Genomic DNA, 71692 nt, shown 5'->3' with positions numbered 1-71692 from the left:
GATCAACTGGATTTAGTACTGATAACAAACAGCCCCTCGATCCCAGTGGCTTATTTCTCATACGTGGCCATTATGAATACAGGCTGTGTTCACGGGAGTTTAACAGCGACTCGGCCTGATCATGGCCAAGTGACATTGGCTTCTAGGCAGTCTGGCAAAAAAAATGACATGTGTTCACTTCCACTTACAATTTATTGGCCAAAGCTAATCACAAGTCATCCACCATGTGCCCAGAGGGAGAGAAGAATGGAGATAACAGATGACAGTCCCATTACCTTCATGGTGCCTAGTATGAGGGGAACAGCACTGAGAACTGTGTGGCTCAATGGGATGGGACTCCTGCCCTGAGTAGATGTCACAGAAAGACTGTGTCAGGCTGCACTCGGAGGCAGATACTAGCAGGCTCTGAATCTAGAATGAATAGAAGGAGCATGAGCAGGGTCTGGGAAAGGTCAGGACATGATGATTTAATGGGCACCACCTGTTTGGATGGACATGTAGGAAAACAGGATTAAGAAGAGAAGCTAGAGGGCAGATCCCATAGGGCCTTAAAGATGAGCTGCACCAGGGTCTTGGGGAGGTACGTGTCTTGTTCTCTTGGCCCTGGAGTTTCCAGGCCAGTTTGAGCGCTTATCGATCACTGTCGGGGCATCATTTAGAAGCTCTGTAGAAGGTTCCTGCCCTCCTCTCGGCAGACAGGATGAAGGTCAGAGAAGCAGACATGGCAGAAGAATTTGGGCAAATGCAGAGGTTTCCTGGGAGACCTAGCTAGGCGTAGCTTGAATTGGACGATTGCTGGAAGCCCTGCGAGGAAGGAGAACTGAAGATGAGCAGAATGAGTGGAGTTCGGATGCCCACACAAAAAGTGTGCCATCCACAGGAAGATGGAGTTAAAGAAAGGCTGGTCTGGAGAGATGAGGTGAGGGGGAGTCTCTGCTCCGGAAGCCAGAAGTTAGTCTCTTAGCTGTCTTCACTGGGCATGGGAATGTAGGGAGAGGAGATCCAGTTGCTAGAATGTTCAGTGGGGCTGGAGTAGGTGTACAGTTTCAAGCCAGCGCAATTCCCTAGGAAGGCTAGGAGGAAACATTCAGCCAATTGTTTTCCAAAACTGGACCTCGTATCCAGTGGCCGTGGTATCCCCAAAGGGTGTTGCCTGGGCTGCCCTGACAGGTGCATTTTCCAGGGCCATAGAACAAAAAGGGGATAGCTCTACTCATCTTTTAGTCTATGGGAGCTCCTTCCTGAATCCCCAGTACAAACCAGGATGAGATACGTGGAGGACACTCTAGCCAGTCCAGAGTCATGGGCAAAGGCACAGGCAACATTCAGCGCCAAACCAAGATGGGGACCAGAAATGTCAGCCATCCTTCTCTCTAAATTACTTGTGGGCATTCTACTCTCCATGAGGAGGCACCAAATGCTCCTCAGAGACAAAGAGGGGAGGTAAAAGAAGTCTGTGAATTCATCTGCCAAACCCCCCACCATGAATGGCTGACAGAGCATCTGTCCCCATTTGGCAAAATGAGAATCCCCCAAAAACCATGTGCTCAGAGCTCAGAGCTCACAGGACAGCTGTGCTGGTACCAAACCGTCCCACCAACAAGGACCCATGTCCCGGCTGGTCATTGTGTGCATTTTGATCATTCCTAAAGCTACTGCTATCGCTCTGGAATTAATCTAGAAAAGATGCTGACATGCCTCTTAGCCCCGCTGCGTATGATTCTCCCTCAAGGCTCGGAATATGATTATTTAAAGTAATAAATGAAAAACAAAACAGGAAATTCTTATCCGTTCTGGCCGGAAATTCTTCAGCTGCATGGAAGGTACTGCCCTGAGGGTTTGCACCCTCCAGGAACTGTTTAGAAGTGATTTATGGTCCAAGATGGCGCCAGTCCTTCCTCAGCCCACTGGCACAGGAGAGGGAGGGGCGGAGCAGACCCTGGGAAAGCTTGGCTCTGCATTATCTTGGAATGTACATTTCTGTTGATAACGTGGTCCACAAGTAACATAGGAGCCTGTTTTTGTCTTGCTCTGGGGTAGGAAGTACTAAATCCAGAAGCAAAGATGTTCCATTTGAGACTGCAAAGTTTCACTCTTTCATATTTAATTTTGTATATATTAAAGACCTAGGTAGTAGGTCTGTATATGAGGGGAGATAGATAGACATTTTTTCCAAGATAGGAATTCTATCTATCTATCTATCTATCTATCTATCTATCTATCTATCTATCTATCTATCTATCTATCTATCTATCTATCTATCTATGTGACCCTACATTTATATTGAGTTCTCTCGTTAGAGGTATTACTTTCTTCATCTCACAGATATGGAAACTGAGGCTCACTGAGGTTGAGTACACCGGTCAAAGTCACGTGAATAGCAAGGGGTGGAAAAGCATGATTTCAGTAGACTCTGAGGTCTGCGACATTGGCAGGTGGCCCTTGCCCGTTGCTAGACCCTCCAGACCTGACCAACCACTTGCACTGCAGGAGGGACTTGAGAAATGGTTCTTAATTAAAAAATTTAAATTGTGAGAGTGGAGGACAGGCTGCTATTCTGCTATACATCGAGACATCCCTAGATCAGGTCCATGAAGACTTTCAGTCTAGAAATGATTATGAAAATCTAGAAATGTATTAGGAAGCCAAAGATGACAGATCTAAGGAAAGCATGGAGGGATGGTTAGATGTCACCAGATTCTTCCTGGCTGGCTATTTCTCTCCCTCTCTCTTTATCTTTTGGGTATAATATCCTTATATTGTCTCTTAGGCTATTACCTCAAATTCCTATAGGATTCTCTGTTTCAGATCTTGCATTAGGACAAGGCTGTTCATGCCAAGTGAGGATTTGTGTTTATGTTTGTCTTGTTCACACCACTTTCTCTCTTTTCCACTGTCCTGATCATGTGCTTTAGAGTATGTGTGTCTGTTGGGGGTGGGACGTAACAGGACTCTCATTAACTGGCAGGGGCTTCTGATCACTTAGCCAGTTTCTCACATGTATCTTGTTTTACTGGCAGAAGTTCTTGTTCATAACTCATTTTAAAATGTCTTTATCTAAAAGGACACATGAGCTCCATTTGATCACAAGTCCAGCCCTTAGGAATGGCTTAAATTTGCCTGGTTGACTCATTTATGTTTGGATGTAAATCTTCAGACAGGACAGCTCCTCTAGTACCAACAGTCCTTGAATATGTGGTTTTAACACAGCGTATCATGTCCATTCACCTGGGCCAGCATCCTTATTGAAGAGGTTTCTAGCCAACAGGGTACTTTCCTTCATTGTGATCCATCTCCTGAGATCCTAACACCTTGCCTGCCTTCATGCCTTAAGACTTTTCAAATTTTTACATCCAGGAGCTCCCAAACTAGTATCTGGTGGGTCTGGTTTTCAGACCTGGAATAGTTAGTATTGATCAGTTTTCAGGTTGATCATAGGCCTGACCAACCTGAGCAACTTCTCCTTCTTTCGTTCGTTGATCCTAATTTTCACGCGTTCAACAAATATTTATTGTTCGTGTTCTGTTACGTCTTTTCAACTCACTGTGATCTTTGGTGTGCCTGAGAATTCATGAACTTTCTTTGTTTTCCCTTCTAACCCAACCTCTGGGCTAATGTTTGCAGTGGGCATTATATGGTTGTCTTAGTATGTTTGGGTTGCTATAACAAAACACCAAAGATTGTCTGGCTTGTATCCAATGCAAATTTATTTCTTACCATTCTGAAGGCCGGTGCCCGGCGAAGACCTGTTTCCGGTTCATAGTCCTTCCTTTGTAGAAGTGGGAAGGCAGATCTCTAAAGTCCCTTTTACAGGGGCACAAACTCCATTCATGTGGGCTCTGCCCTCATGACTTATTTTCCCCAAAGCCACACCTCGTAATATTATAGCTTTGGGGGTTAGGTTTCAACGTGTGGCTTTGGGGGGGGGGGGACACTAACTCTGTGATGACTGCATTGAGAAGAAACTTAGAGTACTTCAGTTCTCTGCCCAGAGTCACATGGTGACCGGCTAACACAGCCAGCTGCTATACCCTGCTCATCTGGTTCTGCTTTCTGACCTTCTGTTTGCTTCTGACTCTTGATAGAATTCTTTCGGTAGCTTTGTGGAATTCCTAAACGTGAAGAAAAGGAACTGTCTCCTTCAACTCCCATGAAACATCAGTGATAGTGGGCCCAGGATGAAAGAGGCTAGTAGAGGTGAAATATCAAAGAGGTTTGAGGGTGTGTCTCCAAGGGGATGTTGATGGTAGGGGGAGGTAAAGGATGAGGGGCATTTGAGAAGCTGGTGTGTAAGCCTCAGATCTGGGGGCTTCCTCCTGTGAGGCTTGTGGTCACCAGGGAAGACTCAAGGTTTTTAGAAAAGGGCTCCGTGAAGCCATGGATACTGTTACCTGCTTGGGAGGGCAAGAAATGCATTTAGAAGAGGAGGCTCCAGAAGACCTCCATGAAGAGGCAGAATCTGAAAATTGAGGGCCTAAGCTTCGGGGACCTGCAGTATTCAGGAGCCAGGCTTTGATATGAAGAATGGGATCAGTCAATGACTCTGGTTTTAGGAGCATTTATTTTTGTAAATTTGTGGGACAGCACAGGGAGAGCTTGACATTTGGTTGAAGGACAGAGAGCTGAAAGTCAGTGACCAGAAGGCTCTAGACAACTCGAATAAGCTGACCATGAACATGAAATATGCACTGGTAGAGACTGGTCCCTGAGCCAAGGTAATGGAGCAACTGAGATGGTTTCTATAATTTATCAACCCATCTGTCATTCTCAGTGTAATGAAAAATGGTGCATGAAAATCTTTCTTTCTAGGGTTAACCTTCCTACCTCCTTCCAGGACTCAGTCATTTATCTTGTTCTATTTCTGCCTTGTCCCCTTTGTGTTTGGTAGGATGTCCCACTCATTCCTGTTTGCCTGGGACTTTACTGGTTTTAGCACTGAAAGTCCTATGTCCCAAGACATTCCTAGGTCACGCATAAACAAGGACAGTAGGTCGTCCCAAAGGTCTTTTCCTTTCTTAGCCCTCAACCATGCCCTTGTGTGTGAATTGTTTATTAAACAATGCTGCTTCCCCTGAGCTCCTATCCATATGTTTAAACATATGGATCACTAAACTTCTGGTCATAGGCCACACTGTCAATGTGTCCCCTTGCCTTCCTGATGGCCCCTGACCCTCTCCCTATCACACACGCTCTCTTGGAAACTTCCCAATCACATTTAGCACCGCTTGTTTCTGATATCACATTCTTTACTCCCAGCTTAAGTCTGGAGACTGAGCTGTCCCTTCGCTTGTACTGACCATTTGGGACACGATTCAAGACTCAGATCTTCATCCCATGTTCTGGTGTCCACAAAAGCCTTCAAGAGTTGGGTAGAAAATACAGTCTGTTGGGCAGTGACTGTGCTTCACCTAACAAGCTTTTTATGTCCACAGGGCTTTCAAAAGAGTTGGCCCCACTTGGTTTGAATATACTTCTGAATTGTAATAGTTTGTAAACTTGAAGAAGGCCACATGATGCTTCTAGAGAATGATGTATTTCCATCCAAAGGTGTGGTGGTAAATTTGGATCTATTTTAAACAAGAAACCACTTCTCAGAGCTTTGGGGAACATCTCGTCTTTGACTTGGGAGAAGAGTTCTTGGGCTCACATTGGGTTAAGAAGGCTCTTTTCTTCCTCTGATTTTGTTTGCATCATTCCCCACTTTTTAGTAAATAACTAGCAAGTTTCTGTTATTTTTGATAACCTCAAAGATTCAGGTCATCTTTGAGCAGTCATAACCTTGATGGAAGCACGTGAGGATCAGCTGGTCAAGTCCTGGGAGCATTTTAATGTGGTAAAAAAGAAAATCCTTCTAGCCAATGAAGGTTACATCACTCAACACAGATTCATTCATCTTTCCATTGCAGTTAAAGGGCAGAGTATGGCCACCAGCGAGCCCAGGCTCACCAGCTAATGAATAGATAGATAACAGGTAGTTTAAGCCATGAACAAGGTCAACACCTTGAATCTCTTAGCTATTTTTAGTATTAACTATCACAAGTCTAGAAAGGAGTTATGAAAAGTAAATTATTCTTCTGGCTTTGCATATATAAATAACATCATATTCTCCATTCAATTTTTATTATTTCTCTAATGACTTGCCCTTGGGTAAAGAAGTCCTTATTTGTTCTTTGCCCCTTGTGTGATTATGTGTGTGTGTATGTATGTGTGTGTTTTCTCAAGCTTATGTTGCTAGGTATAAAGGCAGTAGCAGTGTGTGTCTTTGATAAGTCTTTGTTAGAGCTGGGAAGAGAAGATATACCTATGAACAATGGGAATGTCTTCCTGTTGTTAACCCCAAGTCTATGTTTAGTGGATGATAACCTCAGGCAAACAATTTATTTCTCATATCTCATCGAAGGCTGTCTCTTCAAGGTTTCATTTGCACCATGGGGACATAATGACAATACTTGCCTTAGAGGATTATTTAAAGGTTTGAATAAAAAGCACATCAGGAACTTAGCCAAGTGTATGGTATGCACTTAACAAATACTTTTGAGAGCTATTTTTTATTTGTGTGTGGGGGTGCACACTCACTCACATGCATGCATGCCTGTGTGTATGTGAGTGCTCACACTTGTGCAGGTACCTGTGGAGGCTGGAAGAGGGTTTCGGAGCCTCTGGAGCTAGGGATATAGACTGTTGTGAGCTGCTTGACATGAGTGTTGAGAACTGAACTCAGATACTTTGCAAGAGCAGTATGTGCTCTTAATGACTGCCACTTCTCTCATATGATTATTAATAACTTAATAGTAAACAATAAATTATTTATAATGAACTTATTTAAAATAAAATAAATAAAAATAATACTAAATAATAAACATAATCCTCAACCAAAGTCTCTGATGACATTACCATCATCTTCCAGACTGAGAAAATGGATGTTTAGTTACTCAAGACATGGCAAATAGGGGCTTTCAACTTGGGCCTGCAGATACCAAAGATAAAGCATTTTCTTCTTGATGATTTTGCCTTGTTCCATCATACACACACACACACACACACACACACACACACACACACACACACACACACACACTCACTCCACAGGGAAGCAGATTGCACTATAGTTTGGAAGCAAGGGATGGGTACAAAAGCCGAGGCTACATGAAGTCTCTATGGTCTCTTGGGCATAGGGGGGCCCTAGTAGGAAAAGAAGTTGAAGGTGAACGCCTCCCACCAGACACACTTTCGCCTTCTGCTTGCCTGCCTCACGTCGGAGGGCAGATGCTTGGGAGTAGGAAGGTGAGAGACACTGCTTCTGTTGTGAGACCCAGTTCACCAGCACTCAGCAATGGCTACACAGCCGCCACACGAGGCTGGGAGTGTCTCTACCTGCTGCCTTATGAGCTGTCACTCACGGAGTCTGTGCAAGTTTATCCAGCACCAAACACCTGTAGATCACTGCCGATTAGTCTAGACGGCCGGCAGGAAACATCGGCAACAGGAAACACCAGCCAGCCTTCCCTGGCTTACACCTGATTGGCAGACAAAATAAAGGCACTCGGAACCCTTAGCAAGCGAGTCAGTCATGTGCCAATTAGGTGTTAAATTTGTAGGTGCTACTGAGTTCAGAAAACGGGTTGCTCACTGTGGACTTTGGAGTGGGACTGAAAGAGTTAAAGGGTGATAACCATAGTAAGTTCATTCCCTACCTGCCTTCTGTGGGAGGCTGTTGGCAGGTGACATTAGGAGGAAATGAGGTAAAGATCCCAGGACCTTAAAGAGGGGAGGGAGGAGAGGACAAATGTTATTCATCTGCTGTGGGTCCGTCACAGGCATTGTCTCAGGGCATTCTCATCAGAACCTGGTGGCCTTCATTACCTGCATATTACAGACTTGGTTCAAAGAAGGGCCCGGCAATGTGCTCAGGTGACAGGCTGCAGATGTTCTAGTGATGGGCTTTGTGACCTTGAGAGAAACTTGCTCAATGACACTCGAACAGTACAAGATTCTGAATCTTCAAATGATTCATTGCCCTTTTTGATGTCCTCCTCCAAAGCTGGAGTATGTACTAGACACAGGGTGGGAAGTTTCTGGTGAGATTCTTTCCAAAGTTGTTCACAGGTACTGTCCAAAACTGGTACATGATTGAAGAAATCAACACACACACACACACACACACACACACACACACACACACACACACACACACACACACACACAGAAGTTCTGCAGACACTGCGGTGTTCTCAATATTATTTTTTAAGAAGTTGGAGGAAGGCCAGAAACTATCATAACAGAACAGCTCTGTGTGAAGCCACTGCACGCAGCAGGAAGGCAGAGGAAGGACACGGGAAGATTTATTTCACTTTTTAACTAATCCATGTTTAATTAATGTTCACAGAGAAGGGGGAAGGGGGAGACTGGAACCGACCATCTTTCCCGCATTGCAAAGCAGCCCTTTTCTTTTCTTCTAATTTTAGTCTGGAGAAAGCAATGAGCTGTGGCTTGGAATACGTGAACGATGTGTTGAATTTCAAGGAAAATTTTAGTTTTGCATTGGAGGAAAGCTGAAGAGTTTGCTTTTTAAAAACTTATCTAGAGAGTTGCATTTCCTGAACTGCAGGGGAAAAAAAATTCTCTTTCCCCTTCTCGTGACTTATCTCCTTTCCCTCCAACAATAAGTTAGCCTGGTTATTTTTTTTTTCCACACATGGGTCGAATGAGACCAACAGCAAAAGGAGATGTTGGGACATAAGGATCTCAGGGCTTGGTCACGGTAGAAGGAAGGCTCTCAATAGGAACTGAAGTGGGGTGCAGACGGGGGGGGGGGGGCTGTAGGAATCAAGTACTCTCCAGATGGGCTACAGTTGTACGGATGAATCCATTTACAGGTAATTAATGAACTGTTCAGGCCTCAAGCCCCAGCTCACAATAGAAACAACCCCTGACAGTGTTTAGTGGTGACTTGTTCCTTTTGTTTTCTGAGATGGAGAAGAGGCACCAATGGACCCAACACCACTGGCTTCTAAGCTCTCACACCGGCCACTATTTCCTCTACTTACACAGAGAAGGCTCCAGTGTTTGTTTTAGTTAGTGAAATTAGTTTTTTCAGAGTAGTTTTAGGTTCACAGAGAATTCCCACAGAACTCCTCTTTCTGCATGCCCTCAGCCTCTCCTATGGTCAACTTCCAACCTGGGAGGGGCTGTTTACTACAGTCAGGGAGCTCACGTAGACTGATGGTCATTGCTAAAGTCCATAGTTTGCACCAGGACGCATGGGTCTTGCAGTTCTCCAAAGACCCTGATTCCTATAGATGTGTATGTTTCAAGGGCAACATGTTCTAATTATTAGAGAGTCACTGGTCTTGGGTAGCCAGCAACAGCCTCAAAAGGATAGGAGTGATGATTTTCAAGGTGCCGTCCAACCTCAAGAACCCAGGACTCTATAGTCCAATGCTGTCAGTCATGAACAGACTTATGAGGCGTATTCCAGAAGGATGATTCCTGCTCACTCTGCCAAAAGGGTCCATGTGACCAAGAGCAGTTGGGATTCATTGTAGCCAGATAGCTATTTGTTTAAAAGGAGTGAAGAGAATTCTTTCAAGGCTTTGGCCAAAGATTGAGGCTATGGGATAAGCTCTGCATGAGTCACTAACCTATTAGCTGTGTGCTGTAGCTGCTTGTTTGTGGAATACACAACACTGAACCTGTCACATGGCTCTGGCATTAAACATGATTCCTCTTCACTGAGGAATTGGTGAAACTCTAGTATGAACATGCTAAGGTTGTGAACCAGGAAAGACGGGATTGACTGTGCGAGCTCCGGTGGATCTCAGAGTCACACCATAGCTGTCTCCTGTGCATTTGTTACCAACCCAGAGTCATCTGGATTTTGAAAGCAGCTGTAAATGTTCCAGTGCTCATCCATCCAGTCTTCTTTGTTTGCCCTGGTTAGGCAAAAAGATCCACTGATCTTATATTTTCCATAAGTCAGCATTTTAAAAAAAATTTCTGTCCTTCATCATCAGTCCTTTTCTGTTGAAGGTCAAGAAATCTGTCTCTGTGTGAAATGTTTCTAGGCATCTGCTTAAGAACAATATTGTTACAGTGTCAGTTTCACTCCCGGGAAAGCCTCCTGTGCTATAAGGCTTTTTTGTAAAGCTGAGACTGGAGTTGTACCTCAAAAATGCAGACTCTCTCACCTGCTGGCCTTTTCCTCTCTGTTCATGTTTCAGAAGCGGGGGGGTGGGGGGTTGGGGGGGGTGGGGGGGTGTCTTGCTTTCCCAGGAAAAGAAACTAGACATTGAGATAGCTGAAAAGAAAAGATTCCCATTTTGCGCAGAATATGAGTCCCGTGGCTCTTTGTATCAGTCACTGAGAGCCACCCGGAGTTGTCAGGGGCTGCCCCAAGCAAAACTCTCAGACTCTTCTCATTTTCTCTCCCATGTGCTCCACGACTCAAGACTCTCCTGCTAGTTCACAGCAACCTTCCAAGAAGAATCTGATGTCATGTAGCACTTAGGTTCTGGCAAAGTCCTTGTACCTATTTGCATAGTCAGCTAACTAATTCCCACGAGGTTGTCTTAGAGTGGCTTCGCTACCAAGCAGTTGGCTTTTCAATTATGCAAACATGTATTTATCGAGCATCTCCTATTTACTAGACACTTTAGACAGGCTGGGCTGCCTGGAAGTAGATTCTGAGCTGGAGTCTTGGGAATTTTCCTAGAAAGTGTGTCTGGGTCTTGGCCTTGGAAACAAAGAGGGAGAGGGGCAGTCACAATGCAGTCACAATGCCTCAGCTTGGCCCCATGGGAAGTTAAGAGGCTTGGTAGAGCCTTCCATGAGGAGGCAAGGGGGCTGGGTGCTTCTTCTGTGCTTCCAATGACTAGTCACGGACTATAACTGCCCCGGACAATGAGCCCAGGAGGTAGATCTCTGTCTCTGCAGGAAGTTTCTGGAGACAGTTTGAAGTCCAGAGCGAACAGCTGTCAATACAGGCACCATCTGGGGAATGAAGTTCTTGAGCCTCAAGTAAGACACAGCAAGATGTCTGCTGCTCTGAGCAGAGAGAATTCTGTGCTCACAGGCATTGGTGAAGGGCGCAGGGAGCATGGGTAGAATTAAACAAGCATGCACGTGATGAGATTTGGAGCGGTACTTGGCAGGTGGAGGGATCTCCTGATGCTTTAGGCATTTGCCAAGGACATCGGCGGTGAGGAAATCACAGTTGAGGTACATTTGCATTGGGCCTTAAAAGATGCTTAGCTTAAGAATCTTTGTCATTCTTAAGTGAAAGGATAAAAGTTTAAATCCACAGTGGGCAAAGCAGGGCTTCTTTCACACGCAACTCCAGGGTTAGGACATTGGACTGGAAGCAGAATGAATCCGTGTGGCTGAGGAATGACATCTGGCCAAGTGTTGAAGGTCAGAATCCGTTTGCTCGTTTTTTTCTTCATCCCCAGAAGTTCCAGGAAGCACTGTGGAGGAGGTCACGGCCGTCGGTCTCTCCGGCCGCAGTTCCGGTGGCTCTGGACATACTGGGGTATCGAGAGGACAAGCTGCAGCTGCTCCAGGGCTGGAAGGGTCACTGTGCTCAGGGCACGGAGTACCCGCTGGCTTCCCTGCAGCGGGTTGTGCCTTTTTGTTCCATTACATGTTACTGAAGATGTTTTTGGAATGAGAGGAATTGCTTTCTCCAGCCAAAAAAAAAGCTGAGGAGGCATTTAGCAAGTAGGTGAAGATCTAAAGGGAATTCTGCACGTAAACGTTGCTCAGGGAGGGGTGTTCCTAAAATGCCTGCTTGAACCTACATCTCTCAACTTCTCTGCCTGCGCGCTTGACAGGGGCCCTTTAGCCTGGCTCATAAAGTTCCGGAATTATGGCAGCAGTGACTCTCCTTATGGTGCCCCTGCAATCTCCTGGTTCCTCAAGTCAATCAGCATGCTTATAGCAGTACCTTTCAATTGCAGATGGAGCAGACATGGAGGACAGGAATGGATTAATAGATTACTGACCTGGTAAGGACAAAAGGTCTAGATAGTAGAGGATTGGTGCATCCTGGGACAGCATAAGCAGTCAATGGGGGTAAGGAAATGGAGTGTCCTTATGATCAAGGACACCTAGACCAAAGTTAGATTTCACTAGCATCCTCATGAGGCCAGTAAGTTTTTTTTAATTCATTCAATGTTGAGTCAAAGCCTAGTCCCCTCCTGTGATAGGATCAGGAGGCAAGGAAGGTCACCTCCTCCCTACAATGACCTATTTGTCCCTGTTAAAATTTGATAGGTCTCCATTAGGCAGCCCTGGCTGGCCTGGAACTCATTATGTAGACCAGTCTTGTCTCTGCCTCCCTAGTGCTGGGATTAGAGGCGTGTGATTTTATGCTCAGCTTGACTGTCTTTTTTTTTTTTTTTTTTTTTTTTTTTTTTTTTTTGTTTGTTTGTTTTTTTGTTTTTTTGTTTTTTTGTTTTTTCGAGACAGAGTTTCTCTGTGTAGCTTTGTGCCTTTCCTGGGACTCACTTGGTAGTCCAGGCTGGCCTCAAACTCACGGAGATCCGCCTGCCTCTGCCTCCCAAGTGCTAGGATTAAAGGCGTGCGCCACCACCGCCCGGCTCAGCTTGACTGTCTTAAACAAGGTTTTAGAAACAGACACAAAAGTAGAAACCCAGGTGCTTTCATGAGGGTGGATGTTTGCCACGGGAGTCCCGCTTTCAGCATCGGAGCCTCTGCCGTGGCCTCTGGAGTGCTCAGGTGGTCTGCATTGCAGCCACGATCCTACAAACCCATCTAGTGAGTGTGTCCACTGTTCATAGACTGCTCGGTTCCAGATCATAGTGGCTGTGTGTTTTCCTCACACACAGTGGACTCAAGAGTCTAAGGTCACAGGTACCACCCAGGTAGTGGACAGGCTCCTGAACACTTCAGGTATCAATACTCGGTACTGCTCTGTCCATCACCTCCTCAACTCTTGTCTCCCTCCATGCCTTTCCTGGGGTTGGTTGGTTTCATTTCTTGATATGGATAGAATTCTCCCATTCTCCAATGCCAGCTTCCTCCTAGTAAATACCAACAAAACTAACCCACGTAGAATGTTGATATTAGTGGTGAGTTTTTCCACCTTTGGTCTCTGCATCCTCAAAATGGTTCCAAAAGACTAAAATGAGCTCTCCTTAGGGGAACAATGGATGGAGGCACAGAGAGCCACATGGCTGGTCCCATACTGGAACTCGGGTCACCTGAGATCCCAGCACCTGCTCTTCCCAACCTCTGCCTCTGCAGCTACGTGTTTACATGCTAACCCACCCTCCAGTGGTGGCTGCTACCATGATGCTTCAGTGGTATTTCCTGGCTTAGGGAAAGGGACCTAGCTCATGAAATCCTAAGGCAAGCAAATTGAGCCACTGTTTCTAACATGTCTTATTTTACAGTATTGAGTATAAGTATACCCAGTCTCAATCAATTCTTAGAAGAGGACTGTTTATTATGTGTTCATGCTGTGCAAATGTATGTGAGGGTGCACATGCATGTATGTGCACATGTCCCGGGAGGTCAGAGGTCAGTGTCAGATATCTTCCTCAGTTGCTTTCTGCCTTATTTGGACAAGTTCTCTCACTGAACCTGGAGCTCACCAGTTAGCTAAACTGGCTAGTGAGCCCCGGGGAGCTATCTGTCTCTTTCCCTTAGCTCCCCAGTGCTAGGGGTCAGGGTGCACACCACTGTACCCTCATTTTTACATGGGTGCTGGGGATTCAAACTCGGGTCATCATGCCTGTGCAGCCAGCACTTCAGCCAATGAACCATCTCCCCAACTCTTTGAGGAAGATAATTGGAACATTCCCGTGCCATTCTCTCTGGAAAGCTTTGCCATGCCTGATCCTCTTCATCTGTCTAGTAAGCAGCACTTCAGAGTGCCCTCCCATGCTGATCCCAACACACAGACAGATAGGCACACACAGACATATACACAGATACACACATACACAGACAGACACAGACCCACATGTGGGGCGTTTACCCACCACCCCCACAGCTTCCCAGAGTTTTCTTGAGTGCGAGCAGCAGGAAATATTAGATAGAAGGATTTATAGTGGAGAATCTTGCGGAGATAAACAGATAGAAAATAAAGGATAGCCTCGAGAGGGCCTGGAACCTATTCCAACGGGCCCGGACTGTCTCTGGTCCAGGGTTTTTATAGAGACGCCAAGGGGTGGAGCAAAAGACCTCCTCCCCCAGCACAGCCAAGTGCAGACCATCTCAGACACCTGCACTCAGGCCCGTGGTCCTGATCATCCTCTATTTGGACCTGCTGGGTAAAGCCACGAGGAACCCCAGAACGGGCTCCCACACCCACAGACACAGAAACACACAGACCACACACAGATGACACACAGGGACAGACATACACAGATACACACACACACAAACACACACAGAGATACACAGACACACACACACAGACATGAACACAGAGACAGCTACATATATAGCTACACACAGAGACATATACACAGACACACACCTATCCATCCTATCCACACCGCCTCCAGGCTCCCCCAGGGTTAGGTGGGCAAACACAGGTGGCTGGTGAGCTTTCACAGCGCCATCTACTAGCATGTTGCCCACTGGGCTATTTAACCTTGCAAAAACCTCGGCTCACTTCTTCATGGAAAAAAAGCTAGCACGGTCCCCAGAGGCAAAATTCTAATCATGCTTTGCAGTCTTCCTAAGTCTGCTATGATTTGGTGGCCTGGAAACACTGTCTAGGTTTGTATAAAAATTCTGTCTATCATCCTTGGATTAGGAGGGAAGGAGAGGCTGGCCAAGACACTGGCCCCAGAACTCCTTCTGGGTTCTTGGTAAGCATTTCCAAAGAAGGACAGAGATCCTGGGTTCCACTGGAATACTGGGTGAGCAGGACCTAAAAATCATCTCCTGAAACCTGGCTGTAAGGAAACCTGGGAATCATGGGTTTTCTTTCCAAATGACACACCTGCCCCTGTGTGACTCCAGGGACTAACGCCTGGTCCCTAATACCTATACTACTTAGGTGTCTGCCCTCATCCCAGGCTTTCTGTGACTTCTTTTACTCTGTCTTGAAGGCATTTCTGACTCCTTTGAGTCCCCATGTTGTCCCTCTCTCTCTCCCCACACTACCTCTTTGTATTACCAGTGCTTTAATTACCCATTTCTCCACTAGGATGTGAGCTTTCAGACACTCTCGATGTTGGTTTGATTCATCTAAAATAGACCTGATGACACACGTGGACTTCATTAAGTATTTCTGAATGGTTCAAAGAATAAATGTCTATGGTTTTCCTAAGAGTCTTTCTGTGGGAAGTGCTGATGGTCTCTCAAGCAGAAGACGGTACACAGATGGATGGACAGAAGGGTTTGAATATGTACAAAGGCCAGTTGGCATGTCATAGGAAGAATGAACAAGCTATTTCTCCCCCAGAGAGTTCTTGATGAACCAAATGTACACATACTAGTTCTTGGAACAGAGGGACTCAAATGGGGCAGGGGGTAACTCAGAGAAAACACTCACCAGTCTGTGAAGAGAGGTCACACCCTACTGCAGTGGGCTGCTCACCTAGCTGCACAAGTATATAACTGTGTTTTGGTCGGGACTTAACTCTTTGGTACAGAGGCAAGCTTCACTGGGCCAGGATTGTGGGGTGTTTCTGCTTCACTGACTCTGGCCTTCATGGTCTAGACTGACTATATGGGAGAAAGGAGATGTAGAAGATTTTGTAAATGCCATGGCCACTATGTGTCTTTGTTTCTCATGTGAATTGTCCCCTTGAATGAGGCATGGGATCGCTGCAAATCTCCAGGTCCTGCAAGGGGTCAGCAGGCCACAACAGCTGGAGCTGGAAGGGTACTGCCCAAGAGAGAATAACACACACACACACAAACACACATGCACGCACGCATGCATGCACGCACACACGCACGCACGCACACACGCACGCACGCACGCACGCACGCACGCACTCACACCACATTGAGAGGAGACCTGAGCACTACCTCCTTCCAGATGGCAGAAAGAGAATGTGGAATTCTTGTACCCTCCAGATCCTCCTGGGTGGTCTTAAAGACAAGATGGAGAGACAGGGATATAGAGAAAGGCAGGTATGTGGTATGAGACTCTCACACATCTGCTATCATAAGAAGTAAAACAGACTTCATGTGCTAATTTCTTAAATTACCTGCAGCTCAACACAAGGAATAGGGGAATGGCTTTTCTGTTGGGTTCTTTGGGGCTGTCTTCTGAGTTGAGACTTTTCTGTCTTGGCCATCCTCTACTATCGACGCAAGAGAAACGTTAAGTTTGCTGAAGCAAACATCTCCACTCCAGAAGAGCAAGAAAGAGTGAGTCCCCATGTTGCCTCTCTCTCTCTCTCTCTCTCTCTCTCTCTCTCTCTCTCTCTCTCTCTCTCTCTCTCTCTCTCTCTCCACTCCCTCTTTGTATTACCAGTGTTTTAAATACCCATTTCTCCACTAGGATGTGAGCTTTCAGACACTCTCGATGTTGGTCATCATATAAGCTGGCCACTAGATAAGAACACGAGCCCAAGAGAAGGCATTGTTCATGACCTTTGAGTGGCTGAGCTACTTTCTTCCAAAGTTCCCACTAGGCACCCCGTGTCAGACTCTAGTGCTAGGCAATGATGCTCAGTCGCCAAAGGGGGTACCAAAGGATAAATGTTTTGTATTAACATGAATCCTAACGACAGACACAATGCAGTTATAAGCACATGGTAGATACACAGAACAGTCTCTATATAGTCTGAACATCGATACAAAATAAGTTACAGTCGCTTTGCTTTCCATCACAGTAGGAGTGTAGCAGACAGTCGCTGGACCAGTGGCTGGGGAGCAAGGCAAGGGAGAGGCCACAGAGGAGGATGCAGGGCACTGAGCACAGTTGGGGGATTGTTGCCAAGGACACCAGAGTCCCTGAAAGTCTACAGAGAACAAGGTCCCGGTCCTCTCAAGGTGGCCTTCTGAGAACTAGCACGAAGTCCTGCTTGGTGACATCCAGTGGCTGAATTTGAGCTGGGATGCTCTAGGTGAACAGACAGGAGGCTCAGTGGGAACAGGAACAAACAGCATCCAGCAGGCCAGCCCACTCTCCTGATGGCTTGGCTGGACTTCTGTGATGTTGGGAACACGAGGCACAGAGCCAGAAGGCACAGTTTGCTTCTAGGAGGTGACAGATGGCCAGATGGATGGCCCACCAAATGCTGGTGAGCCCTCTTGCCTTGCCTGGATGCTCTGGGAGGCTGTGTGAGGAGGGTTCTGTGCTTTATCACCAAGTGGCAGCGCTGGGACCTTTCATCCATCACAGAACAGGGACAGACGGAGGATTGGCATCCTCTCTCCTTGTGACCTCAGAAGTTCGGGAAGGTCCCCTAAACTACTCTGGGCCTCTGGCTCCTCACCTGAAAAACGCATGTCGGGGGTGATGTATACTTGGAAAGGGCATTAGTGAAGGCCTCAGGAACCAACATGTATAAAGTGCCTAACACTGTCCCTACCACACAGGAGGGGCTTGGTGTATGTAAAGAAACCGAGTATCCAGACAGCCTAGGCTTGATAAACCGGTGAACTACAAATGCCCTGTTGAAGAAGACCCCAGGGCAACTTCCTTGTGCTTTCTACCAAGTTTTTCCTTTTCTCTCCCCATCTGGGATTCTTTGACACAAAAATGGCAGGCAGAGTTCAAGTGTGGTGAGGAAGACAGGGTGTCTTCGGTTCAGAAAGATACAAAGAACACGGGCCAGTGTTTCTTCAAGTCTGGGATGCAGTGCCCCAAGGAGGTGTCTCCATTTGATTATCTTCCCCCAGCTTCTCCTCTTTCCCTCACAGCTCCCAGCCCCTGAGTAAATTTCTAATTAGGAAGCTAAAGAAGAGAAATAAAAGCACAGAACAGAAAGCGAACTGTCTATTCCATGAAAAGCCTTTCCCATCTGCTCAGAGCGTAGGTGCGGAGGCACTGGGGGATAGGGAAGGTTGGGCCATCTGTGGGCCAGGCAATTGCCTCATGTCTCTGGGGAATGGGAGACAGAGAGGAAATTTGGAGACACGGGCTTATATATCCCGGGACAGAAGAGGTACAGCTGCCCTTCTTCCAACCCTGGGAACTTGAAGAGGTGTTCAAACGAGGATGGACCTTTCTAGTCTACAGTGTGACTGTCAAGTCACACTGTATATGTGTGTGTGTGTGTGTGTGTGTGTGTGTGTGTGTGTGTGTGTGTGTGTGTGTGTGTGTATGGTCATCATGCCCATTCTCTCTTCTAACACTGCCTGTCTGAAGTTACCTGGCTCTGTCACTCAGGTACTTTCCTCTTAGATGGAGGAATGAGGTGGGCAGGCAGCTCATTGGGTAGTTCATGCCCCTCCAGCTTGACTTTGATGAGGTGATTGGCCAGGGCAAACTCCTCGTCATCCAGCATGCCATCCTTGTCAATGTCAGCTAGCTTCCAGATCTTGCCCAGCACGCTGTTGGGTAGCTTGGAGCGTACCATCTCCTTTTTGGCATTGGCGCCCGTGATCTTGCCGTCCACCGGGGACAGGGTGTAGAAGATCTCATCATACATAGGCTTGTCTCGGGCCACCACCCACTCGGCATCATCAATACCTTCCCCGGCTCCCTCTCCATAGCCATGCCCGAAGGGGCCTTGTAGGGTTCCCTCAAATGCCCCGCCTTTCACCATCTGGACAGGTCGCTGGGTCTCTTCCTGGCGCACCAGCACCATGAGCTGGGCAATGTCGTGTGCCAGCATGTCATCTACCACCTCCAGGAGCTTGCTCTTCAGTGGCTGGAATTTGCTGAAGTCCTGGGCCTGCAGCTGGTCCTGGGAAGAGAAAGAAAAAGGCGGAAGTAGAATACAAGGGAAGCTCTTCCGGATCAGGGAGGGTGCTTCCTGTTAACTATAGAATGCTTTCCCAATTATCTTTCTAGTGAGCAGTGAGGCCAAGGGACTGTGTGAGGGGAGCAACAAGGGCTTGAGGGGCTATGAATGGGTCAAGAGCAAGAGCTGGGGAACCAAGGCAACAAGTGCTGGTTTGTTTGTTTACATCTCTTTAAATATTATTATAAGAGGTAGCTCATACATTTCTTGCCAAGTTTTGGCTGTTAAATGCTGACTCTTGAAGGTGGTGGCCCTCTGAGATGTGGGTCTCCAGGAAAGCTTATGTTTGAAAAACACACAAGCAAAGTGCTTTCATTGTCTGCCCACTGGTTCACTCTTCTCGGTACCCTGGGAGGTAGAGAAGTCACATACCATGCATATGTAGTGAGGGGGTCAAGGTGACGGGGATTGAAAATTAGGGTAACTAAAACCCCCACAGAACCTTAGAGTTCGCAATCAGGATTACTCACTAGAATTGCCTGGCTGGAGGTCTCAAAAGTCTGGACCCCTGCCGAGAATTCTGACCTAGTAGGCATGGGCAGGCATGTTGACCTTACAATAGCTGTTTCCTTTGCCAGGGCTACCCGCCCACATCATAAAAGAAAGATGCTCTCCTTTGAAGACCTTTGCAGTCTTGAAAGGTCCTCAACCTAGAACATCCCATTTCAACTTGCTTCTAGTCCAGTGGTTCTCAACCTTCCTAACGCTGCAACCCTTTAATACCGTTCCTCCTGATGTGGTGACCCCCAACCATGATATTATTTTTGTTGCTACTTCATAACTATAATTTTGCTACTGTTACGAATAGTAATGTAAATCCCTGTGTTTTCTGATGGTTTTAGGAACACCCCAGTGGAAGGGGTCACTCTGTCCCAAAGGGTTCATGACCTACGTGTTGAGAACCACTGTTCTAGAAGGACACAGTTGCTCATGCTGCCTTAGTCTGACCACCGCAATCTCGTTATGTGGGTGGGGAAGAGGCCAGGAAACAAGGATGGGCACATCGAATCCACTGCAGAAAATGTAAAGGCTAGCCACAGCTACAGTTCAAGGGCCGGCAGGCTACTTCTCTCTAGGGCTGGGCCAGGAAGAAGGGCTGTGGAGAACAAGACAGGGCTCCATGCTAAGGGCCTTGCAGACAAGATACTTCACTGGGTTCTTAGCACTTGTGTGCAAAGCCCTTTGCAGCCCACTTACAGATGACATGAAGGCTCAGTGTGAATCTGGTCTCTGTGGCATAATGGCTTCTTGCTTGGCTCCTGGGGACAGTTCCTGGCTTTTCTACTTAAGGCTTATGTGACTGCTTTGCTGGGAAAATGCTAAGATCTCAGCTGATTCTTGTATAAAAGGCAGATGAAGATGCTCCTTCTGAGAACTACACACACACACACACACACACACACACACACACACACACACACACACACACACATCCTAAGTGGCGGCCCTAGGTTCAAAGGCTTGCAACATACCCCAAAGATGCTGTGTGTCACAAACTGTTCCCAGGAAGGAGTTCAGAGGTAAACCTAAGCACTTAAGGGTCTGTATTATTATTCTAGACATAGTTGAGATGTACCCGTCACTAGATGAGGTCTTCTATGTCATCAAACACACCCGTGTCTTTGGGGACACTGGACTATTTCTCCTCTGGCTCCGCTAGGGCACTTGCTGTGAGTGACGGTTCATCAGGAAGGACATGCCTAATGTCACCTCCTTGCATTCTGACTTTGGGTTTCTCCCAGGAGCTCTGTCAGCCCCCTTCATCCTCTGGCAGCCAGCTAGGGTGACGCTGTTTCTCACTGTAGGGTCCCTGACCCTCATTACCTGCATCCTCTTCAGGTTGGGGAAGTCCCCGGGGGAGATCTGGTGCTCTCGCTCAATCCGGCCATAAATTTCAGCCAGGTTGTTCACCAGCTCCTTCTTTTTGGTGTCCTTTCCAAACACCGAGGGCATCTCTTTCTTCAAGGAGCTGATGATGTAGGCGTGGACCTGACCAAGAGGGACAGAGGACAACCTCATTAGGAGCCTGAACTGGCAGCCCCTCTAGTCCTTCCTCCTGCCTCGGCTTCTGAAACCATTTCTCTCGCCATCCCTCACGGTGCTGGGCTAGCACAGTGAGAATATGGGGAAGGAAGGTCATAGAGGTGGAGGTGAGAATTCGTCATGGCCGCTGCTGTTGTAGACACTGTCAACCCACTGAGCACCAAGGTGTCTAGTACAGTGATGAAGGTTTTCACACTCAGTTTCTCTTCATCCTCCATCAGTCCATTCAGTTTATAAATACAGAAAAAGACACAGAGAAACTGTAAAAACATAGCCATCCTGGGGATCACTGAGGTGGTCATGGAGTCAACCTGGCCATCTAACCCAGAGCCAACAACCACCACCACCCACACTCTCCTATCCAAGGGACCTCATTTCTTGCAACTGACCCCTATCTATGAAACTGTCTATACTTCATCTGCTGGGGGTAGTCTTACCTTGGCCAGCCGGGCCCTCTTGATGAGGTCATTGAGCTTTCGAAGGGCAGCATTACGGGGTAGACTCTGGATGTCTCTGAACAAGTCCTGCTCTTCAGCTTCAAAGAGCTTCCGGTTGTCAGGAATGAGGAGAGGGTGGGACCAGAAGGAGCCAATGTAGACCCGGATCACCTCCGGTGTGTTCACGATCTTCCCCAGGGACCACATGAGGGCCCCGTACACCCGCATCAGCTGCTGGGTCTCAATCTGGTCCGCCTTGTTCAGCACGACTCGCATCTTGTCCTCATGGTTCTTGAGAGCCTTGATGACTTCCGAGAACTCGTCAGAGATGTCCAGCTTGTGGGCGTCAAAGAGCAGGATGATGCGGTCCACCCGCTCGGCAAACCATTCAAGGACAGCAGCAAAATCATACCCTGTGGCAGAGTCATAGTCAGTGGGAGGAGCTTTGGAGTATGGAAGTATAGTGAAGGGTCTGATGTAAGACAACACAGTCTTGGAAATAGTTTTTGAGTTTGGACCCTGGCTCCTCCCATGTGGTTGTTTGACCTTGAGCAAATCTCTCTCTCTTTCTATCTCTGTCTCTCTGTCTCTCTCTCTGTGATTCAAACTCAGGGTCTCATGCATGCTACACAAATGCTCTTTCACTGAGCTATATCCCCAGGCCTCCTTAGCATTCTCCATCTACAGAATGGTCCTTAGGGAGTATCTGGCTAGTAGGATGAGGGCAATGATGCTCAGTAAATGCTGGATTCTATCATAAGCATTGCTACTCTAATAAAGGGCAGCCTCTATCCAGTTATCTTCTTATTAAAGTTAGGGGCCAGGGCTCCTGGTGGGAAAAGAAGTCTAGCCATTGTTTTTGTGCTGATATTTTGGGGGTCTTACTGCCTTGCAGTAGACCACACTGGCCTTGAACTTCCTTTATAGGCCAGTAAAGCCTCAAACTTGAAAAGCCCCTGCCTCAGCCTCCAAAGTGCTGAGATTCCAGGTGTGCATCATCATGACCACCTTGGACATCTGTTTTGAACTGGAATAAAGACTCAGAAATTCTTCACAGGGTACAGTCAGCAAAACAGAAGATACAAGTGACTGATACAGGTTCGGACCACACCCATTCCTGGTTGGGACGAAGTCCGAGTTCTTGTTACAGACTGAAGTGACTGGTTCTCCTATAGCTCCCAGGCTCGCTTCCTTCCTCACTCATCTGCTGTGGCCCCAAACACTCAGATCCTATTCTGTACGGGAGTCCTTCCTGAGGATGTGACTGGGCCGCTGGTTACCCAGCACTGAGTTACTTCAAATCTGCTGGTTCCAGGAACTCTAGAGCTCTGGTTCTATTTAGTGCCAAGCAACTCTTGATCGGGGAGAAGAGAGAAGATGTCATGGTTTGTCTATGCAGTGGGCTCCAAAAGAGGGGACTGGTTGCCAATTGGTGGGCTTTTAGGAAGTGAATGGATCATGGGGGCTCTGAGATAACCAGTGGATTAACACCTCAAGTCTGATCCAGGAGTTTGGGTAGGCATTTCTTTCAATTTTTTTCTTGCACACCTGGTATGTGTGTGTGTGAAGGTATATGCACATCTATGTTCTTGAATGTGGATGCCAGAGGCCAACCTTGGGTAGGTTATTCTTCAGGAACCATCCCCCATGATTCTCAATACATATTATCTCATTGGCCTGGAACTAATCAAACAGTCCATGCTGGTGCCCAGAAAGCCCCAGGGATCCACCTCTCTTAGCTTCCCCAGTGCCAGGGTTATAAGTAGAAGGGGACACGATCGCTTCTACGCCTAGCTTTTTATTATGTGGGTAGCAGGTCCTCAAGTTTGCATGACAAGCACTTTTTACAAACTGAGCTATATCTCCCTAACAACATTGGGTACCCATGTCCCTCATATAATTAGGGGACTCTCCCTGTGGCCCCAACCTGAACAAAGGAGCCTTATCCTTCTTCATCTCCCCTGTGCTCAGGGTGCACACGGCAGGTACTCCATCGGCCTCTGTTGCACACAATTGACATAGAGTCCTTTTCTATGATGTTCTGCCTTTTACATCTGGGACACAGCGAACAAGCCATCTCTGGACCTTAGTTTTCCACTCTCTAAATCAGGACCCACCAATGCCTTGACCACAGGGTTGTGAAGATCAAATTTAAGAGTGGTGATATTCTTACTTATGACCTTGGCCAAATGCCCCGCCCCTTTATAAAGAACTCCTCGGTGTGTTCTTTACAAAGTCGCCACAGGATGGAGCTTGCTCTGCAGGTCTGTCTCTGTAGGATCACTGGCCTGGGTGGGTTCCTTGTAGTTTCTGCTCCGTTATTAACTTGATATGCTGGGCAATGGAATCCCCTCGCTTATCCTTGGTCTCTGTTTCCGGGATGGATGATCTCTGCGCTCCCTTTCTTGGTTTACAGTTCCCTGTGTCTACATCCAGAGGTGTGAGGATGGGGAACACAGTAAGATGGAGATGAGACACAAGGATGCCTTTGTAGCTAGGGAGAGAGGAAGGCTGGAGGAGGCTGCTGCCTCTGGTGCCCTGGGCATGCCTACAGGAAGCCTACTCCAGTCTGCTGACAAGCAGATGGCTTCCAGGAACCTTTCCTATGATGTAATAAGCACAGAGGCCTCCTATTAACCCTCCTACATTTGCAAATTCTGCAAGTTCTGGTAAGCTGTTATCAAATGACAAGCAGTGAGAAGCCTCCTCTGGGGTGTGTGGTTGGGAAAACCTGGAGACTGAAGCAGTGACTCCTCATGCTCACCCTACAGCTCATGCTCACTCTCCAGCTCATGCTCACCCTCCCAGCTCATGCTCACCCTCCCAGCTCATGCTCACCCTCCTAGCTCATCCTCCCAGCTCATGCTCATGCTCACCCTCCTGGCTCATGCTCACCCTCCTACCTCATGCTCACTCTCCCAGCTTCTGGCTACTCTAGGGCCTGTGCAACAACCTCTAGGATGAATGCTAAGTTGCTTTCATAGCCTGGACTTATGTGTAAGCCCAGATATAGAAGAACAGAAAAAGGCAGAGACTCCTGGATGCAGTCAGGAGAGGGATACAGGGCTAGCTTTGCCATTTCTTTTCTGAATGGCCTTCTGTAAGTCTAAACCTCTTTTACTCAGCTGTAAAAAAAAAACATTGATAGTAACAACTGGCTGAATGCGGGGCCCCTGGTGTAGCCATGAAAAGCAGACCTGATATTAGGAGAAGAGGACCCAGTCTGGATGGAGACTGCCCTAATGCCCAGTATACACGGCATGCCCAAGGTGACTACCCGATATACCCCTTTATCTCAGGAATGGCTCCGAGACCCTCACTAACTACTCCTGAACACTTTCAATAGCCCACGGTCTCTGAATCATAGGTCAGTGGGCGGAGAGAAAGAATACAGAGTGGTCCTTCCTGGATTCCTCCTGGAATGTCTGCTGGCACCCAGGGATAGAGGGTAGGCTCCAGGCCAGCGTCTGGGAAGCCTGGGAGGACCTGCAGCTCCCACCCCCGGGCTCCGGGGACTGGGAAGAAAGCATTTCTAATTAATGCCAGGCAGGAGGAAATCAATGAGACAAACTCAATAAGCAAGGCCACTCCTTAATAACCCAGTGCTCGCTCGCTCTCTCTCTCTCTCTCTCTCTCTCTCTCTCTCTCTCTCTCTCTCTCTCTCTCTCTCTCTCTCTCGCTCACTGTCTGACATACAGTGGATCGTTCTTTGCATTTTCAGCTGCAAAACTGACCGCGCTGGATCTTTTACAGCCGTCCATCACCTGGAGTGAACAGGGTGTACGCATCTTATACAAGAGGGAGTGGAGATATAGCGAGGTTAAGGGCATTCCCAAGTACACAGCCAGAGCAGGTGCTGGCAAATGTAGGCTTAGAACCCTTACCCACACCCTCTTCTTAGCTCTCAGCCCTGGGTAAGCCTGCAACCCTGAGGCCTGGGGCTTACTTGTGGGGGCCATAGAGGATAACCCCCCAAATCTGTTAAGTTCTAGGGATGTTTAAGAGAGAGAGAGAGACAGACAGACAGACAGACAGACAGACCTGCGGCACCAGAAAGGGGAGCCTTCAGCTGACAATGAAGAGGAATACCCTGGACACCTCCTGGAAACAGCCTCAAAGAATGGCCCAAGCAGACTCACCACAGGCCTCCAGATGACCGCAAAACTGGCAGGAAGGCCTCCCAGGCATCAGGGCTCAGCGGCTGCTGAGTACCCACACATGCATGGGTTTACCGGCTCATCATCTGAGCAACCCCGGGAGCCCCGAAGTGCGCAGGGGAAGGCTAGGGATGGAGGCTACTAGTGTTGGCATAGACGCCCGAAGAGTTAACTCGGAGGCGACAAATTAGCCCCCATTCCTGCCTGGTCTTCCCTAGCAGGTTCTGGTAATGTACGGAAAGCTGAGGGCTGGGACCCAGGAGATCAGGGCTCGAATCACCATGTGTCACCTGCTCTGAGCCGACTGAGCACTTGGACCAGGGGTCTCCATTGTGTGCAGTCATGGGATGAGGGCATGAAGCCCCGGGGGTGGCTTTCCCCAGTGTGGAACTGGTGGGGATACAGTCTGAAATACAGTCTGGAGATGTGCCTTCCACGTGAGAAGGTATGAAGCCTTCCGGAGCCCTCTGCTCTCCCCAGTTACTGCTACATCCGTGCTCCTTCCCAGTAATGAACCAGGGCCGGCCACATCCTGCCCTTTCCAGGAACAGCTTTCTGTCTGCCTTTCCTGCCTACCCTAGAGCCTCTTCTTCCAGAACTGACTGCTAGCCGAAAACTTCATTGACTTGTCTCCCCTGCAGACATACACTCCCCCAGGCCTGGACAGAAGGCCACCCTGAAGCAAGGACCACACTTGGTTTTCCATTAGCCTAGGGCAGAATGCTCATCCCTAGGATGCCCGAGGCTCTGGGAACCCTAAGGAGCAGCTGCCTGGGGTTGGGCAGTCTAGAGCAAGATGTCTCTGTGCTGACTTGATTCCAACTCCTTCTGCTAAGCCATAAGCCCTGAGCCAGGCAGAGGTGTGGTGGGGAGGGGGACTGTGGTTTATTAATGACCAGGACCGTCTGAGGAGGCCCAGCCCACCTGGGCTTGAGGAGTGTGCCAGGAAAGTACCAAATCTACTGTGGCCGACCCCAGGAGTGAAGAAAGTCTGGGCAATCCCCTTTAGATCCGTGTAGACCCTTGTGTGGGGGTGTCAGGAGGTGTGGGAGAGGCCAGAGGTGGGTACATGTGTGAAGAATGTGTGAGTAAAGGGGGCGGTGTCTGGAAGGGCTTACACTGGAACTCTGGCTTTCTGGCTAACCACAAGGAAGGATGGAAGAGCCTGTGTACTCAGGCAATGTTCCTGAGTCAGGTGCCCTTATCACCACCACCTGGATCACTGGGGCATCTGATGTCCTCCCTGACTCTGGTTTTCTCAGGGTGCTGAAGTCAGCACTGCCCCGGGCTGGTGGCAGCCCCACCCCCACTCCCAGCGCTCCTGTTTGTCTCACTGGCTGCTTTTGTCAGCAGCTGCATCAATCCAGACTCAGGATGGCAGAGAATCACCCCAGCAGAGCCCTTGTTGGCCCGGAGACGGGAAGAGCCCGATGTGTTATCAGTTCTTGGAGGGAGGGGATGGGAATATAATCAAGATCACGAGTGCCCAGTAGGTAGAGCAGCCACTGAGGTCTGAAGTCAAAGGCAGGAGAGAATGGAGAGGAACAGGAAAGAATGGAGCAGGTCAGGGACCGAGGAAGACAGGCGTCCCTAAAGACAAGGCTACACACCCCAATGCGAGGGTAATGAGTCACACAACTAACCCCAGAGTCACGTAAAGTGGAGCCCTGCCTGGAGAGCCGCTAACGAGGGAAGAAGGGAGCCCAATGGGATCCAGAACCAGAACTAAGGTCTGTGGACTTTGTAAGAAGGTTCTACGATGCATTTCCCTGAGACATCCGGGACTTTGTCCGTCCACAACCCTGAACTGCTAGTCTAGTGCTGTTGGGCCCCTAAAGGCTGTCCTCTCCAGAACTGCTTGTGGGCCAGGCTGCGCTGGCCTAGCAGGTGCATGAGACGCACCGCCCCTGCAGCCTGCGGTACTACCTCTCCCATGTTCCCCCAGCAAGCTGCGGACTGCCCTGTGGGCCTGGAAATCCTTTTAGGCCTAGACTCCGACCCAGGGTTCTGTAGGTGCAGACTGACTGCTCCTCATTCCACCAGAGCCCAGAGTTAGGTAGGGGCCAAGGGACCCGGCTTCCTGGACCCCATCACAGGTCACCAGTTACAGAAACTGGGAACACGGTTTTCCAGGTGCCCTTCCAGTTCAACTGCTTCCTTCCTCTCTGCTTTCCAGGTTTTACCTCCTGGGACAGAGGGAGTTCCTGCTCAGATGCTTTGTGATGTCTCCCCCCAACACTGCTTTAGAAGGGGAACTCTAAGAAGGCCTGCCTGGAGCTCACCTAGAGAGAGAGGTTTCCCAAAGGGTTCTCTGGCAGTCTCTCCCACTGCTTATGCTCACACACAGCTACTGTGTGCCCCCAAGGAGCTGAGCCTTTCCATACTCACATTTCCTAGAGGAGAGTTACTATCCTCACAGAGAAGCAGAACAAGAGCTCAGGAGCTCGAGAGAGAAGTCCAGAGCCTTCCCTGGGCCAATGGCCTGCACTATTAAGCCTCAAGGATCCACAGCCACGGCCATATGCTTGTTGCTCCATGACTCTCCTCTCTGAGGTTTTGGGAGTAAATGGGGGTTCACCTGTACAGGCCACGCCCTTGAGGAAGGGGTTCTTGGGTTCTGTTGTGATGGCAAGATAGATAGATGGGCACACCTATGCCAGTGAGGAGTCATGGAGGCATGTGTCGCCTGAGGTCAACTCAGAGAGCCCTGGCCACTTCCCAGAGAGGCTTGCCAGTACAAGGCTGACCCTTCCCGGAGGCAGACTTCTGAGTGCTAATTTGGCCCCCATCCAGGCTGCCAGCACCAAGTTCCGGGAGGGTGCATCTCCTCTGATTTTTCTCGCTGAGGATACAAAGCATAGTGCAAAAAGGATAGGGCAGCTGGGTGTTGAGGTACAGACCCGTAATCCCAACACTTAAGAGGTAGAGACAAGAGGATCAGGAGTTCAAGGCCAGCCTGGGCTGCCTGAGACTGTCTTAAAAATCCTAAACCCAAAGCTGAAGCAGGTAATGGGCTACCCAGGGGCTCATAACAGACATGGCAGGAGAGGCCAGGACTGGGTGACTTAACACCACCACCCACCAGGGATGCTGCTCACCTCGGCTGATCCTCTGTTTCTCGCCGGAGAGGATCCCCGGTGTGTCGATGACACTGATGCTCTCCAGGACGGCATTGGGCAGCTGGGCACACACAAACCTGCACAGACGGCGAGAGGAAGGCTGTGGTGAGCCGCCGAGGCACCTCGCTGGTCCAGCCTAAAGGGTTCCATCCCCTGACCCTCCCACGGACTGCAGGGTTCCAGGTCACCCGGTGGGGGCCTGCTAGGTATGCTAGCTAATGCAGGGAGTGAGTTATGGTTCTCTTGCCGTCTGCCATATCTTGTTTTGAAGTCCTTGGTACCATGTTCGCTGGCCAACAGGGATACTCCATAATGTCATCCTACCTCCCATAGGTGTCCAAAGCCTTGTCTTAATGCTTGTGGCCCCAAGTCTTTAATGATCCCTGGCCAGCCCTTCCTGCCTTGAAATGCTTTACTTAGCTTGGCCAGATCCTGATGGCCAATCAGAATTCTACCTCCTCTGCACAGTGCTCCCAGTCACAGGGAAGAGGAGCCTCGAGATCTGCACATAGTTGGGGTATGGGAACCCTCTTCTGACTTGATCACTATGCATCCCCCCATCATTGTGCATCCTGCATCTGCAAGCCTTATTTAGCACACGATACAGAGCAGAAGACCACAAGCCCACACAAGACCATGCGGAAAGTGACTGCAGTATGCAGAGATCTGTTTTGTGAAAAAATTCCCAAGGTGATCCCGAGGCAGTCTGGGCTCATGCTCTGAGCCCCTAGTTTCAAGATCCCCATGGCATACCAATTTTGATCCCTGCTCCTGGTGGTGGAAAAAGATGCTATACACAATAATGACAAGCCACAGTGCGGAGGGGTCAGCATCCCAAAGTCAAAGCAGGGTTGGTTAGAACCCAAGCAGAGAGATGACTTTGTTGTGTGTGTGTGTGTGTGGGGTCTTGGAGGGAGGTAGCATCAGGGCTAGCCTTGGGAGATGGATCATACCACTCAGGAGTGTGTTATCGGCATCTACAGGACTAGCTCAGCCAGGCATTTCTCTAGGATGGCTGTCTAGCCGTACTCAGGAGGAGAGGGGCTGGTGGCTGGCACAGAAAAGGTGAAGAACAATCTACAGCCAGCTCCAGACAGAAGAGTGGCCACCACTGGCAGGCCCCAGTTGGCTCTGTCAGCCACTGTCTTAGTGATGAGTGCGCAGTATCACCCATCCTCTAGTCAGACGGTCCCACACTGAGCCCCTTCCTTTTGCCTCTCCCCGCTCATAGTTTTCTTCCTCTCTTCAGGCTCTTCTTCCTGGAATGCCCTTTGCTCGCCCTCCCCTTCATGTGTCCTGTCACCCATCCCTTCGTGCCCATGTCAAATGCCAGCTTTCCCACATCGCCTCTTGGGATGACTCTCCCCCGCTGTGAAGTACCGTGGCTGATCTTCCCGCAGGTGCCCAAGGGCTAGACACAGTTTCACTTCCCCTGCTGAGCTCACCCAAGCTGCTGCCTCCGAGGCCTGGAGTCTCCCGCAATAAAATATGTACCCTACCCCCTGGTACCACGCCTGGGGGATGGGACACCTGCTGTCCTCCCGCGGTCTGTTTCACCAGAGCAGCGCCATACAGGTCCCCGTGGCTAGCAACCCCGCAGCGGGACCTCACCAGGGTCTGCTCCTTCAGACGCAACATTTTAATCACCGAAAGCGAAAGCACGGCTTTAAAGAGAGATGGTAGGCCCCCTTAGAGGCCTCATCTTCGGAGTACTTCCTCCCCCTGACCCCACAACACCTTCCACGTCTATGCTTTGTATAAGTTATTTTCAATTTTTTTTTTAAATTATGTTTTTCTACAGTTTAGAAAAGAAAGCTGTTCAGCAAGGCAGACAATGAAACAGCATCTTCCCCCATCCTCCTCCCACCCCCGTTTCTAAGAGTGAAATCCACACAGTGACAGCTACCGGCTCTTGAGATGTTTCTCCCCTCTCGGGTTTTCTTTATATGTTTGTAGGAAGACAGTGGTGGGGGGGGGGGCGGGGCGGAGACTCTGTGACTGGCATTTTGTCATCTTCTGCATGAAGACGGCAATACTGAAAGAGGTTACGTGTTGTTGGCCAGACTTGTCACACACAGGCTTCCTTGGTTTCAAAAGTCCAATCAGAAAGTCAGCGGGCCCTGCTGGTTTTGGCTAATGACATCTTTATGTCATTAACCTCCTCCCCCAGAAATGTGCTGGCTACTACGGTGATTACAGAAATCTGTTATCATCACTGACCATCTGCCGTCACATATAGATGCTATTATCACTGTAAGCACAGTTATCCAGAAAGGGGGTTAACCACTGACCTTGCCCGCCCATCTCTTCTGATGACTGACTCTCCTGGACCCCAGGTTCTTCTCCCCTCTCACCTGGAAGCCAGCTCATCTTTGCCTCGGAAGAGGCTGACTCACAATCACTGCAAACTGAGCTATCCAAAGTGGAGTGCATCATGTCTCTCCCCGCAAGCCTTAGTTCACTCCCGGCTGACTCATCCTTTTACATCAAATTCCCCTAATACATATGTATTCCGTGTTTTAGTATCCCATGGGCCTCTCTTCCCCCTTACCTAGATCAGGCCTTCCTCACTCATCTACAGGTAATAGAAACTCCCGGTCTCAAGGACCCCACCCCAATGCACCTCAATACCCACCACCTCAATCCATTTCTTTTCTAAGAAGTCACGCCCACCTCCTGAGGGTCCTCCCTACTAGGCGGACATTTCACAAGTGATGTCTTGTCCCCCTGGCCCTGCTTTGGAAACATGTTCTGTCACTTGGCATTCTACATTGTTTCATATACCAGGTCACCTGTCCCTTCTTGTCTCAGACTATTATGGGTTACATGTCACTACTGGAAAGTTTACAGGATAAGAGATGTTGGGAATGTTTCTGGGCAATAAGCCTCAATTTCCAGAGATGGAAAGGGTATCAGTGGGTACCCATTTCTCTCTTTGAATAATTAGGAAATCAATTTAAACATTAATTTAAAATTTTGTAAAATGTGTTTATATGTGTGTCTATGTTGGGAATGTGCATATGATTTGCAGTGCCTATGGAGGCCAGAAGGCCGTCCTGGATCCCCTACAATGAGCCGTCAGAGGTTGGTGCTGTGAACAGAACTTGAGGCCTCTGTTCTTAACCTCTGAGCCATCTCTCCAGCCCACGAATCAAATTTAAAAACAAAAAGAAAAAAAAAAAATCCACTCAGTAACTACCCATCCTACCATAATCTACCATTTCTATTAGTTACTAAGTACCAGACACCCTACCTTCTGTTCAGTCTCTCACTCGCCTCTGCTCCAACTCGTCAAAGATTACCACCATCCTCTACTACACGTGAGCAAAGTGAGACACAAAGAAGTGTGGTCACTTGTCCAAGATCCACAGCTCAAGGTGGGATCAGATTCCGGGCCCATCTCTAGCCAGAGTTCTTTCCTTTTACTAGAAACATCTCCAATAAGAAAGAGCAGCCTTGAAACTGAGTGCCGTGTACATGTAAACCGGATTAACCACATACAAGTACAACCAGGAACCTGTCCACATTCCAGTTAAGTGCAGTTATAACTGGAATGAAGGCCCAGATTAGCTTGTCATACACGCTCTAGAGCAGCGGTTCTCAACCTGTGGGTCACGACCCTTTGGGGTGAATGACCCTTTCACAGGAGTCGCCTAAGATCATTGGAAAAACAGATATTTATGTTATGATTCATAACAGTAACAAAATTATGGGTTATGAAATAGCAATGAAAATAATTTTGTGATTGGGAGGTCACCACAATATGGGGAACACTGTATTAGTATTAAAGGGAAAGGGTCACAGTGTTAGGAATGTTGAGAACCACTACTCTAGAGGTTTCTTAACCCAAAGTTTCATGATGACCTTGGTATTTTCAGGCCTGAACTCATCCTAGGGGGAAGGAGGTGACCTGCCCAAGGTCACACAGGGAACTGAAGAGAACCACTGGTCAAACGCAAGGCCTCTCCTTTAAATACAGCCTTCTTTCCAGGTCAGAACATTCAGAAACAAGAAAGAACCCTTTATTGCTCCCTTCTGCTTGGACAAATAATCCCAGGCATAGTGTACGCAAATGCTGGGAAACACGTAACTTCCCTTTAACGCTTTTATTGGGGTAGGGCAGGGGAGGGCCACGTGATCCAGGACACTGTCAGATCTTTCCCTGCTGTGTCATCAGGTGGTCTCAGCCCAGCGCTTACAGCCGTCAAGTCCCACAGCCCATGATGAGTGACTAAGTTACACTCAGGAGACAGTCAAGCTGCTAGAAAAGACAGAGTCTCCCAGGACCACACCCCTCTGCTTTCACCCCCCCCCCATGCTCCACAAAGAAGCAGAGAGACCACCCAGCTGTGCATACCCCCTTTCCCTCCCCCCAGCACCCCGACTCACCTGTTCAAGAAGGCATTGCCGAAGGCATTGAGCTTTCTGAAGGGTTTCTTCGGATCCACCACCAGGGCGTTCCCAGGGATGATCCCCTCTACGTCCCCTTGCATCACTGCTATGAAAGAATCAGTGGTCGGCTCGGGCCCGATCCTCATGCCTGGGAAATCCTGTTCCAGCAGGTACCTGCAGGAAAGAGTGCAGTCGCATGTTGGCATGGTGCTCATAGATGGCCCGTCTGTCTACCACACAGCTGGTTATACACATGTCACAGGACAGGGACAGACCCAGGGCAAGCACTGTGCAGAGGAGGTTGGGATTCTAGCTCAGCTCCACCTGCTCTGTTTTCTTGGTCCTTCCCGCCTCTCTGACTCAGGACGGAGTGAAGGGAAAGCAAGGTTTGGGCTCGGAAGGGATCCGTGGACTGAAGCTGATTCCCAGCTAGAATGTCGGAGAGTTCACAGTTCAAGGTAGCGGACTAACATTGACAGGCACAGGCAGAGAATCAGACAATCCCGAGGCTCTTCTGACTTCTTGGAGACCATTGGTTATGCATGACTAGTTATTTAATATAGAACGTCTATATGTCATATAAATGGAAAAGCAGCCTGAAGGGTAAACGATGAAGAAGGAAATCCCACCCACCCTAGATTTTGGTCCAACTATTTTTTGTGTTCTGTAGAAATATTCCATTTATACACATACTATAGCCTTTGTGATTAGGCATACTCACATATAGATGAGTGGAGGTTTTTCTTATTTTTATTTATTTATTGTGTTACAGCTTTCTTCCTTACTTCCTTTCTTTTTTCCTTCCTTCCTTCCTTCCTTCCTTCCTTTCTTTCTTTCTTTCTTTCTTTCTTTCTTTCTTTCTTTCTTTCTTTCTTTCTTTCTTTCTTTCTTTCTTTATATATTTATTTATTTTTATGTGTTGCCCTGTGTCACTGTGCCTGTGTGACAATCAGAGGATACTTTAATGAGTTGGCTCTCCCCTTCCACCATGAGTCCTGGGATGGAACTCGACCCATCAGGCTTGGTGGCAGGAGTCCTTCTCACTACTCAACGGACACAAGCTTCTAGCATGAGACTCTATTCAAAACACTCTGCATCGTACTTACACAAGAAGACACATTCGCTCCCTTGTGTCCTTTGGCGCCAGGCAGTTTTATTGCCAATATTTCAGTTCATGGAAGGGCTCTTGGTTGGAAATCCCAACTGTGCTTTCTTTTAACATGCTTGGCTTTTATCTGACGCAGAGTCAAAACTTACCTTTTATCTTCTGATGTTTTTCTATTTCACCTGACACCTACGTAGCACATGTACCCTGCCCCCAACTTACACGGGCTTAGTAACCACAGAGGATGTGGTGCAGCCTGTAGGTGGGAATTTACATGCTCTGCAACCCTGCTGATTATAGCTATGCTCGGGTTTCGGTTTATGCTTAACCCATCTGGGAGACGGCAGTCTAGATTTACTTCAACCCTTGTTAATAACTATGTAGAACCCCCTGATATGGATTATTACAAACGCTTCTTAGTGAGAGTCTCCTTGCTATCTGGTAGCCGTTTCTATTGTCTAGAAGGGAGAGAAATGGCAGTTCTGAAATCGACACATCTCAGTACAAGGAGGAGAGCCGAGGAAGAGTGGTTGCCTATTTTTAAGGGGTGGTTTTTTTTTTTTAACATGTTCACTTTCTACTTCCTACACCTGATTCTGCTCACTCGGGGGCCCCCAAGCAGGCCCCTTCCCTGCTCTGAGCCTCATGGTCTGTGCTACTAGGACACTGGCCAATGTGATCTCCAGAGTGTCTTCTGTTTCCTGGGCCACTGTGCCGGGAAAGGACTTGTGGAATTCTGTCCATGGCATGGAGTGACAGGTACCTCTCTGTTCATCTTTAGGTCTGGGCAGTGAGAGCCCAAAGCTAGCTGCTTCTCCCACTCTGCTGCTCCTTGTAGAGGTTAAGAGCAAAGGCACATGCTCACTCAGGGAGTGGTCACTAAGGACAACAGACAACAGAGCCCTTTAGGCTCCCAGGACAAGTTTGGACACAGCCGGCGGGAGGCTGGACTGAATACCAGTGCATGGATCTGCCCTGGGGTAGGACTGGCCGGACAGAGGACAGTCCCCGAGCATCTTTTGAGAGTGCTAAGGGACACTGCCTTTGCAGGGCACACACCTACAAAGTGAGGGCTCAGGAACAAGCAGCAACAAAATTAATTTTATGGTTGGAGGTTTTGGGGGGTCGTCACAACATGAGGAACCGAATGAAAGGGTCAAAGCATTAGGAAGGTTGAGAACCACTGCTCTAGAAGATTCCCAGCTGATTCAGACACACAGCCCGGGCATGCTGGCATGCTCCATATTAAGCCTGTCACTTTCCTGGTAATAACCATTGATGGGTAATAGCAATTCTAAGTGTCCCATTTTATTCCGAAACTCTGATAATGTTGTCTCTTTTGTCCCTGTGGTGCCACTTGAGGTAGGCACTGACGGACCTGAGAAGAGTTCCATAGCTTTCTCAGAGTCCTGGGGCTGGAACCCCAGCTCCTATCAGTGAGACGTTGGTCACTCCTCTACCACCTTTGACTCCCTGGAGAAATAAGTCACTTCCCAGAAAGCTGAGCAAGGCCCAGGGAAAAGCAGAGCAGCTCGGGAGCCAGAGGCCCAGTTTCCCTGGCCCAAGCCTGAGCTCCTTGCCATTCTTTTGTCTCCAGAGTGGGCAGGATCCAGGGAGGCCTGCTGGGTTTCCTCTGGGTTCCCAGCAGGCTATTTGTGCCTCCAGGAAGCAGTGTTTGGAGCTGTACTCTACTCCAGGGTTCCCAGGCTGTTGAGGTTGGGTTGCTATGGACTCCGTCCCCAAGGAGCCCCATGGAGCAGCTGCAGGAGCCTAGCCCCAGGGGAAGCTGCTGACCTGCTCAGAGCCTGGAGTGCTGTTGCCCAAGAGGCTAACTCCACAACAGCCATGTGGGGAAGCTTTGGAAGTCTTGGTTACCCTGGAAAGTCCCTCATACCTTGACCAGCCCAGCCCAACAACTGGGACAATAAAGGAAGGATTTCTTCCAGCCAGAGGGTCATTTGGAGAACTTGCCCTGGAGCTGTGATGAGAATAAACACAAAAGTTCCACCTAGGGCTGTGCTTTCTGCTTTCTTGGTGACCCTTTCCCCTTGGGGACTTCCTGGATGAGCTCTCTAACTATAAGGGGTACGCCTTTTCAGAAGGTACCTAATTTAAACACTGTGGCCTCAGCATCTCCCACTACCACATAGGGTATCATAGTTCAGACTTACTGCTTGCCTGTAATATGTTAGACATTGTCCTAGATGTTCCATGGTTCACTTCATTTCATATTCTTACCTACTGGGTTGTGAGTGTTATGATCCTCCTTGTTAAATGCACCTAGGAAGAGGCTGGGCAGTGGTGGCACATGCCTTTAATTCCAGCACTCAGGAGGCAGAGCCAGTTGGATCTCTGTGAGTTCCAGGCCAGCCTGGTCTTCGGAGCGAGATCCAGGACAGGCACCAAAACTACACAGAGAAACCCTATTCCAAACCCCACCCCACACCCCCCAAAAAATGTACCTAGGAAGTAAATCCACCTTGTAGGCTCAGAGGGTTCAGTGGTTTACATGTGTTACACATTTAACTGGTACCCGATACTGAGCATCTTTTCCCATTTTAAAGGGGAAGAGACAAAAGTTAATTTGCCCAATGTATATATCAGTTACAGATAGCCTAGGATTTGAACCTGGTATTTGGATTTAAGAACCCATGCCTTTAATCACTATACCCACTGTCTCCTTTTATGGCTTAAGTCTCCTCCAGGAAATGCAGCCACCTCTGGGGACAGGCCAAAAATGATGCCCCTGCCCCATGTGGAACTAGAAACAAAAAGTGAGATAAACTACGAAAGTATATGATTTGGCAAGAAGCTGGCTTAGAGCCTGGGCCTGAGGAAAGGGGAGGCTTTGGGACCCACAAACCCAGGAACACATGTGTCTCCAGAAACTCAGGCCCTGGGTACACACTCAGTCTCCATGACTGCAGGTGGCATAAGCTGTTGCTATTGGGTGACAGGAGCAGGTCTTGGCCCTGTGGTTTTCAAAAGGACAATTAACAACAGTAAGGCCAGATTCCCTGTGGGAATCCATGTGCTAATCTGGGACAGCTAAGTCTTATTCAGACCTGTGGAGGAGATAGTGGGTGTGGATGAGAACTCTGGGGAGAGCTGACCTAGAGGGATGGTAAGAACCACTGAGGCAGCCTCAAAAATGCCCAGAATGAACAAGGCCACAGCAGCAATGAGCTCTGTTCTTTAAAAGGCGTCTCAGATTCCAGCTCTGGGAGACATGCTGTACTTACTCAGCAGATGAACAAAGGGTGATACTGCCCAGCCTAACAGGTCAGCTTCCTGGGGAGTTAAGGAGCCACCGCCTGAGGTGGCTGGGCAAAGGGCCTTGGGCTGGGTCTGCTGGCCTCTTATTCTCACATGACCCAAAACGTGCTGACCACACATGGGTCCGGGGAAACCCAGGGCTGAAAGAGGCCACCAGCAGCCCCGGAGGCTACAGTCGAGCCAAGCAGGGAACTGGATGGGATAAATTCTCAGAGACATTTGGGTTTGTCTTACGGCCCTGGGTACCCCTCAAACAAAGCCACCACTGTGTCCAGAAAGGAAATTCTATTGAGGGATCTCACGCACTGCTTCTTTGCGGGGAGTGGGGACAGATCGCCTCTGTTGCTGGGTGAAAACATTCCCACAGCTGTGTAAAAAGAAAAGTTAATTCAAGCCTGGGTGGGACAAGCAGAGACAGAGACACATGAAATAAGGGGGGGGGGGACACTGAGATTTCTCCACGTGGCCAATACTGTTTGCTTCTATCATCCCGCGTCATCAGCCTTAGCTGCGTGCGCCATGACTTGAGAACATTAGTTCAGTTTTACAGGGGGGGGTCAGCTAAGAACTAGTACGTCTAAGCTCAGGGCCAAGTTTGAGGTCCCAAACACTGAAAGAATTTTGGTGTCTCCTCCCCTTTTGCCACCCAATGCAAAATAAATAAAAGCTAAACCATAAAATATGTGTGGGGAAAATCAACACACATCTGATTTTTTCCCCATGAGGGCGATTTTTCTTCATATGCTTCTTAAGTAGAAATTACTTCATAACATTTTCCTCATTTTTTTTTTAATGCCCTGCTTCGTTGGCAAACTCAGTATGTGGTCTCCTTTCCTGATGACCTAAGTATCCAGGGTTCGGCATGGAGCCAAGAAATCTCAACGAGGCCTGACTTTCAGGCACCATCTCCCCAGGGGGAGGAGGCCCAGGCTTTGAGCTGCCACTGAGACTAAGCCCTGAGGGAAATAACTACAAAGGCTGGGGGGGGGAGGGGCTGCATATACTGCTGCTGGAGGCTCTGGGTTGGGTGCCCCAAGTCATCTGGAGAATCTGTCCTTTCTCTGGAGTGGCTTAGGGCACCCACACAACTCTACCACCCCCAGGACACTGGACAAGGGGCCCAAAAGAACAGCAGGGGACAGCAAGATGGCTCGGTGGGCAAAGGTGCCACCTGCCAAGCCCGACGATGGCCCGAGTGTGATCTCTGGCATGGTGGAAGGAGAGGCCCGACTCCGGCAAGTTGGCCTCTGACCTCCACATAGGGTGTACACACACACACACACACACACACGCACACGCACACGCACACGCACACACACACGCACACGCACGCACGCACGCACGCACACACACACATAGACACACACACACAGACACACATACACAAACACACAGACACACACACAGACACACACACACAGACACACACAGACACACACACAGACACACACACACAGACACACACATACACACACACACAGACACACCCATGCACGCATGTACCCACACACTAAGTGAATAAATAGGTAAACCATTAAAAATTTTTTCAAAGAATGGCCTCCGCCTCCCTGGCTTCTAAAACAGAGAGACATCTGGTTTCTAACTATGGCAGCTAAAAAGTGAAACTGTCTGAGGTCATTCATACTCGAGTTTTCGGATAGCAAAGGCCACAGCAGACTTTTCCCACAACGGCACAAACAATAATTAGAGAGAATGAACCCTTCCATGTGGCCTGCCTGCAGGTGCTTCGCACATCCCCACCTCATCTCCAAACCCAGTTCAGATGTGTCCTCCGTGAAGCCTGAACAGATTCATCCCCACCTCACCCACAAACCACACACCCTCTTCCCTCTTTTAGGTAACAGGAGACCTCAGGGCTCCTCCTCCACACAGCTGTGCTGTATGATGGGCTTTTGTGTTATGCATCTGTATCTTGGGGTCACCCAACCATGGATCCTTTCACTTTAAAAATAAGACCAGGATAATTCTTGTCCCACCAGCCTGATTGAGTTTTAGGGAGACAGTAATGTCCACACGCACAGGCCCAAAGTGGATGGAAGACTCTCTATGGCTAGGTTAAGAAAAGCTAGCTCCATGCCCCAGGCTAACTGGCCATGGGGCCATGCGTGGACAGGACCCTCAACTATGAGAAGAAGTACTTGCAGAAGGACAGTTTAGAACTCGGATCATCCGGTCTTAGTGTTCCTTTCCTGGCTCCACCCTGTGACAAGTCTGCCCATCCAGGACACCACTGACTATGGCATTCTGCCTTTCTGTAGTATGGAGAGGCAGGATGCCCTTACCTTCATCAAGCTGTGGTGGTGCTAGAAGGAGGCTGGCCCCTACCTCCTGAGGGTCAACCTCAGCTAGGAAGAGGGAAGGGAATGATACTATCCTCCTCACGGTACCTGGAACTAAACGGTGCTGAATTGGTTACGAACCCTCCTCTTCCCATGAGATGGTTACTAAGAGGGTCAGAAAGGAATGGTGGTGTGACCCACCTTATCCTTTATCAATCTCCTGGCTAGGAAGTAGGGAAACCCAGGTTCTGCTAACCTAGCTTGGGTTAGGACCTTTGTTCCATAGCCAATGGGGATGGGATGCAAACTTTTCTCTAGTGATGTCTCTGGTACCCTCCAGATGCCCGGCTTCAAGGTGATTCCTCAACTGGACCCGAGACAGGCAGATACAGCCACTCTAGTCTGAAGCTTTTTGTTCCCTTCAGTAACCAATGAACCTTGGGGAGAAGCAACTGAATATTCACCCAGCCCCATTTGAGCCCAACAGACCAGGGCCCTTGACAATAAAATGGCATCCTTTGACTCAGGATGGCAGGACCCTGAAGTGACGTAGGTACCTTTGCAGGTAGAATTGAGTCTACAGATGAGTGGGTCTCCCTGGGATGGTGGCCTCTTCACCTTCGGTTTCCAAGGAAACCATCTTTCCTGGGGTGATCAGGTACTAAAGGCCAGGGTAAGGGTTGGGTCCCCCTCCCTATCTATTGTGGAACTGATAGGAGATGGAGCACCCAAGGGAAAATGCTACATCCGCCACCTTTGGTGGAAGCTGCAGAGTTCTTGAAGAAGTGTGAGCAGTTCAAAGGGCCAGCGAAGCTGAACTCACTTTGGAATACCCATGACCCAGTAGTTCAAGGCCTACTATAGACGAGGCTCAAGATCAACCCAGACATTCCAGTGGGGGTTCTGAACCTCAGACCTCTCCATGTCAGCCTAGGCAAGGTCCAAGGAGGCCACAGTAGCAGCTGGTACCTGGGACACCCTTGTCCACCTCTACCACCAGCAGACAGAGGAGGCGAAGAAAGTAGAGAGCAAGAGAAGGTGGCCAGGGGTTCTAAGAGGTCCGAAGAAGGAGGGGCCGAGAGGGGCAGGCCAGCAAGAGAGACAGCAGAGGCGGAAGCAGGCTGCCGGGGGACACAGAGCTACTGTGCTCCAAAGAGACAGGCTGGTGGAGGCAGCAGCCCACAAACCAATTTATTGTTTATTTTATTACTCTGGGTTGCCGGGCCTTAGGCCAGGGAAGTTATTTCAGGCAGAGATCACAGCACGTTAATTAGTTATTAGAAGAATGTCCTTTCTGTGTGTTCTTCTCGAGACAAGAAATAGAACTTGGTGATGTGGGTGAAACTGAACTGAAAGCGGGTGGACACTCAGGGGGGCAAAAAGCCAACAGTGAGGGGAACCAAGGGGGCAAATCCCTGTTTCTGGAAGGGAAAGGTTCCTCTCAGGGTCGGGCCTCAGCCAGAGATGGGAAGGCTCCTAAGAGCCAGACAAGGGCAGACTTACTGGGGGGGTGGGGCGGGGGGTGGGAGGTGGGGGGAGGGAAGGGTTAGTTGTGCCTACTGCCCTCTTGTAGAGCAACTCTTAATACAGAAAGTTTTTTTCTTTAATCAAATATTTATGAAAAATGCTGCACAACCTTTGGCCCAGTAATTCTGCTTCTGGGAATCTCTGGGAAAAATAAAAAAGGCCGATCTGTAAGGGAGATGCTATTCAGCATAATCTTGTGGTAGCAAACAAAGTAGGAACAACCAGAAACATGCAAAAGCAGTATAGCTAATTAAGAAATAAACTGCATCTATACAAAGTGAAATATTATATAGCTGATAAAAATGATGATTATGTGGGGCGTATTCACACTATAACTATAACTAAAAAAAAAAACCCTAGCATACAAAATTGTATTCATAGCATGACTTCAACAGAGTATAAAACAGCTGTAAGTACAGGGAAGGTAAATATATTATTTTTAATGTTTTCTCCTGGGTTTTAGGTTATGGACAGTTTTGTTTCATTTTCAGATTTATTCTCTTCTTCGCTTTTCTAATGAAACTGTTAGATTTCATGAGAAGGAAGAAAAATGCACAGTTTGGTTTCGGAGAGCCCTTGTGTTACAGCCCCCTTAGCCTGTTAGATAACTTTCCCCCCTCCTGCCCTGCCAGATGACTCTCTCGAGGGGAAACAGCTTTGGAAGCATGAGCTAAATTCAGTTACTGGTGTGAGCGGAAAGAGAGACCCCTTGGGCTTGGAGGATAAGAGAGGGGCGGGAGCTGCCCCCCCTTAGCCTTCTGTCCCCCTCAGATAAGGGATAATGTGGGGTGCCTCACCCAGCCACTTGCTCAGACCTAGTAACAGCCAGGGGTGACTCAGGCAAAATCAGGAGGGGCATCTCCTACACACTTCAACCTTTCTCTGCTCAGGACCCTGCCCTTAAAACACTCGCCTTTCTTCTTCCCTCCCATTTTGCAAGATGGCTGCTGGGAAATTTCTGGAGCTGAGGTCCGGAAGAGAGGCTACCTTGCAAGTGTCCTTGCTGTGGGAAAGAGATGTTCCAATAGCGTAATGTCCTTTGGGTCATGACCAAGGATGATCAGAGGGCCAGGGCGGGCCGTGCAAGGCCAGGAACAGTTTGCAGGTGGCCCACACTTCCCACGAGGCAAAACCCAACAGAGTGGAGAGCGGTGATCACAGAGGATCCCCGTGTACCTGCCACCCAGGTATCTCTGAAACACGTTTGGTACCAATCGGTGTTTAATAAAATGAAGGGCTGATCTTGAATCCAAGATTCTCCCTCTGTGTTTCCAGTTAAATCCACTCAACACTACAGGCAAATTTAGGGTATACATGTATTTTTTTCTAAAGATAGTTCGTTACAGCTTTGATGAGTGTTTTTTTTTCTTTTTTCTTTTTTTTTTTTTTTAAGGAAAGTGACTTAGATTTACATTTTTAAAAATAAAGTGAAAAGCAATGGGTTCATCTCTCATATTTAAAATAGAATCGACAAACCATCATCCCCCGCTGGACCGCCACTTTGGAAATCATCTGACCTTGTCAAACTGCAGGTCAAGTGGACAGCCCAAGACTGTCCACTCCACAAAGACAAACTTGACCTGGTGCTCTGTTCAGACATGACAGGTTAGCAGGATGCACAACACTGCTCCCAGAAGTCCAGCACTGAAGAAAATTAGTCACTGGGCTGTCAACTCTCCTGGTCTCCTTACCAAACAAAGCACATGGCGTCACAAATGCCAACCCAGAAATAAAAGAAGGGCTGCTGCTTCTGCGGGCAAGCAGCCTCGACTCTAGGAGGGTACCAGACCCTGCCTCCACACTTTACGAGTGTGACTCTCAGCACACAGGTCCACAAGTACTCCTCCACCTCTGAAAAAGCAGCCTGGCCTGGCAGACTGTGCACACTGAGGACACAGAGAGAGGCCTGTTCCTCCGAGATAGGGACGTTCCTGACTCTGGGGGAAAATACACAGACCTCTGTCTCTGAATGCCTGCAGACTTCTTGAGGATGCCTCCAGCCCCTACATTCTGTCATTCAAAGGAAAGGAAGACACATTCTTCAGGTTATCAGCATTTAGCGAACATTTCCTCACATGCACGGAGGGCTACATCCCAGGTCTGCATCCCAGGTCTGCATCCCCACGCCCCGCGGCTCTGAACCATCCCTTCCCCTCCCCATCACCTCTGCCACCTCACCTGCAAAGTCAAGGGGCATGTCAATATCTCACGAGTCTTTAATATTATTGAACTATTAAGATCAAAGAAGGAAACATTATATATAAAAAGTGTTCTCTTTCTGCACTTGCTTCATATCCTTTGAGTCTCTAAGATATAGGTCTAGAAGCTCTGTCACACAGGAGGGAAAATGATAAAAGAACAAGTGGCCCCAAGGTCCACAGCCCAGCCCCACTGCCAGGCCTGTGGCCATGAGAACAGCTCAGCTGCAAAGGTAAGGCTGCCACACAAGACGAGAGGTCCTGGCCAAAGAAAAGGTTATGACACCCCCAGGACCTTGAGGCGCCTGGCTCCTTCTGTGCCTCAGTTTCACAAGGCACAAATCAGACAACAGAGGTGAGTCTTAATTTGAACGCGTCAAACTGACCAAGGGCTAAGAACAGCGGAGAGACATCACGCAGGACTCAATGGGAGACTTGGTAGCAGGGTCCACTTTTGGGGCCTCCCACAGGGATTTCTTCAGAGCCCTTAATCAAGACTTTTCATGTCACCCCGAAGGCTCAGCCCCCAGCCGTGGCTCACCTGATGAAGGTGGTCTTCCCAGTAGAGTACTGGCCCACCAACAGGACCATGGGCTTGTTGTCGAAATCAGCATCCTCCAGGGCAGGTGAGTGGAACTCATGGAAGCGGTAATATTCTTCCAGGGGCAGCAGCTTGCTTTTGTAGAGTTTCTTGAGCCCCTCACTCACCGTCTGGAAGACCTCGGGGTCCTTCTTGCGGCGATCATCGTTACCCAACCAGCTGAACATCGTGGCAGCTGGGAGAAGGCTCCAGGGAGAGGTACCCGCCTGGGTCGAGCCGCGGCCACCTCACCGGAGCACCAGGCTCAGATGCACCATGGCCGGAGCTGCCCCAGCTGCTGGACCCAGCCCAGCCCCTGCTTCATCCGCAGCTAAGCTGGGGAGGAGGATGCTGCCGGCTGAGCGCAAGAGAGCTGCAACCTTGGAAATTAAAAGCAAACCTGTCAGGGAACGGGTGCAGGGGACCCTGGGTCTCCCCAGATGCGTGGCTAGAGGATGCTCGGGCTCCCCTGCAGTGGTGCCCAAGCAGATCGGAGTAAGCGGCGGCGCACAGGGCTCCGCATCCGCAGCATCCCGCCGCCCCCGGCGCGCGTTTAAATGCCAGTCGTGCAGGAAGTCCCCGAGAACTGGCAAAGCCCAGCCGGCCCCACGGTCCGGGCGCCGCGAAGCCGAGCAGGGCGCCGCCATGTCTGTGGGCAGACGCTCTGCGGCCGCGTGGACTCTGTCTGCCCTGGGGATTTGACTTAGGAGCAGCGCCCTCTCAGGGGCAGGAATGGCGCCTAAGACAGCCTTGACCTACTACTACTCTACCTGTTTGGAGACCTAGTTCCTTTGGTTACTGAGGCCGCTTCCCTGGGGACACTAGTACTGAGGACTGTTTATTTGGGAAGAACTCCACTGTTGGGGAGTATTTTTCTTGGGGCATGGAAAGAAGGCTCTGATGCCAGGTGGCATAAAATAACCAAAATTACCAGAAACTAAACTTTTCACTAGGGCCCGGGGTGAAGTCAAAACAGGTAAACCAGGAAATCACGCACCGGCAGGGAGTGTGCTAAGGGGCAGCGACATGATTTGCACAACTCCACGCAAAGCCGAGCGCAGCAAGGTAGAATTACAGCAGACACGAGAAGAGGGGCATGGAAACGGGGAATCATCTCTTGCTTTTCTTTGGAAGATCTGTAGGCGTCACAGGAAACATGGCTGTGAGAAGATGGAGGAAAAGAAGGCATTTGGGGCCAAGTAAAGGGCCTTTGGAAAGGGGGTCGGGGGTGGGTGGGGTGGGGCTTGGTGAGTCCAGGGCGGTGTGTTCAGTTTGGCAGAGCTTCTTTCAAGAATGTGGAAGGGATGGTTGAGGGCAGGTATGGCAGGATGTGCACACCAAGACGCGAGCCAAACAAGAAATGGGAAACCCAGCGGGGCGGTGGTGGCGCACGCCTTTCATCCCAGCACTCGGGAGGCAGAGGCAGGCGGATCTCTGTGAGTTCGAGGCCAGCCTGGTCTACAGTGCGAGGTCCAGGAAAGCACAAAGCTACACAGAGAAACCCTGTATTGAAAAACCAAAAACAAAAAAACAAAAAACCAGGAAATGGGAAACCCACCATGACAGCATTACCAGTCATTGCTATATTAACAAAATGCTCACCGCTGAGATCTCAGAAAACAGCTTCAGCTCAACATCATAGCATACCCGTGGGGAAGATCTTAGCACGTGATCTCTAGCAATGCCAAGGAGAGTGGACCAATGACCAGGTGTGTGTGTGGGGGGGGCAACAACATCGAAAAAACTCAGTGATGGCATTGACACTATTTTTTTTTTTTTTTTTTTTTTGGATTTTCGAGACAGGGTTTCTCTGTGTAGCTTTGGTGCCTGTCCTGGAACTCACTAGGTAGCCCAGGCTGGCCTGGAACTCACAGAGATCCGCCTGGCTCTGCCTCCCGAGTGCTGGGATTAAAGGCGTGCGACACTATTTTAACCAGTGCAATGGCAAATCATCCCTTCCTACTAAGGCAGAGGGCTCCCACTGCCCTCCCTTCAGCAGACAAGACAAGTCGCTAACGGACCGGGTGGGGCTGGGGAGACTGGGAGCAGAGGAGGCTGGGAGAAACTGTCTAGAATGTTAGAGAACGCAGCAGCGATGGAGGAGGAGAAGAGGTCAGATTTAAGAGACTCCGGCATAGAATTGACAGCTTGATAAAGAGTGGAAGAGGAAAGGATGAGGACTCAAAGCCTAGGGTCATTTCAGATTTTTCTACTGCTGGGAACCAGGCAGTTGGGACAGCTCTTGCAGTAATGGAGGAAGTTGGCAAGGGGGCAGAATGAGTAGAGAGAGGATGTGTTTGAGCTACAATGGGTTGCCCTCGAAACAGGCCTGGGTGAGTGCCTGGTGCCTGGATGTGCTGACACTGTGGGATTTCTGTGGGGACCATTAGAGACGCTGCTGAATAGAATGTCCTTAGTTCAGGTCTCCTGACACCCTTGTTGAACCCCAAAGTAGACTTTCTTCTTCTGAGCCCTGTAGCTAGAGCCGAGAAGTCACTCAGATTCACGTGTTACATTAGCCCCAACCTGCGAACCTAAGAGACAATATTACAGCTACTTGATGACCCAGTGGCGCAGGAAGGGAAATCCAAACTGAACTGTCTACGAAAATTAACAAAGTGGAGCTGGAGTGTATATAGAACCATGGTCCACAAACAGCTTTGATATTCCACCCACGAGAAGGATAGTGAGGAGGTAGTGGGGAGGAGGAAACGGAAGGAGAGAAACCAATTATGAGAGCAATGGCTGAACATAAATTATGGGAACCAGTCCCGGTGGATGCCTTTTCATGGTAGCAGTGTACAGGTAAGATGATGTGGTTTTAGCCCAGAGATAGACCGATGCAATACTAACAGAGACACCTGATATACACAGAAGTTGCTGTATGCATGTCTGTTACCACAGGCCAGGAAGAAACCCTTAAACAAAACCCCAGATGCAAACAGCAAATGGGAAAGAATAATACTTGGAATTAGGAAGAAATAAGAAGGCTGAAGCAGGAGAATCACAAGTTCAAGGCCTAGGCCTGGAGAGATGCATGGCAAGGTAAAGCCCTTGCCATGAAGCCTGAAGCTGGGAATTTGGGTCCCCAGATCTCGAATAAAAGCAGGGAGGGTGTGTGGCCTGCCTGTAATCCCAGCACCCAGGCAGAGACAGGGCCTTCTTGGAGTATGATGTCTAGTCCAACTTAGCCAAAACTCTGGGTTCAACAAGGGACCCTGCCTCAAAGTATAAGGTGGGGAATAATGGAAGAAGACGATGTTGACGTCAGAGTTGGCATGGACGCAAACAATACATTCACACCCAACTCCCCACAGGTGTGTCCACAAACCAGCAAACACACATATGCACATTTGTATATACCAGATATGCAGGTATATATTAAAAAAGCTCAAGGCCTGTGCTACAGAATGAGTTCAAGGTCAGCCTGGGCAGCTGTCTCAAAAACTTCAACAGAGATGGGCTGTAATTCAATGGAAAAAGCAAAGCACTTACCTAGAATGTACCAGAACTTAGGTTCACTATCCAATCACACACACACACACACACACACACACACACACACACACACACACACACACACCCCTGAAGAGCATCTTGGTGCATTTTCCATTTCGAGACTTCATAAAAAGCATCCTACTTCCTGTAGGTCCCCTGGATCTCAACTTGGGTCCCACCCAACATTTTGCAGCAGCATTTATTTCTAAAACCTCTTGCTCCAACCCAGCAAACAACCCTTATGCTGACCGTGTGTGTGTGTGTGTGTGTGTGTGTGTGTGTGTGTGTGTGTGTGTGTAGGGGGTGGTGCTCAGTCATACCACCCGTAACAGAGTCCAGGTTCTGCCCCCTTGGTCTTTGGTAGGCACCTCTAAAGGCAAGCAGCTTTATGTTCAGGCCTCAGCTCTCCCATTTGCATGGGTGGTGGTGACAGCATTGTTTTTCTGGATTAAAGGAGAGAATACTTAAAGCATGCTTAGCTCATTGCCTGTCCTACAAAGAGAGACTCTCTGTATCATTAGCACTTTAGTATAATCACTCCAACTTTTATTCACTTCATGCTACTGCCCTGTGTCATGTTTAATAAGCTATTTAATAAGCTACTGATAAGGTTAATACTCAATAACTTTAATATTTAATAAGTTACTTAATAAGCTAGCACTTAACAGGCTATGAGCGGCTCCATCCGGTTCGTTTGTGTTCTAACTGAGGGTGGCTCATTGACTCCAAGGAATATAATTGCTAATAGCGGGAGCTGTGACATTCATGCAATCCTTTGGGATGTCCTAGGAAACAGGCCTTTCTCTACTCCTTTCCTTCCTCTTCCCTTTGGCTCCAAGACACGCCAACACCTGGAAAGAGGAAAAGGGAGAAGATGGAAAGAAGGGTGGCGATCTAGGATGAAAGCTTGAGCCCTTCCGGGGGAAGTTAGAGGAATCAGGAAGTACCATCCGGGCACAGCCAATCACCTGCAATCAGGGTAATTTTAGGTCCCCCTCAGCTTGTCGCCACCCGACCCCTGCAGCTCAGTGGGCCTCCTAGAACTTCACATGCATAAGCAAGGGTCTTAGTTCTGAGACTCCGGCTTCTACCATGCATACTTCCTTAGAAGCCCTGCCCTCAGTAACTCAGTCCATTCCGCGTCTCTCTAATGGGCTGCCTACATCAGGCTCCACTCCACCCTTCAGTGTCTGTTCTGAAGAGTTGAGTCGATACCTTGACCAGAGGAGTAAACTGTGCTCCTCCTCCTCTCCATTTCCAGACCACCTCACATGATCCCCATGACTTCATTCATCCCACTTCACTGTATGTGTGTGTTGCGGCCACTTGTCTTCCAAGGGGACAATGTATGTCTTCCACCTGGTACCGTAGTCTAACCCCTCACCCCCCCCCAAAAAAAAAAAAAGAATCCCAGTTACTGGAGAAAATGCCCCTGGCTAGCCAGTTGTTTCTACTGAGAGTCATGTGAGCTGTATCATTCTGAGTTGTGCTGCTATAACAGAAAAACCCAGGCAAGGTGATTCATAGTGACTATAAATTTATATTCTCATAGTTCTAGATGGCGGCAAGTCTAGAATCCAGAGGCAGTCATTTGACAGATCCTTTCTGCTATATCGTCCCATGGAGGAAGGTCAAAGAAAAGTTGAGAGAATAGGATATTAAACTTGAGGCCTCAAGGCCTTTTATCGTCAGTACCAATTGATTTTTTTAAGGGGAGGATCATGGAGGACCTAATCATCTGCCATTGTGTCTCCAACGCCCACTGTGTCCCACTGTGTTCTGCATCGGGGATTAGGTTTCCAGTGCACTTAGTTGGGAGGCAGGTGGACCATATCCAAGCCATAGCAGCTGTGTGACATCTGTTATGAAAATGTCCTCACATGGGTGACCAGGTCTAATATTGATAATTCACAATTAGGATGAGAATCAAGTGAATGTGCTAGATCAATGCAATTTCATACATCTATAGCAACTCTGGAATGTTGTGGAATATTATTTTAAGGTGTGTAACATTTATTTATGCTGTGGGACATTTGCTTTAATGATGCAAGGATGTGTTGCATTTTTTTTAATGTTGTGTTTGTTTAACTCTGAGGCTGTGTTACTGTGTCTGTCTAAAACACCTGATGGTCAAATAAAGAGCCAATATGGGGGCAGAAGAAAGGATAGATGGGGCTGGCAAGCAGAAAGAATAAATAGAAGAAGAAATCTAGGAGGAGGAAGAAGGAACCAGAGAAAGAGGAAGCTGCAAGGGGCCAGCCACCCAGCTACCCAACCAGCAACGGAGTAAGGAAGAAAGATATACAGAAATAGAAAAAGGTAAACACCCAGAGGCAAAGGTAGATGGGGGTAATTGAAAGTTAAGAAAAGTTGGCAAGAAACAAACCAAGCTAAGGCCAGGTATTCATAATTAATAAGCCTCCGTGTGTGATTTATTTGGGAGCTGGGTGGTGGGCCATCCCCAAAAAGAGTGAAAACAAACAACGATGCTGGAACAAACAGTAATTTATTTTGCTTTCCAATGAGTGAATACTGAATGTTACACATGGAGGGAAGATGGGGATACAAATAGGGACATAGAGAACTGGACCCTTGTGTTGGCTGGTTTTATGTCAATTTGACACAAGTTAAAAATCATCTTAAAGGAGGGAATCTCAATTGAGAAAATGCTTCCACAAGATCCAGCTGTAAGCATTTTCTTATGTGGTGATTGATGGGGGAGAGCCCAGCCAGTTGTGTTCCTGGGTTGGTGGTCCTAGCCTCTATAAGACAGCAGGCTGAGCAAGCCATGGAGAGCAAGCCAGTAAGCAGCTCCTCCCTTCTGTGGCTTCTACATCACCTTCTGCCTCCAGGTTCCTGCCCTGTTTGAGTTCCTGTCCTGACTTCCTTCAGTGATGGACTACAATATAGAAGTGTAAACCAAATAGTCCCTTTCTTCCCCAAATTGCCTTTGGTCATAGTGTTTCATCGCAGCAATAGAAACCCTAATTAAGACAACCCTGGAAGCCTGTAAACCTGAAAGCAGATCAAGAAAGCCCAGGTTGAGCCCAACTGTCCAATTGTCCAGGAAAAATAGTCCCCCCATGACAGCTGTTATCTCCTCAACATCCTACTTACTGGGGGGCATGCCTACTGTTGGGGCAGCAAGATGACATCATCCCATTGTTATCCCAGATATAACAAACAGAGCAGCACTCGCCTGGGAAACCCACCATTTCAAGAGGAAAGGTGGGGAGAGTATCTCGTCTTGTGAAAATGGTAGCTGAGTGAGCTCAGTTTTCTCTCAGAGAAGCTCAACTTCAAAAGGCGGGACATTTGTAACCGATAATGATGTGAGCCCTAATTGGAGGGCCTCTTCCTCACCCCCACTGTCATACTCCGCTTTCATGGCACGGTGTTTACGGAAGAGAGGTGCCGCCTTTCAAGTATGGCATCTTCACAGCAATCTCAGAGGGGAAGGGAGGATGTTACTCAGAGTATTCAAGCTCAGAGAAGCCGAAAGCTTTGCCTCCCTGGGTACCCTTTCTTGAGCAGTCTTTTATCCTGGCTGCTTACTCCTTCCCCTTGGGTTTAACAAAAAGCTGCAGCATTCTAAGAAGTAAATTAACGCTTGAGGCAGCAGCTATGGGGGAATAGGCAGGTAGGTCGACGGCACAGTGCAAAGTCAGTGGAGAAGGGAATGTGAATCCACCCTAGAGCTGACATCTAATTTAGGTCTCAGCAGAGTTCTTCTCCTTCTCATTATTATTATTTATTATTATTATTATTATATCTTCTTCTTCCTCCTCCTCTTTCTTCCTCTTATTGAGACAGGGTCTCACTATATATCCCTGGCTGTCCTAGAATTCACTTTGTAGACCACGCTGGCCTTGAACTCACAGAGATTCTCCTGCCTCTGCCTCCCAAGTGCTAGGATTAAAGGCGTCCAATATGATGCCAAGCCTCAGAATTCTTCTTGATTAAAGCAGAACCAGGAGCAGGCCTGTATTTTCAAGCCCAGATGAGTCAGCCTGTCCCCACAGAGCAGAATACTGATTATAAGAGAAACACCCAGAGCACAAACCCCTGGGGCCAAGGACAGTGATCCAGAGCAGGTTTCTGATCCTCTGTTTTGGTTGGTCAGTAAGGTTTCTGTGTCTCCCTCTGGAGGGAGCTAGAGAAAGCTCCAGGGGAGGGGCCCTAGCTTCTAATACCTGGTCCTGGGCCAGTGCAGGCTGCATCCTTCACTCATTGCTGGTGGGGCTCTTGTTAAACAAACAGGAAGCGTGGAAATGTGAATTGCCTGGAGTTGGCCAATGATCATAAAATCGTAAGGCTATGGCTATCATGAAAATGTCTACAAGTGCACAGAATCTGATAGAGGCAGAAGATAAGAGCGTAGATTATTTAGAAATAGAAAAGCAGATGGGAGTGGATTCAGCCTGTTCTTGGGGAGCTGCCCATGTCTATTCTGGTTTGCTACATACACATCAGCCACTGCCTACTTCTCTGTTTTAAACTTGTACGTCAATTCTTTACATGTTTTAAAAGGTGAAATTTGTGTGTCATACTTGGGCCAGTTTGAAAATGTTCTATTGCAAAGGCTATTGATTTTATTCCCTGTGGTTCCTTACTACAATCAGAAAGTGTTCCTCTGTCAAAGAAAAAATTGAGAAAAAAAAATTTTTTTAAGCTTTACATTTTTGTTTGTATCTTTTATAATCATTGTCTTCCTTGTCGGATGGTAATCTACTCTAAAGGATTTCTGGCTTTGTTATTTCTTTCAGTCGAACTATCTTCCATTCTCTTTTGATTGGTCAACACTTCTTGAAGGTAAATTGTTGTTCAGGGCTGATAAGCCCCTTTCCGGGTTGTTTGATGTTTCATTGAGCCTGTTATCCACGTTTAGTAGCACGACACTTAACTCATGGAAACTTTATGATTCTGTAACTTCACAGCAGCCATCATCCTCTCTGAACATGGCTTCCATATCCTCACTTTCTTCCCGTCATTCTCTTCCTCCTCTTTTTCCTACCCTTCTCCAATCTTTCATTCTCCCCAACTGAAAAGTAATGATGAACATTTGGGATCATTTTATTTCAGCTTGTTTTCTAAGCACACTCGTGTAATCAGTTATTCTTCTTGTTTGGTGCATGGGTTGCTTGTGAGTAGCTGTGACTAACCTGACTGACATAAGCTGCTAAGGGAGGAGGAGTTAATGTTGGCTCATGATTTCACGGGGTTTGGTCCATGGTCAGTTGGCTCCATGGGTTTAGATGGAGCATCCCAATATCAGGAGCTGGTGGCCGAGGTACTTTTCTCCCACCTGGACAGGGGAAGAAAGGAGGGCCTGGAGGGCTTATGTAATCTTCAGAGTCATGCCTGGTACCCTCTTTCCTCACGTTAGACCCCATCTCTCTCCATTTACACAACCTCTTAAAATAATGCCACCAGCTAGGGACAACACATTCAAACCACCAGTCTCTCTCTCTCCCCCCCCCCCCCCGTGTGTGTGTGTGTGTGTGTGTGTGTGTGTGTAGGAGGTGCCTATCACATTCAAACTATAAGGGCTGAAAAGAAAATCTGCAAAGGAGAGCATGTTTACTGTAGCCTAGCCTCAAATTTAACACACATGTATGGTCAATCATGCCTGACATATACGCAGTGTCTCCTGGGTGTTATTTCTGGGATCCCTAGGCAGATGGTAACACCATTCTGAGAACCTTCTACTACCACTAGGCAGGAGGCTGGAGACATTGTCATCAAGGGTCTCTGTAAGGTGGAAAACCCTGCCCTGGCATTTCCTCAAAGGGCTCTTTCTTTACATCATGGGAGAGAACACACATGTTAAACATACAGGAGATTCAATTGACAGAAAATTCGGTGTGCATCAGGACTAAGATGGAGCTGCCAAAATGATCATGCAGTCTTCGCTGCCCGAAATAAACCTAGGAAATAATGGCTGTCAGTGTTGATGGAGCGTCTGTGCATACAGCACTTTCAAATGAAGTATTTTAATTTTTGTGCATGATGGTATCTCCAAGGGTCATTGTTCTCCCAGATTAGAAAAACAAAACAAAACAAAACAAAACAAAAAACCAACCACGAATCCTAGGATCCAGACCTTAGCAGAGCAGGGAAGACACCCATTTTCCTGACTATCCCCTCACAGATCACAGTCAACTGTGTTACTGCCTTAACTGCCTAGGAGGCTGCAGATGGTGTCTGCAACAGCTCATCTGACGGTGAGGGAACAGGTCACTAAACTGCATTGTGAATAACGGACTGTGTTACATTTTAAGAAGGGCTATTTGAAATGGCTGAATCCAAAGCAATCCATCCATCAGGGTGGCATTAGAGCTTTCTAGGTCTCAGTGACCACCCAAAGGCAGATACTCTCGAACATTCCTGTACCTACCTGTACCTTCCCCTTTGTCTCAGCACTCTAGGCTGCTGTGATCAAGCAGGGGGGCTTATAAACAGATGTTTATCTCTTGCAGTTTGGCAGCATGATGTCTGGGATGAAAGTATTGGATCAGTCAGGGGTCTCGTGAGAGCGTCTTTCTGATTGCAGACGGGTGGTTTCCATTCCCACACGGCAACATGCTGTCACGGAGAATTCTATAGGTTCATTTCGTAAGGGCATCAACTCATCCATAAGGGCTTCAACCTTGCTGACTGAAAACCCCTTCCTGAAGGCTCCACATCTGCATCCCTATCAGCGTGTGGGTTAAGGTTTCCATCTATAAATGGTGGTGATGTACCAAAACTCAGTCTGTAGCACCTTGGTCTTGGCTCTGTTTCTCACACATTCACTTGTACGTGCAACAGGCAAATCACACTCGGTGCCCAGGGTAAAGACTTCCCACAAACCTCTCACCAAGTTGCAGACCCAATCAATAAGGAATAATCACACCTCCGGGATAAGTGTTTTATGCTCATTGGAAATGACTATTTGAATTTCCCCACTAAATTATACAAAGTATTTATTACTCCCATTTTGGAGATGATAACACTGAGGCCCTCTGTGGTGCTTTAGAGGACTGAGGGCACCAGGGGGGGGGCATTTAGGTTCTCGGGGCTGCTTCCTCATTGCTGAACGTTCTGACTCAAAGCCATGGGGTTTTACGCCTTTGTCGTCACATGATCGTACATTCATGCTTTGAAGGGCACAGGACAACCTTTCTATGGAACTTTGGGAGGAAAACGTCTCAGGATAAATCCCTGCTATGTTCCTTTTGAATGTTTTTGCCCATGCAATTCAATAAAAGCGCCATTTCCTGAGGAGCCAACCCCATCATCTTATTATAGGCTTTAGGACAGCTAAATGGCATAGCTGTGAAGGTGAGCGATTCTTGGAGGGATCTAGAAGCTTCCATGCTAAAGACATGTCCCTGGATGGTTACACGAGACGACACCGATAAGTGGGTTGGCAGGCTGCCACCTCTCTATTGGACGCGTCACTCTGGTTAGGAGGCTGGGAACCCGAGGGCTTTGCCATACCTCTCTGTTCCTTGCTTGTTCTTGGCATCAGGCACCTTTCCTCACTCACCCTCCCACCCCGGGGGGCTCGTCGTGGTTTGTTGACCATCAGGCCTCCTTTCCCACTGGTGCCTTTCCACTGACAAGAAGCAGAACCCCACCCCCTCCCCCTCCCCCCTCCTGGAAGGAAGCATGGAAGCCACCCTGTTCCCTGGGGCCATCAGTCTTCCCAGTCACAGGCTTCATAATGCCAAATGAATTTCCTGCCGAGGAAGATAGGCCAGGTCACAAGTGAAAAAAAAGAAAAAGAAAAAGATCCAAAGCAGATGAGTAAGCAGAGGCAAAGCCAAGAGCCGTTGGGGAAAATGATGCCAGGAACAGAAAAAGGAATAGTTAGAAGCGTGCTTTAGGAGGGTATTGATACTATTGATTTAGATGACGTATTTGACAATACCAAGCACACGAATAACAGAGGCAGAAAATGAGAGATTATACTGGAAGGGGGAAACGTCTAGACGTTTCAATCTTAGAGCCGAAAGAAGAGCTAAAGGAATTGGAAAGGCAGATCACGCTGCAAGGCCTTTTCTGGTTTCTCTCTCTGAGCATCCTTTGTTCTGAGGAACAGGCCATCACCTCACTTGATGTCTCCACGTCAATATTTTTTTAATGGACTCCCTGGCCCTTGACAGTCCATTATCAATTACACACACCTCTTGGTGAATAAGGTGATCCCATTTTTCCCCAGTGGTTGTGGGAGAAACATGTTTTAAAAAGAAGAAGGAAGAGGAGGAGGAGGTGAGCATGCTAGAAAAATGCAAATCTGCACGACCTGTCTACTGAAATGTGATGTGCCTGTCATATGGGAGTGTGCCCCATGCTGCCGCCAAGTGCTATGCAAACCTGCTGCCCTGGACTGTTGTTGCATCAGAAGTGACAGCAATTGAAACAGAAGGTGGTAGACGGAGGTCCCTCCCTTCCTTTCCGTTTAACCTTAGTCTGGCCAAGATTCCTCTCACCCAAGACCAGGCAATACCTGCAGTCCAATTTAGATAATTCTGTGGGCCCTTGAGACCTTCTTTCTTTGTTTCTTTTTTGTTTTTGTAAGACAGGGTTTCTCTGTGTAGTTTTGTGCCTTTCCTGAAACTCACTCTGTAGCCCAGGCTGGCCTCGAACTCACAGAGATCCGCCTGCCTCTGTCTCCCGAGTGCTGGGATTACAGACATGCGCCACCACCGCCTGGCAGGACCTTGTTTCTTTAACTCTGCTCTTTACTTTTTTCACTTTCTACAGTCAAGCAGTTCCCTTACATAACAACACTGCTCGGAGCACTCTGTCTAGAGCTCCCTGTCCTGTGAGAGCAAGGAGCCTGGTTTCCAGGGAGAGCAAGGCCAGCTTCTGCCATAGACTCCATCTGTGCTCTGTGGCCAGGCGACGACAGGTGATTTAGGAATTGTCGGATGGCATCTGCCTGCCTCGAGTTGGACCTCGGTACATACATGTCTACATCTTCTTGTTCCCAGCAACCCCAGATGCCCTTGACTTTGCCTGGTGTTCTGGTGTTCAGTTCATGCCCTCTGCCTGCCCAGTTCCTGCTCAGCATCCCTCACAGTGTGTCCCCACACCCTTCCTGTAGGGAGCAACTTGCTTGATTTGAGTTCATTGGAGTTATGGGTTTCAAACAAATGCCCTTGGAATTCTAATTAGCTTTTGGATGACTTAGGAAAACAGCCCTCTGTTGAGAAAAACAGCTCGTCTGTTTTTTATTTCCAAACTTTACAATACATTTCTTAAAGAATACTTTCCTCATGACATTCTCAAGCTACTGTGAGGTGAAAGAATTAATAGAATGGGTTTTGGATGACTTTATGAGCTAGCTCACAAAGCTCCTTTTTATTATCTGGGTGTTTGGGGATAAATTTCTGATTCTTGAAAGGTATGTATATGGAGCCAGCGATTTCTCCCTTCATTCTTCTAGACTTAGTATTGTTCTTCCTCCCACGCATAAGTCAAAGTTCTTCTCGACTTGTTAAATCCTGGTTCTGAAAACACAAAACCAAGTGAACAGCAACCAAAACAACAAAACCAAGTGCAGAGTAACACGCCCTGCAAGTTAATTTTCTCAGGCTGCGAACCCCAGATCCTGTCCATAGCACACCAAGAGGAATCCTTTGCAAAGCAGTGGGAGTTCACAGTTGTCTGGTTTCATTCTTATCTCTGCACACAAAAGGAATCAATGTTTATGGTGTAGTCATATCAGTACTTTTCCTGTGCACAACTGTACTGCACCCAAGTGTTTCCATTTATGTTCATCGTATGTTGAATCAAGTAGCATGTATGATCTGTGCAAGCATGGATGGATGCTTCAGGTAACTGTGGTCTATCACACCAGGTACCTCAAGTTGTCCCTCAACTGGACCTTTTTTACTTCTTTTACTGCCTGAATCTCCAGAAAATGAAGGGTTCCCGTAGATAAGGGAATTTATCTATGTTCAAAAGTAAAAATTCATGATGAGGAGAACTTCCAAGCTCTCCCCATAGTAGTGGGAACTGTTTCTATCAGAATGCTTTCTCGTGCTGAGAAGAAGTAAGGGTTTGGGCTGGAGGGGCCAAGGGGAAGGAGAAACTTTGGAGAATACACCTCTGTTGGTGAGAAGGAAGTTTGGCCCAGACACTTAGGCTCTCTTAAAGGGAGAGTGTCAGCAGGTGGGAAATAAACCCTCTGAACAGTCTTTCTCAGCCTGTAGGTCTCAACCCCTTGGCTGCATGTCAGCTATTTGCACTACTATTCATAACAGTAGCAAAATGGCAGTTATGAAGTAGCAATGAAATAATTTAGGTTTTTTTTTGGGGGGGGTCCCCACAACATGAGGAACTGTAGTAAAGGGTCGCAGCCTTAGGAAGGCTGAGAACCACTGCCTCAGAGGGTAACATAGATAGATTCAACTCCTATCAATGTTTGCTTAATACAGTCCTGAACAATCACAGAATGTCAAAGCAGAACCCAGAGATGGTGGCGAGAACATTCCTGTTTTGTGTAATTGATGGAGATTCAGAGAAAGGAGGTGAATTCCTCGGTTTCCCCTCCCATCTCCTCCTTTTCCCTTCTCACCTCTCTCCCTTCCACTTTTCCTCCTCTCACTACCCTTCCCCTCCTCTGTCTCCTTCCTCCTCTACTCATCCAAAAAGACACAGCTCTTACCTCCAAGGGAAAAGGAAATCGTTTATTCTGGAGGCAAATATGAGTGACTGTGGCCTGGGAACACACATTTAGATTGCCCCAAATACTGTGTTCCAATGTGGTAACAGTTCCTTGAGGTTTTTTTTTTTTTTTTTTTTTTTTTAATCATAATAATAAAGAAAATCCTGAACCAGAATGCACCTTGAATGTGTTAGTGGAAACATTACATAGCAAAGTTATAGTTCCAGCAAAGTCCAGAAGCTCCTGCTGTGGGCCTTAGAAACTTCCTGGTGACATTCTTAGCCTTTGTGTTGGTGGAGACTAGGTGTCTGTCCTACATTCCACAGAGATGTTAGGCCACACACAGAGATGGGCGATAAATGGCCATGTAAGGGGCGAAGGGAGGCTGAGAGGGTTTGGCTGTGGACCTGCCACATTCTAATTCTGCGCCATAATGAAAGTGCTCATCAGTCAAATAGAATGTTTAGTGTGGGCGTGGTCTTTTTTTTTTCTGGGAACCTTAGCTCATATTTGCTCCCTCTTTTCCTCTCTCCCTCCCTCGCTCCCTCCCTGTTTCTCTCATTCTGTGTCTCTTTGTCTGTCTCTCTGTCTCTCTCTGGACAGATTCTTACTACATAGCTTATGCCCTCGAATGCTCCACTCTTTTGCCTCAGCCTCCTGAGCACTGGCACTGTGTCGGGGCACAGCTCCCCTCCTGGCTTGATTTCCTGTTTTGGGACTGAGTCCATCCTTCTCGGAGGAGTCACTCGCTTCCTCCCTTTACTTTGCCTCCAAGGTGCAAAAATCCAGCAAGCTCTCAGACTCGGCTGCCCAGGGCTTCTTGCAGATGGCCGCAGCCCTCCTGGGAACTTAACTCTCCTAAGGAATTGTTTCCGGAGGAAACAAATTCTTGGCTATAAACCAGCTAGACCACAGTCCACTGCTGGGTCAGATCTCCCGTGCCACACAGAGGCCAAAGGTGCTTCATGGACTCAGTTGCCTTTGTCTCAGGTACAGTTTGACCTAGTGTGAAATCAGAGCCTGGGAAGGGGACATGTGACCTTGGAAATGCCCAAAGTTCCCAGGGCTGGGGTGGGAGGCCGATGAGCCTCCCTGGTCATCTGTTTCCTGTCAATAATTCCAAGAGCTGTCATGGGAGGAAATGACTCTCCGGCTCCTCTAATCTTTGACACAACTCATGACAAACCCAATTATGAGTGCAGCGTAAACAATTCAAACACAGAGTGGGCTCCAGCTCCTGACCGGGAGTGTGGTGGTGTCTCAAGGGATGAGATGTGGCTCAGCCTGGGATTCCTGACATGAGGACTAGGAGAGGAGTCGTTAAGGGTTAGGAGGAGATGAAATTGAAGACGGCATGCCGTAGAGGTTAGTGTAAGGTGATCGTGCGCCTATGTGTCAACAGAGCTCTGCAGGGATTTTATAAAGCACTTTTCCCATTCATAGCTTAGTGCATGCCTTGAGTTAGGGATGCTATTTTTCTTGTTTCTTAGATGAGAAAATTAAAGCATGGTTTGACCTCTTGTCTTCATTTATCAACCCCATTGTTCTTGCTGTGTTTAAAATTCCTTCAGACCAGACAGCATGAGGGGAAGTGGAACAAGACCCCAAAGGGACCCCAAGGGACCCCAAAGTCAGAATCTGACCTAGAGACATACACTTTCTTGTCCAAGATGATGAAAACCTAGCAAAATACAGCATGCCTGTGGCTTGGTCCCCTCTTTGCTAGCTGTGGTTATTTAGACAAGTTACCACTGTGCCTCGGCTACTACTTTATAAAATAAGGATAATAATAATGGACCACCAGCTAACATTGCGATGATTTGATGACATACTACATGTAATGTGTTCACTGACATGTCTTGCATGCTATTGGTGCTCAGTAGATATCGGCTATTATGATTGATAGCACTGATGACATTTTCTTTATCAGTTTTGATAAAATGGTGAAACAATAGTCAAAAAATGATCAGGCATGGGAGACTAGAGTCAAGGAAAAATCAGAGAAGTGGGTAGGGGGGCAAAGAATGGAGGGGCTTGAGAGGTAAAGACCTCTTTGATCACACTGCCACAGGTTCAGTACCTACTAGGTACCCATCATGGCTCCAGGTTCTTTGTCCAAAGTATGTAAAGACAGAGGCAGGCAAGCTAGAACTAACTGAGCTGCTTCTGTGAAAACTCATGTACGTGATGGTAGAGGCCAAGAGAAGGAGCCAAGAAAACCATGAACTCTTCATATGGAAGTGACACATGAGTTCCAAATGTTTTGAATGAAGATTTGAAACAACTTCACCCAGCATGCAATTTGAGGACAGGGTCAAGAAAGATATGGGGTAGGGTGGGTTTTTTTTTTGTTGTTGTTGTTGTTGTTATTTTTGAGACAGGTTTTCTCTGTGTAGCCTTGGCTGTACTGGAACTTGCTCTGTAGACCAGGCTGGCCTTGAACTCACAGAAATCCACTTGCCTCTCCCTCCTGAGTGCTGGGACTAAAGGTGTGAGCCACTACCACCTGGCAAGATAAATGTTCTTAGTACCAGGTTGTGTTGGCCACTTCCCACCCCTCTGACTGAAACACTTGACAGAAATGACTTAAAAGAGGAGGAATGTATTTGGACTTGTAGTTTCAGGGGATTTTAGTAACATCACAGGAAGAAAGGCATAGCAGAGCTTTGGGCCATGGCAGTAGGAGCATGAAGTTGTGGCTGTTCACATCACAGTGGACCAGGAAATAGAAAGGGTCCCAGAACGGGGACCTGGGCTATGACCTTAAAGTCCCTTCCCTAATGACTTGCCAATTAGGTGGCATCCAATAATGGTTCCCCAGCCTCTCCCACAGCACCTACAGCCAGAGAACAAGCCCTTGAAATGTGAAAAACCTGTGGGGGACATTTGTGATCCAAATTATAACAGTAGTAAAGTGACAATAAAATTGGACAAAAATGGAAGGTTGGGAGATAGGGGTGGGGATTCCAAAACTCCAATAGTACAAGAGCCACATAGCTCATCTTGAGAGGGGGCCTCCTTGAGGCCTCCATGAGACAGACTATAAATATAAAAATTAAATATACAGCCTGAGGCTGCAGGGAAGACCCAGTGGTTAAGAGCACTTGCTGCTCTTGAGGAGGATCCTGGTTCAGTTCCCAGCATGGTGGCTCGCAATCATCTCTAATTCCAGTTCTGATGCCCTCTTTTGGCCTCTACAGGCACCAAGTGTGCACCCAGTACATATACATACGTGTAGGCAAACCCTCACACACAAAGTATAAAACAAATCTAAAACAATAAAGTAAAAGTAGAAAACAAAGCCTGTAGCAACCTTGCCTATTACTTCTCTGCCTTTGGCCAATGTTTAGTTTGAACATATGGCTGTCTAGGAATCTTAGTCTATGTGAGTGAAGATGTAAGTAGACATCATTAGGTGCTCCTCCTGTGTGGACTGCAGCTCTAAGCGACATCCCCAGGGAGTCCATCATGGCTTGAAAGTGAAAAGATGGATGTCTGTCAATGTATTTGTACTGGTTAATTTTATGATGCCTTGACATGAGCTAGAGTCATCCGAGATGAGGGAACCCCCCACTGAGAAAGTGCCTCCATAAGATTGGGCTGTGGGCAAGCCTGTAGAGCATTTACTTAGTGATTGATGGGGGAGGGCTCAGCCAATTGTGGGATGGGTCATCCTTGGGCTGGTGGTCCTGGGTTCTATAAGAAAGCAGGCTGAGGAAGGCATGGGGAGCAAGCCAGTAAGCAGCACCCCTCCATGGTCTCTGCATCAGCTCCTGCCTCCAGGTTCCTGCCCTGCTGGAGTCCCAGCCCTATATGAGTTCCTGTCCTGACTTCCTTCAGTGACAGACTATGCATGTAGACTTGTAAGCCAAACAAACCTTTCCTCCCCAACTTGCTTTTGGTCATGGTGTTTCATCAGAGCGGTAGTTACCCAAAATAAAACAGTACTACTACAGTAAGTTTTATTAGCAGGGCGTTTTAAGAAAATATTGGCTTTGTGTAAAACTTTCACAAAACTCTGGGTGCCTCTTTCCCTTCCGGAGACCTCTTGATGGGGGAGGAGTCACAGCCCTGGGAAATGGCATCTCAGCCAAGCACTTATATAAGGAAGGGACCAGGTTTAAGAGGAAGCCTCATACTGCAGCCTTCCAACTGCATCAGAGTACGAGCAATGTCTCCTGGGCATCTAAATTTCTTTAGTTCTAAGAGTTGGTCTGATTTGGCACAGAGTCCTTAGGGCACTCTACAGAGTCTGGGTTCAGAATGCAGAAGGAAGGCATTTGATTCATCTGGCTTGAATGTTGCAAGTTCAAGTGCACATGGAGGTTCTGGAGACCCAAGTCTCTTCGCTGCCCCCCTCCCCCCAGTTTGACATTATGGAACAGTGTGACTTTAAGGAATAGACTTTAGCCCTTTGGCCTTTGTCTCTTCATCAAAGTTGATGAAAGGTAAGGAGTGTCTCTGGGCCTGGGTACTGTCTGGAGTCTCATCCAGATCTGGTTTCTCTCCATAGATATTTGCTAGAGTTGCTGATACTGTTAGGTGTTGTTATTTCCCAGGCTGCAGACCATCCCAGGGGCTTCTGCATGTTTCCAGATGGGAGGCATCAGGAGTCAGCTAGGTCCTGTCCAAGGTTTTGTGAGATCCCACAGATCAAGGGGTGGGGGAAGGCTTTTCTCTGGTTTATTTTATTGGGCAACTAGCCTGGTTTGAGTCCTGTGAAGTGAGATGTAAAAGCATGGATGACGTCTGCATTCTGTGAGAATGAAATAGTTCTTAGCATGTCAGTTGTCAGCGGGAGGAGTTCTCTGGAGACTAGAATTCTGGAAACTTCCATTATCTGAGCAGTTTACTAGTCTCTAGATACTGGGGGACATTAATAAATTCTCTAAAGAATGCCAGAGGATCTAGACATCCAGCTCTCTGGTCAGCTTTTGATTCTCTCCTAGAAAGGCAGGAACTAATGTTTGGTGTGTTAAATGCAGCTTGGATATGATTAAATATTTTTGTGCCAGAAATGCCAACTGTAGTCATGTAGATCATGGCTATTACTGAATGTCAGCTTGAGCTAGGGTCTTCCTTGTGGAGTCATCTTCAGGTCCAACAGCGTAAGGGCATCTTTGAATTAAGATTTTTGGATAGGTTAGGTACCCACCAAGAGAGAGGTAAAGAAAAATGGCACTGTCTAAATGTGACTGCCGCCAATGGAATGCGACATCCTAGATTGTGGAAATTTTATCTTGTTCTCTCTGTGCCCTTCCGATTTACAGCAACCTCTGTCTATAGGGAGGTCCTCAATAGAGCCTTGTTTAGAAATGAATTGAATTTATTACATTTCAAACTCCTTTGTAAATCTCTCTCCTGACCATCAAAACAATCAATAGGAGAAGAATAGAATTGATTTAACTATTAGGGGTGTAATTTGTTTGATGATAAATCGCTTCACCTCCAGGGTAAACCACTTCTAACACATAGATTGCTTTTTTATTTTATTTTATTTTAGTGTTTGGCCAGTTTTGCAAGTCTTGTAAATGGAGTCATAGTTGTTGTGTCTGGATTTTTTCATTCAGTACTTTGTGAACCCCACTGGTATTGTAGCACGTAGTGCTACAATTGTAGCTACATTTGTGGGTAGTGCCACTTTGTCCATTCTCAGTGATACATACCATTCTACCATGAGAATGGGCCTCTGTTTTATTTGCCCATGTATACAGCCATTTGGGTAGTTTTCAGCTGTGGGCTATTTTGAATATACGATGGATGTTATCCCACATGTCTTTTGTGCATTAAATAAATCACACATAATTACATAATGCCCAGGAATGGAATTATTTTGTCATAAGCATATAGATGGTTAGCACTGGTATTTATCATCAAATATTTTTCCTAAAATATGTTTCTGATTAACTTAGTTGTTTTCATATTTCACCTGGGTGTCTACCTACATAGCTTGGTCTTCTGGAGTACCTTAGGAGCCAGCAATTTCTTCCACAGGGAGAGAGCTTGAGAGAGATGTGCCTTTACCCAGCTGCCTTCTCTGCAGTTTATAACCTTGAAGAGGGGCAAGCACTGGCCATGAAAGTCAGGGCTTATTCTTCATGGAAGAACATTTTGCATGAAACCTTCATCCTTTACGGAAGCTCGTAAGTCCTCATGGTATCTCTTCGGAGGTAAGGTGACTCTGCCAGGAAGCAAATATAAGTGATCTGAGTAATCTCCTGTGAGGAGGGCTAATGTGTGTTGAGCTTTGAAAGGTGAACGTGATACAAAGCAGAGGAAGGTTAGCTTTTTCCCATCCAAATATGTTTTTAAAGGCTGGGATGGTGTTGAGGTAGGCATGCTGTTGGGGGTATTGATATGCCGATGACCTGGCCATGTGAACTTGAAGGCGTGGACTCTGGTTCTAAAGGGAGCACTTCATGAAGTGGCCAGTTGGATGGAGAGGAGAGAAGGAGGAGAAAAATCTACCTCTGTGAGCATTTAATGAGGCATGTATTCTGTGACTCATGCAAATGCTACAGGAACATTAGAGGAACTAATATATGTTTATTTTAAGACCCTTTCCTACCCAAATGTGTTCTCAATGTTTACAGGGGTGAGAAACCAAAGAGTTGCTTCTAAATCATGGGAACTAATGGAGAAGTTGGAGTGGACTTTGAACTTGGGGCTGCCATCTCCCCAGGTGGGAAGTGTCAGGGCAGAGTGGGCTAGAAGGGGATAGTCAAGTTATGGTTCATGAGAATCGGTAAGAAAAGGATATGTAGAAGGAATGTTCTAGGGCTCACCTGAGGCAGGTTAAGCAGGCCAAGACCCCCTGGGTGTTTTACTGTATACAGGGCCACTGACTGGAGTATCCACTAATTCTTTCTAGTCTGATATTTGGAACCTCAATAAGTGACATCAGACTCTAGCTTTCACACATGTGCACACATACACACACACACACACACACACACACATGCACACACACACACACACACAGAAAGAGAGAGAGTGAGAGAGAGAGAGAGAGAGAGAGAGAGAGAGAGAGAGAGAGAGAGAGAGAGAGAGCAAGCTATCCTCATGATTGACCTCATGACTGACACTGGGGCTCTCTGGGGACATTTGCCCTGTTATAGATTAGTGGGGGTGCAGCGGCTCCTGGGGTCAGAAAGCAGGTAAGGCAGCTGGGAGTGGGTCAGGAGCTCCACTCCACAGAGATGAACAATCAGCTCATGGGAGCTCACCTCCAGCTTCAACAGTGCCAGTTGAGGTGGTGGTTCTCATCCTGTGGGCCACGACCTCTTAGGGGAGTGGAATGATCATTTCACAGGGGTCACATATCAGATATCCTACATACCAGATATTTACATTATGATTCATGACAGTAGCAAAATTACAGTTTTTGTTACTGTAGCAACAAAAATAATGTTATGGTTGGGTGCGGTCACCACAACATGAGAAACTGTATTAAAGGGTCGCAGAGTTAGGTAGGTTGAGAACCACTGAGTTAAGGGCAACCTGTTCTTACTGGGGCCACTCTCAAGGTGCATGCATACCTTCTTTGGAGAGGTCTTTTCTCACTTACAGCCACCCTTGATTTTACTTCCGGGGTGTGCTTTCCCTTGGCTCCCCCTCCCCACTTGAAGGATCCTTAAGGCAAGCCAGGAAGGCAGTGGAGCAGGAAGAAGGGGGCCACTGGATCCATCGTTTCTTAGAGGTGTGGTCAGAACATCAGAATAGCCGCTGCATGGCAGACAGTTCCTTTTGACATCCTTTATCTCATTTCAGCTACTCAATATGAGGGGGATGCAGGCTTTATTTACCTATTTATTTATCACGACATATTTTACAAATGGAGAAACATCCATGAATTCATCCATTCAGCCAGTCAGTGGACATTCATCAAGCATCTATTTGTTCACGATACAATGCCCTGTGGCTCACACACCCAGGGGGAGGATGCTGTCCTTGTCTTCAAGAGCTTGAAGTTGAGTCACATTCCTTACTGTTTCCTGAAAGGCAGAGAGCTGATCTAATAAATGAAGACATGTGCTTAGAGTCTTCTGTGAGAATGCCAATCTAAATTTAGATAGCAAAAAACTTAAAGCTTTTTAAACCGCTGATTTCATACAACCATTCCCCCCTTGTGGACTGGTTTTAAGGCGCACATAAAGAGATGAGTTTTCCTAGTCAAACTGAATAACTGCAGAACCACTTGAAACCACCCAGGAAGGTGTATTAGCACCACAGCTAAAACTTGGTAACCATCAAACTTTATTATGGGAAATAGCAGGCCACATTTGCCTAGAGATGTGACTGTAACTGAAAATGTGAGAAGTCTATTGAAAGTCAATGAATCCATGAGAGATAAACATTTTATTGTGTTAAGATAAATTCTTAATGATGGATTTGGTCAACCATGTCTTACTCTGTGAGGTCCTGCTTGAAGTCTGCCCACAGACACAACACTATGTCACAACCCATATGTGGGGTCACATAACTGACTGTTGGGGTCATGAAAAATTAGGCAGCCAAAAATACTGCTGAATGTTTAACGAGCAAAATTTAATTCCAAGTAAATGGGTAATGAATCCAAGGTGTCCTGGCTGCACTGAACTTACTATGTTGCGTTGTGTAACCTTGGCTTTGAACACACATGTGTACTTTGCACAGTGCATGCCGTCACACCATGCTGTACCAACACATGCTTTTTGAACCATCTAGGCTCAAATTCCAGACTGCTATATGCTAGGAGCTGTGGTGTTTTACAGTGCACACAAGGTTTTCTGCTCTTATGGAAGCATAATGACTTAACATTATGAACAAGGACTTTTAACAATTTCCCACCAACAGTCCTCAGCCTTAAGTATCAAGTTCGTGTATCTTTGGACTGCGTTGGCATTAGGATATTTGATTTTAAAAGCTACTGTTTAGTTGCCGGCTTGAGTCTTATAGAAATATGACACTAATTTTTGCTGGAGATTAGAACAGAATTTCCAACAATTTCTGAAATGGCTCTAAACATATTTCTGCCGTTTTGTACTACATATTTATGAAAAGCAGCATTCTAGGGGCTAGAGAGATGGCTCAGCAGTTAAGAGCACGTACTGTTTTAGCAGAGGACCCAAGTTCAGTTTCTAGCATCCACTCTCGATGGTTCACAGTTACCTGTAACTTTAGCACCAGAAGCTTGTACTTCTGGCCTCTGTAAGCACCTTCACACACACACACACACACACACACACACACACACACACACACACACACACACACACACAGAGAGAGAGAGAGAGAGAGAGAGAGAGAGAGAGAGAGAGAGAGAGAGAGAGAGAGAGAGTTAAAAAATAAATCTTTTGAAGAAAAGAAAATCAGCATTGTCAGCTTTGAGGGTTATAAAATCAAAATACCATTCAACTCTGAGAAATTTTGAGGATGTTCTGCATTCTACAGCATCAAATATTCAACTAACAAGTATGTCTCTCTTGTTCAAATGCAACTTTGCCTTCACCCTTAACGAATGACAAAATAGTATGCATACCAAAGAACTTTTTTTTTTTTAAAGTAAATTGCTCTATGCTAGTTGATAAGTATTTGGTTTTATCCAGGGTTGCATAGAATTTCTCTGGTAAAAAGGGGGTCCCAAGTACATAAGCCCTGCCTTGGGGTAGCCTCGGTGAACTTCATAGAGTTCTGGATAAGAAATAGTTTCAGCTTGCAAGCCACAAGGTCTCGACGGCATCTATTCCTTCATTTGTCTTGCCAAGGCAGCTACAGACAATAATAAACAGTCGTGTGTAGATGTGCTGCCTTAGACGGTCTTTCCTAGAGCAGGCTTGGGCCAGATTCGGCCCACAGTCTATATTTTGCCAAGTCTCACTTGAAGGTTAATTTTGTTTTGTTTTTGAGCCCTTTCATGTGGTCATCTCTTCTGAGTCTTGAGAGTAGGAGGTATTCTGATTAGCTTGTTTTTTTTTTTTTTTTTCTTCCTCAGCTTGACACAAGCTAGGTGACCCCCTAGAGGGAACCTCAGCTGAGAAAATATTTCCATCACATGCCCTGTAGGCAAATCTCCAGTGCATTTTCTTAATTAATGATTGACGTAGGAGGGCCCAGCCCCACTGAGGGTGGTGCCATCCTTGGGCAGGTGGTCATGGGTCCTGTTAAAAAGCGATCTGAGTCAGTGATGGAGAGTGAGCCAGTAAGCAATGTTTCTCCATGGTCTCAGCTTCAGGTTCTGCCTCCAGGTTCCTGCCTCGGAGTCCCGTGATGATGGAGATGGAGACAGTTAGTTGGAAGTGTAAGATGAAACAAACCCTCTCTTCCCCAAGATGCCTTTGGTCAGTGTTTCATCACAGCAATGAGAAAATAACTAAAATAGTAAGAAAAGTACACCCCTGTCGTTGTAAGGAAACTAGCTCAGGCTGAGAGATTGCTCACCGTCTTATGCATGAGAAGGGGCTACTGAGACAGCCCCTGGGTTTCCCAGGCTAACACTCTGTGACTGCTGTACGTTGCTTATACAAGAGAAACATGATAGCTCAGGCAGCATTGACAATCCATCTTGCTCTTTTGTTCCGACTGTCAAGAACATGGAATTAATCATTTTCCCCATCTAGAGCTTCATGTCGTACAGACAGAGCCGTTGTACAAGGAGTCTGGGTCTCTACTCCGATTTCACCCTGGACTATGCAGTGGCTTGTGGCAAGATGCCAGGTGCCTCTGGAAATCCATCATCCCAAGGAGGCTTCTACATGACTACAGCTCCCGGAAGGATGGGGGTGGGACTTCCTTTCATTCCTTTCCAGACCCCGGACTTGACCCTTGCAGGTGAATGAAGCTAGTATAAGTGCCCAACGCAGGCACAATTTCTGGCACGTATTAGGTATTCAGTGAAGATATAATTGAGCTGAACACTGAGGCAGGGACTAAGGCTCCTGAAGCTTGTTTTGTTTTGTCTTTGTTTTGGTTGAGATTCACTTCTATTTTGCAACTTCTCTCTCTTCCCAGCTTTAAAGTGGAGCCAGTTCTCAAAGGTTTCAGAGGTAAAACAGCTACTACACAGGAAATTCGGCAGCTTAGCAGCTATTGTTATTCCAAACAGGATGATGCCTAAGGATAGGAGTTGGAATGGTCCCTTGCATTTCTTAAATTGGCTTTAAAACTTCAACTTGAACCAACTCCACTGAGTACGACTTTGTATAATACGAAGTACTGTGGGCTTGTTAGTGTATTGCACACAATTTACTACATTTTGACACGTGTTTATGCCCATGTGTCCCAGTTAGCTTTAACTGTCAGCTTGACTGGGCTGAGTCATCTGAGAAGAGAGCCTCCACTGCGGAACTGGTCCATGGGCTTGTCCGTTTGGATTGTCTTGATCATTAATTGATGCAGGAGGGCCCATCCCACCGTTGGCAGCACCATCCTTTGGCAGGTGGTCATGGGCTGTACAAGAAAGCCACTAACTAAGCCTACGAGTGAGCCAGTGGGTAGAGCAAAAAGTAATGTTCCTTCATGGTTCCTGCTTTGCGGTTCCTGTCTTGAGTTCTTCAGTTCATCCCTGATTTTCCTCAATGATGGACTAGGATCTGGAATTGCAAGCTGAAATAGACCCTAGGTTGTACTAAATGAGAGTGGATTTTTTTTTTTTTTCCGAGACAGGTTCCTGACTGGCTTGGACCTCACTATGTAGATGAGGCTAGCCTCAAACTCACAGAGATCTGCCTGCCTCTGCTGCCCAAGTGCTATGATTAGAGATGTGTGCTACCATGTCTGGCCTGGCTAAAATGTTTTTAATCACAACAACAGAATGAAACTAGAACCATTGCAATCACGCCATAAATGACAGAACATTTCAATTACCTAAGAGTTCCCTATACCCTGCTAGTCAGTTCTTCGTCTTGGTCTTGTGCAAATGCTGACTTGCTTTATCAGTATTGCATTTTATAAAATGTGTGGGTTTTTTTTTCATGATAAAAGTCATACTAATTTCAGAGTTCAGAAAATATAGAAAAATATAAAGAACAATTATTTAAATTCATTTTCTTTCCATTGTGTGTGTATGAGTGTGTGTGTGTGTGTATGTTCTTATATGCACATGCCCACAAGCATGCTAATGACAAGGACGTGGAACAGAGACAATTTCCCCAATGATTATTTAATGTATCTTTAATGATTGTGTTTGAAATAATTATTTTGTTCATAGGATTTCTAACTGATTCCTTTATCTTAATTAATGATGCGAATGATGCCTCCCAGAAACCTGCACCATTATTAAGAAGAGTTTTTTAAAATTACATTTCTACTTAGTTGTTGATCTAATGAAGAATGCCACTGAGTTCAACTGAGTCTAGTGTATGTTCCTCATACTCATGGACTTCTGTGAATTCTGTTATTTCTTACAGTTTCCCCTTCCCTTGTATATGTAGAGTAATTTCTTCGGTGAAGAATAGAGTCTTTGCTTTCCGATTTGTGTGCTTTTTTATTCTCTCTTGTTGAGTTGGCTAAGATTTACAACCGAATACATGAATGGCAGAATTGGTATTCTTAAAATACACACACACACACACACACACACACACACACACACACACACACACACACACACGGGGAACAGGCATGTATGTACCTGTATTGTGGGTGTGCTTTTGGAGGTCAAAGGTCAATGTCAGTTGTCATCCTCTATTCTCATCCACCTTAGTATTTGAAACGTGGTTTCTCTCTGAACCTGGAGCTCACCACTTCAGCAAGTGTGGCTGGCTCGCACTCTCTCTGGATCTATCTCTGCCACAGCACTAGGGTTCCAGATGCACCCTTGCTTTATGTGGGCTCTGGAGATCCAGTCTCAGGCACTCATGCTTACGTAGTGAACATTTTACCCACTGAGATGGCTCTCAAGCTCTAAGAAAATGTCTTTAATCCTTTCTTAGAAAGTACAATACTGCTCTAGATATTTTTAGTATGGGCCATTTTTAGGCTACGATTCTAATTCTATTCCTAACCTTAGCAAACAATTCCTAGGATTTATAATATAGTAATTCTGGAAATGACTAGAGTAATAGAAATCTAAAAAGTCACAAAAATTCAGAAATAGTCTTGAAAGTAAATTTTGGTTGACTCGTGGTAATAGCATGTTTTGCAATAATTAAATGTGCTTTTGCATTTTCAGTTTATTGACAAAGGAAAGTGAACATTAGTAGTTGTCAAAATGAAAACTGGACTAAAACAACATATTGCATCTCAGTTTCATAAAAAATAAAATTAAATGTAGAAATTTTCTCTCCAAAATTAATAACAAAACACTGATTATGGAGATCGGACTCCTTTTTATACCTTCTCTCTTCCCCAATCTCCTTACATTAAATATTTGCTTTTTGGAAATAAGTCAATTCATAGCTAAGTGAGAAGTCATTCTTTTGTTTTCAAGTCTTTGGGGTAAACATATAAAGCCCTACATGCAACTTAGCTTTTTATTAGTAGAGATATATTAACCTCTGTCCACTTCGTTAGTGATCTA

General features: G+C 47.3%; 1 protein-coding gene across 1 annotated transcript; it reads right to left on the bottom strand.

Moving 5' to 3' along the window:
• Positions 1-16671: 16671 nt before the first annotated feature.
• On the bottom strand, positions 16672-44372 carry Ehd3 (EH domain containing 3). The gene is made up of 7 exons (XM_076559422.1): positions 43998-44372; positions 33048-33224; positions 28638-28735; positions 21383-21795; positions 20727-20891; positions 18309-18845; positions 16672-17429 (listed from the first exon to the last, which is right to left on the bottom strand). Exons 1-6 carry the CDS (start codon positions 44222-44224, stop codon positions 18318-18320), a joined length of 1608 nt encoding a protein of 535 aa, XP_076415537.1. The 5' UTR covers positions 44225-44372; the 3' UTR covers positions 16672-17429; positions 18309-18317.
• Positions 44373-71692: the final 27320 nt, after the last annotated feature.

Source organism: Peromyscus maniculatus, chromosome 22 (genome assembly GCF_049852395.1).
Source record: "Peromyscus maniculatus bairdii isolate BWxNUB_F1_BW_parent chromosome 22, HU_Pman_BW_mat_3.1, whole genome shotgun sequence".
Taxonomy (NCBI): domain Eukaryota; kingdom Metazoa; phylum Chordata; class Mammalia; order Rodentia; family Cricetidae; genus Peromyscus; species Peromyscus maniculatus.
Note: the sequence above shows the minus strand (reverse complement) of the source record. Positions and strands in the feature narration are given on the sequence as shown.

What these genes read in the sequence shown, in the direction of transcription:
- Ehd3 (XM_076559422.1), bottom strand. Translation starts at nt 44,224, where the DNA reads ATGTTCAGCTGGTTGGGTAACGATGATCGCCGCAAGAAGGACCCCGAG. An exon ending in GGCAATGCCTTCTTGAACAG is followed by an intron (nt 28,736 to 33,047) that starts GTGAGTCGGGGT and finishes CCGTCTGTGCAG; the next exon opens with GTTTGTGTGTGCCCAGCTGC. An exon ending in AGAGGGCCCGGCTGGCCAAG is followed by an intron (nt 20,892 to 21,382) that starts GTAAGACTACCC and finishes CCTCTTGGTCAG; the next exon opens with GTCCACGCCTACATCATCAG.